This window comes from Nymphaea colorata, chromosome 5 (assembly GCF_008831285.2).
Source record: "Nymphaea colorata isolate Beijing-Zhang1983 chromosome 5, ASM883128v2, whole genome shotgun sequence".
NCBI lineage: Eukaryota > Viridiplantae > Streptophyta > Magnoliopsida > Nymphaeales > Nymphaeaceae > Nymphaea > Nymphaea colorata.
The window spans coordinates 19,942,943-20,015,031 of NC_045142.1; the positions used below are offsets into that span (position 1 = coordinate 19,942,943).

The 72,089-nt window shown below is 37.1% G+C and overlaps 1 protein-coding gene across 1 annotated transcript; it reads right to left on the reverse strand.

The window, feature by feature from the left end:
- Positions 1 to 7,782: 7,782 nt before the first annotated feature.
- LOC116255236 (aspartic proteinase CDR1-like) lies at positions 7,783 to 41,080 on the reverse strand. Its single transcript, XM_031631016.1, has 5 exons — positions 40,798 to 41,080; positions 40,372 to 40,529; positions 10,312 to 10,879; positions 9,889 to 10,069; positions 7,783 to 7,840 (listed from the first exon to the last, which is right to left on the reverse strand). The coding sequence occupies exons 1-5, from the start codon at positions 41,078 to 41,080 to the stop codon at positions 7,783 to 7,785; spliced, it is 1,248 nt and encodes a 415-aa protein (XP_031486876.1).
- Positions 41,081 to 72,089: the final 31,009 nt, after the last annotated feature.

Here is a 72,089-nt window from a genome sequence, read left to right on the forward strand (position 1 = left end):
AATTATTGGCAATTTGAAACCGAAGCGGATTGATGACCTAGCACTTTGACTTAGGACTGTACATGAACTGAGTCAAACTAAAACTTGGTCAGCTAGACTCATAGTTCACTCAGCTCGAGATTGAGTCAAGCTGCACAAGGTCAGCTTGAACTCGACTTGATGGACTGAGTCCTGGCTTGAGCATTACCTGTTTAAGCTCATTTACCAACTTTCGTTTAACTTTATCTCTTACAGAACCTATTCTGTAATATGATCGCTATTTAATTCCATATTGCGCTACTCATTGATATTGGTAACCAAGAAGTTGACAATGACAAGAAGCAGGACGATACTTCTGACAATCAAAATTATCGTGACAGCATTGTATTCAATGAGAAAAATCATACCAAATCCTATCCAAATCACGTGAGCTGTTCAGAGAAATCAAAGGAGTAGTTACAACAAGATATGGTGCCTGATTTGAAATTGAAAATATTTTCTAATTGTAAAATTTTCCATGATGTACCTACTTGACATTTTGGCTCAATGGCTTTACACACACGGTGAATGTTGTGTGTGAATATCGTGGACGTAGGATTCATTCAGAACGATATTAAAAAATATTTTCTCTTTTGTCATTGTTCTTCTTCATGGTATCAGAGGTTCAAGTATCCTTGGGGATTTTGTCATAATGGTCTGATTTTATCTCACTATGTCGTTCACTCAAACTTCTTCTTCAGTGCGAACAGCTAAGTATCCTCACCCTTCCACCAATAATGTTGCTAATTTTGTCACCATCAAGCTCACACGCAAGAATTTTCTTCTTTGCGAACCCAAATGCTTGGGTTATTGAAAGCAAAAATCTTATGGGATTTATAGATCGACATTATTGAATCAAACGAAAATGGTGTGATCAGGAGTCATCCAAATCGTGATTAAAATGCATGGAAAAAATCTGATTGCCTGTTGAGAGTGTGGCTCACAGACTCATTACCTGAAGATGTGGCATTGTAATTTGTAAGTCAGCAGATTTCTCATTCAAACCGAGGGTGCAGATACCACCACAATAAACGCGATAATTGAGGCCAATTTAATTCTCATGGCCATGCCTTCATGCCTGCGACCTAGACTAGAGATAATCAGTCTTAAAACCGAGGGTCATCAAATTCTTCCAATCAAAATCGTCCAGCATGTTAGATTTGTGGACTAAAAAACCATATATCATGAAGTGCTATCATCGTTTTGACCAAGCCTACTAGTCGAAGGATCTCCTTCAAGCGTTCTCAACTATGGAAGTGACCGCAGATCCCACAGATGACGAGTGGTACCCGAATATCAGCACCTCAACTAATGTCACCAATAATCCAAGTAAATTCGCAACCTATTTCAAATATAATACATCTAATCACGTTATGGTAGGCAATGGAGATAAATTGGGGAGCAACCAAATATTGGTGAAAGATCTAATCCATTGGGTGACGTTTTGGTGGCTCCTTAGATAAAGAAAATTTTATTTTCTGTCAGCCAACTGTCACTTCTAATAATTTTGCTATGAAGGGAAAGCGACTCGGCATGTGATTGCAACTGGGTCTTGGAAGGGCGACATTTACGCACTAAAAGCAAACTCCAAGTATACTCAACCCATTTCAAGGCAACAACGCCTGAAGTATGGCACACCAGACTTAGTTTATCTTTCAAATGGGCAAAGCTTCACGCTTGCCTCTTCTCCCTCTTGTTGATGAAAATTACAGTTTATTTGAAAAGGTGAAATTATCACGTACAACTTGGACAACTTGGCTCTTGCTTTTGTATCTCATGATAATAATGGACGATGGAGCAATAGTCGGGCAAGTGGAAGAGGACAATTATCAATGTATACTTTACCGTATCTATTTTTTGAATATCTATATAATCGGATTCAGACTCATACGGAGCACAAAGGCCAGGACATCACCATTGGATGCACTGGCTCCGGCAGTTGATGCATGAGGCCGCTGTGAATCTGGCACAGGTGGCGCCAACATCAAAGTGAAGTGCAGCCCAACTATTTGAAGGCCTAGTTCTAGAGCCTGACTGGTTAAACTCTTCGAATTCGGATGAAGAAAAATCTACACCTTATCCATACCAGAAAACTGAATTTGTAAACCTAAACCAATCTGTAGATTAACATTTCAATCCAAATCTGATTTTTAAACCAAATCCAAACCACATTATAAACATTGAGTATACAATATTTATTTAAAACTATATCCAATCTGAATATGAATCCCAAGCCTGATAATATTTATAATGTGAGTTTGAATCGGATCGCATTTCATTTTTTATACCTGAATCTGAATTGAATTCTTATTCACATGTCAGAATTTGTCACGTATCCTATTTTTTTGATTGGTTTGGTCAGATATGAGAGCTGAAACGAATTTATTGTTATCCATATATGCAATCGGACTTACAACAACTGTTGATCACGTTCTCCTACACCACGAAGCACGTATTCTTCAAATGTATATACCATAACTTGTTGATTGTATCGGTGTAAAGAGTTATATGGTCAAGTAATGCTATGACACCGCCAAAGAATTTACCAATTGGTCTATGGATGCTTCTGACACCCCAGCTTGGTATCCAGACACTAGAGCTTTACTTTTATTTGATGGTCGACTCCGCTTCATCAAGTAGAATATCATGGCTTCCATAGGGTTACAGTTTGAAATGAAACAACCGTGAACAAGTTTTACGTTGCTGAATGTTCTCATGTCCTGTAGGATGCGTAAGAACTTGTCATTTATTTCCAGATTCATTATGGGCAATGACTGTTATTACGAATTTCACCCCTACAAGTTGATTAATTTATTGTGAAGCAAAGCCAGACCGAGAAAACCTTGCACCAAGGAGAGTTTTAATGGACTTTATTGGCGGTCGGGTGAACAACAGGGAAGGAAATGCCCCAAGAGATAGCTTTAATAATCTAAATAAAAGATGGCTGAACCATGCATCTGCCTGCTCTATCATCCAGGAAAAAAGGTTTTAGATAGCTTAAACTAGGATGGGTTTCCTTCATTTGTTTTGTTACTCCTGCTACATTAGTAAATGTCATAACTCGTAAATGTGGATCAAGATCAAAATGTAAATATACCAAATTATAAAACTAAATCCCTCAATGACCACGGTGTGACAAACAAAGATCAAAATTCTGCCACTAGAGTGAGAGTGGAAGTGAACCACTATAAATCTCTTTTTGATTGTTATCTCTAGCTTTCGAATTATTTTAGTTGAATTCTTGACAGTTTAAAATTCAACAAGATTGATGACCTACCACTTTCGCTTAGGGATGTATACAAGCAGAGTTAAGCTCAAACTTGGTCAGCTCGACTCATATCTTATACGACTCATGCTCGGCTGGAGCTCGAGTCGAGCTGTACGATGTCAGCTCAAACTCGATTCGGTAGACCGAGTCCTGGCCCAAACTCGGCTCATTTAAGCTCATTTACCAACTCATTTGACTTGGTCTCTTTACTTGGTTTTCTGTTTGGAAACCTACATTAAATGAGCTTCCTCGAGTTTAAGTAGTTTGTTTGACAATAACATGATTAGTTTGTACTTTCTTTGAATTTCCTGATCCACTACTCGTTTCTCAGATATTTGTAAAAATAGCTACACAGTTTCGTAGCAGATTTTATACGCAACTCCATCGCATCAATCTTATATATAATGACTGTAGAAAATAGCACATGTATGCACAACTAAGGTATACATGTGCATTACGTGTAATAAAACCAGTGGCAGAACCAGGTTTTTTTTCAGACAAAGAGGTACTCAAGTCACTCACCCAAGTATGGTGTGAACACCCCATGTGGAGCAGATTAAGTGTGCAAGCAACAACTAGAATGGAAAGTATTTTGAAAATTTTTATAAAATAATAGGTATTTTGGACTTTTAGCTTTTTCACAATCTTTTTTTTGCCCTTTCAAAAAGTTAATTTTAATTTTTCTTTTGAGGTATTTTGGTCATTGCACAATCTGTGCACAACACAGGGGTGTGTGCACATAACCTGCTTGGCATGTGTTGTGGAGTGCAGAAAGCAATCAATTTGTGCTTTTTACAGTGTTGAGGAAGAGTTTGGTAGGGTCCAATCATAGCGGTCAGGTCTTTCTGGATCCCCACGAATGCTTCCTTCATTAGCAAAAAGCAAATCACATTTCCTTTAGAAAGTTTTGATACCAGATTAACAGTAATCAAGTCATAATTTTCTTTCTTGTTTTATTAGATAGTTGAACACAAATAGGACATATTCTAATATCCAATTTCATAGACAATAACTTGTACCATAATTAATCAACCACGTCTTGAAACTTAATTTTTTAATTGGACCTCCTTTTCTATGGCCAAACTTAGAACCCGACTTGGGTCTGGTTCTGATCTTGTTCTTGTCAACAGACCGACCTCCATGAAAGCTAAAACAATAATCAAATAAAGGAGAAGGCAAATGAAAGAGTTATCCCATGCACAAAGTCAGCCAAGGCTTCATAGTTCACCTTTTTTGACACAGAGAAAATCATGGAATCTCGCAAAATAATCAACATGCACTTGTTCGCCCTGCTTCTTCAACTCAAGGACCCTCTCTTTCATACCATGATCGCTTAACAAAGCATCCAGCATGCTCTTGTTCTTTTCTTTTGTAACAAGCTCATCACAGCCTTGTGTCAAGCTCAATCCCAGCTTCCACACCTGAACTGTGTGAGTCTGGTTTTGAACTTGGTCGAAAATGTAAGGCCAGCAGAACATAGTCACTCCATTGCTCAGCCCTTCCATGGTTGAGTTCCAACCACAATGGGTCAAAAGCAGACTACAGACGGACGTGCTAGCACCTCCTGCTGCGGCGCCCATCCCATGATGAGTCTGCACCTCGATATCCGGTCCATGAATCCTTCAGGGTACAGTAGGTTGGTTTTTTCCATGACACCCGGCCGGCAGACCCAGAGGAAGGGCCGGCCGGTGAGCTCGAGACCGAGTTCTAGCTCGTTAATTTGGTGTCGGTTGAGCATCTTGATGCTGCCCTGTGAGATATAGATGACTGAGCCAGCGAGCCACTAATCAAGCCAGTCAAGGCAGCTCCAGTCTTCCCACCAGAATGAGGACGGCTAGTGCTTGGAATGGTTGGCTGAGATTAGAGGGCCGATGGGAACAGCACCACTGATGATTTCCAAGAATGACCATTCGAGCTTGGAGATTGAGTTGCAGACTATGTGATCGACGTCTTTTATTGTTTCCACGCACTTGTGGAAGTATCAGAAAAGTACCGAGTTCATGCCGGTTGGGTCCAGCCTAGGGCTGGGCTTGCCTCTGAGAGTTTGATCGGTGCATCACTTTTCCAAAACCCTACCACCACTGACATGATTGATAAGTTTTGAGAGAGAGTAGAAAGAAGAGAATGCACATAGATTTAAGTGGTTCGGATTTGTGAATCCTACATACACGATAAAAACATCACTCAGCTTTGTGCTATGCTTTTTCATATTCTCTTTACAACTTACAATGAATATATGTAGTTGTTGAAGAAAGACCAACATAAACTGCCACAAGAGATGTATATGGTAACAAGAGCTAACACCAACAAGGTAAGATATTATTGACAAATTCATTTGCATGATGTTGTAATGTCGACTTCTCATCACTCCCCCTCAAGTGGGGCATACAAGTCATGGCAGCCCCACTTGTTAATGGCATCATTTAACTCTTTTCTTGATATTGCTTTGGTTAATCCATCTGCAAGTTGTTTTGAACTTGGTGTGAATGGAGTATTGATTTCACCATTTGAACATTTTCTCTTATGAAGTGACAGTCGATTCCTATATGTTTCTATATGTTTTGTTCTTTCATGGAACACGGCATTTGCTGTGATATGTATGGAAGCTTGATTATCACAATGAATCGGTGTGTGAGAATTGAATTCTAAGCCCATTTCAAATAAAAAGGTACAAATCCAAGTAATTTCACTAGCTGTAGTGGCCAACACCATGTATTATGCTTCTACACTGACCTAGAAGTGACTCGTTGTTTCCTACATCACCAAGATACTAGGTTATCGCCTATATAAATACAATATCCAGTAGTGGATTTTTGTTCCATGCTTCCTCCCCAATCCGCATCACAATATGCTCAAATATTGACATGGCCATTTCGTTTACACAATAATCCTTGGCCATGTGACTTTTTCAAATATTTGAGAATCCGTTCAACTGTGTCCCAATGTTCTTGAGTCGGATCATGCATATGTTGACTAACAAGATTTACTGCGTAGGTGATGTTGTGTCTTGTAACTGTGAGATATATAATCTTTCCTACCAGTTGTTGATATCTTGAAATTTATGGGGTCTCCTATGTCTCAATGATAGATTCTTTGTGGTTGATGACTGTCAATGTATCTACAGGGTGACATCCAAGTTTTTAGTTTCTTTGAGTGGTTTAGTGACATATTTTCTTTGTGACATAAATAATCATTTCCTTGACTGGCCAATCTCTATCCTCAAAAAACATTTTAATTTTCCCAAATCCTTTATGTCGAAGGCTTTCTGAAGTATTTTTTTTGCATCCTTGATCCTGAGATTGTTGCTTCCTGTGATAATTATGTCAACTATATAGATAAACACCAAAGTAAAATCATTGTCTTTCTTACTGATAAAAACGAATTGTCGACTTTACTCCTGTAGAATCCATATTGTTCAGGAGCTTTGCTTAACTTGAAGTGCCACACTTGATGAGATTGTTTTAGTTCGTATATCATTTTTTGTAGCTTGCACATTGATGTAGAACTTTCTTGAGACCATCGAAGAGGTTGCTTCATATATACTTCTTCATGTAAGTCTCCCTGCAAAAAGGCATTTTTTACATCTAATTGAAATAGTGACCAATCATAACTACAAGTGACTGAGAGCAATATTCGAACAATATTCATCTTGCTTACCGGGGCAAATGTTTCCTCATAATCCAATCATTGTGTTTGAGTGTATCCTTTTGCGACCAGCCTGGCTTTGTATCTTTCCACTATTCTATCATTGTTGCATTTGATTTTAGAAACCCATCTGCAGCCAACCACGTGTTTTTCTTAGGCAATTGAGTAATTTTCCATGTTTGATTTTTGTTTAGGGCATCAATTTCTTCCTGTATAGCTTTAATCCAAACATGATAATATCTTTGGCCTCCTTATATGATCTTGGTTCTACTCTCTTTCTATGGTGGCCAAAAAGGTAGAGTGTTTTTTAGAAAAAATTTTAAACGGCACGCAATTTTCGATAGGATACATAACCAACTTACATGTAACATAATCTTTCAAGTGCCTAGGTGGTGAATAGTTTTTGTGATCTTCTAGGCTCGGTGACTTTAGTTGTGTCACTTTCAACTTCATGAACTCTCATGTTTCCAATCAAGGTCTCCACTTGAGCTTCTTCTGGTGCATTATGATATTCATCGTTGGTAGAAATGACAACTAAATCATCATATATGCTACTGTTTGGCAAAGTAGTCTCCCCCTATTAGACTTTCTTGATGATGGTGATTTTCAAAAAACGGCACTGACTCATAAATTTAAAACACATGATCCTCATTGAAATATTACACAATACGATTTAACAACCATATTTGGATCAAAGCTAACCCATCTTTCTTTTGAGAAAAACAAATTATCATGCACTATCACTTCAGTGCTATAAAGCTTCAAATAAATGCATTCTTGCCAATATGAATTTTAGTTCAAGAGTGTTATATTACATCTCTTGAGCATGCATTAAAAACAAATTCATTTTCCTAAGAAAGAGAAACAAATGAAGCTTTATTCAATAGTTCTCTAGAATAATCTTTGAATCTAGAATAACAACAAATATTATAACTCATCAGATCCAAAGGCAAACATGATAACATATATTGGAACCAAAGCAAATAGGACATGAATTTTTCCCACATATCCAAACAAGTCTGTTTAGATATGAAGAGAAACTTTATGTATGTGGATTTCATCAGTTCAAATATAGAAATTCGGATCATATCCAGATAGATCCAAACACAACAATAAGAAAAGATAACAAATATCTCGTCTCAAAAGAGAATCTAGCTTTCTTAAGTCAACACCAAAGATTTTTCCTTTTCTTACTTTTAATATGATGCAAATCTAAATTCATAACCGTAGTCACCTCTAATAAGAGCACATAAAATTTTTCAATGGGGAGCCTCCAACAATATATATTTAGATGGGTCATACTGAAAATGAATCCATTCTATAGACCATTCTTTTCTAACAAGTGTTTATAACAATCGGAATCAGAACCGAAACCCAAAGTGAAACGACCTGCAAGCTATCAGTAAGATAAATCAATATACTATAATTAAAAAAAACAAGTGAAAAATAGAAAAGAAAAAATCTTAAAATTATTTAACGGTAATTAAATAACAACACGTGACACCAAGCAACGGCCACTGAATAAAACTGTTTTGCCATACAATTCAAATTAACTTAAATTAATGCAGGCCAATTTTTATAGACGCTATTCACAAATGCATGACATTCTAGTGAACCTCTTGTTTGTGGAGAAAACCCATCTTTGTTACGAGTGAGCGGCACTGAACCAACTCCTTCCTTTATGTTACCATTGAGCAGCACTGAACCAACTCCTTCCCTTTACGTTACCAATGAGCGGCACTGAACCAACTCCTTCCCTTTACCTCTGGGTCTACGAAATGTTAGAACCAGGTGAACTTACGGTCACTCCCTTCAGTTTAGAAGTAGCGCCTGCCACCCTTTATAGCTTAAGGGAGTAACATTCATGGGAATTGAACTGATGACGTGACTCTCACCAGCCCCTCAATTCGACCAGTTATGCTATGCTCCTCAAAAGTAGCCCGTCTCTGTTTGACCTTATGAAGCTTACACCTTTCTCAAGGTAAAGTCTTTTGAGTAACCAATGCTGAGGCTTTTAAATTCTCTTAGATGGAACTTGCTAAGAACAATATTCTGTTTTTAAAAATACAAAATATAGAAGCACAATATTCTTATTTTAGGAAAAGTAAATGTGTTTCAATTAATGCCTTCTTTATAATAAAAAATCTAATCTTCTAATGAATTAAACACTAATCAAGTACTATATGTTCTGAATTTTAGCTACACACGCACTCGTTTAATATTCGTCAGTGATCCCGAAATCCATTACAAACATGTGTCAGGGACTCGAAAATATGTCGCTAGCTAGTAGACTATGCAAGCTACAACAACCATCATTGTAGATGGAGGGTTAGCGTTGTTAGTTGCAAAGTTAAAAGACATTGAGAAATTAAGTGACATATACAAGCGTCACATAACACATTATGTAATCGACGTAAAATTCCTTTGTCAAAGTTACAATAAAGTTTAGGCACATTCTGTGGCCATTATGCTAACTTGAAGCAACTAATATCTTAACAAACACAACTAATTCACGATGGCCATTTTCATGGGTAATAGTTTGGGCCACGGGACTTGTGGTGGTGGAGCTTTGACCGTCACGATTACTTATTAGCAATAGAACTGCGAGTATCAGTGACTGTTTAAGCCGTAGCTAATGTTCTACTTGCCCAAACATATCTAAGTTAAGCTTTAAACTTAAAAGAAAGTGAAAACATCTTCAAAACGAAACACATATATTTATTAAACATGGAAAAGTAACACAATCGACTACATGACACACAGATATTCCTCTGACATAAAACATAAGCAGCATCCAATGCTTCTAATTATAGACCAGTACAAAGAACCACGGAGATCATCATGAAGAAATATATATATATATATATATATATATATATATATATATACACACACACCTTTAGCCCTGGGTACAGTCAGTTGGCACAAAAGAAAGCAGCCCCTTCCCCAAATCATACTTGACATGCATGTTCTGATGTGCAATGTTGCCGAAGATGGGCATCTGTCCATCTTTTATGGCTAAGCAGGTTATTCCACTTTCAAACATCATAAAGATATTTGAAGGTGGCAGCTTCCAGTCTGCATTGACAAAACAAAAGGTCATCTCTAGCAACCCTTCATATGGATCACCATTATTATCTACATGGTAACACAGTGAATCTTGCTCAGGAGAATAGAAGCGTTCATGGTTTATAACATTAGCCACTGCATTTAACACTTGATCATACACATCTTTGGCAAGATAAGTCAGCGTGCTACCGAGTCTATGATGATCGATCTGGCATCTCCCAACAATGCAGGAGTCTGTGCACCACCAAATTGTACGTTGAGTCTGCTGTTCCCAATGCTTATGTCAGTCAGGTTGAGCACATAAAAGCTACCTTGACCACCATCTGATGCCATCGGCGTCTCTAGAAACTTTTCCGTGCCTGAAAACTCTGCGTCCTCGCCGAATTTGACCTGTCCCATGGAATTGTTTTCATTTCTATATGGAGGAAGATAGTAAGCAAATTTATCATCAATGGAAGAGCCAATCTGTTTAACAAGAGAGAGAGGACCACGGCCGAGGCCAACAAGGCCAGAAACTTTACACAAGGCAGAATCAGGATTTTCTTCACTATGAACACAACCAAAGACAATTCCTTCTCGCTTGATGGTGTCGGCACCATTGTCAAACAAGAGCGTCTCAGAGGCTAGGAGCCCTTCTACGGTGGAATTGTCTCCATAGGAATATCTGAACAAGCAAAGTTGGTCGCTGATGCAATGATAGTCATGCAATTCCGTGCAAAATCTGGTGGAGCATCTCCAGTTCTTGTAGGTGGACGACTGAAATGGATCAAAGATTGGTGTTTGGATGGGGCAGCTGTCACAAAGGCAGCATGTTGTCCATATGAGGTTGCTACCAGTGTTTATAATGGCCCATGGCCCAGTACAGGCTGGATGGGGTACCTAGAAAGTGTTCCACAAGAAACTCACCGGAACCAGGCATCATGGGGCTGGAGATCATGATCGTGGTATTGGCAAACCATGAAGCAATGCTGCGGGAGCGCAAAGCTCCCTGCTCAGCTCCTTGAGCTAGAGTGGATGAAAGGTCATAGAGAGGTGACAAAGATGAGTCTCGATGAATGAGGATTATAGAAAAACCGAGAGGTTTGGAAGTGAATATGGTGGTAGGGTTAGGCAGTATTGCAAGCAGGAGCAGCTGGAGGAGAAGGCGGAATGGTAAGTAGGAGAAGAAGGCAGCCATGGTGAGCGCTAAAAGACTGCTGTATTAAGGAGAAATGTGTTGATATTTATAGTGGAAGTCATAGTTAGTCTTGCTGCTGATTGAGGTGAGATGTGGATTTGGAAATTGTGGAGAAAAGAAACATGTGGCCAAGCTGAGTTACGTATTCCTTCGTGTAACCAGTAACCATCACAGTGGAGAAAAGTTGGTAGCATCTTCCATGATTAGGCTTTGGTAAATCAAGATCTCATATTGCTTTGTTAGATTTCACAGTTTCTTTTTTTGTTTTTCATTGGTCTCAGTAAAATCAAGATCTGAATATCATTCTTGAAGACTTTGGATCACAAATGTTGGAAGACTTTCAATCACATATTTGAAGGAAGGACGCAGATACTTTATCTCATTATCAAAGGTGACCGCAATAACCGGTGCATGCATTGGAAAAGGAGATTGTTTGAAGGTTTTGTTATATGTGTTGCCCTTGCTTAAACCATGAACCTTGAAGTGTTCAAAAGTGAAAATCTCTCTCCCAATCTCTGACCCTTTACATATATATATAGATGTCTACCCGAGGATGTTATGTGCTCTCACCCACGATAGTTCATCAAGCAGGGCTATATATATATATATATTATATATATATGTATATAGTGATTGGTAGGAACCAGACAATAGGTTATGGACCAAAACCAGACCCTTTAAATGATATTAAACTATTCATTTTGAGATCTAGCCTTACCAATATGTTCTTAAGGTTAAGTTGATGAAAAATGTTATTATGTTGACCATTTTTAAGTATTCATTGTCTTTTTATAATAAGCAAAAGGAACGGCTCTCATAGCATCAACATTTTGAGAACAGAAAAATCAACATTTTTCATAAAAACAACTTGTTTGAAAGCATGTTTTATATCAAAATAGTTTTATCCCATAAATGTTACCTCATATTTATGTTTAACCATATCTCATGCATCCGTCTGTTATCTTACTATCTCATAAATTTGTCCTTATCTCAGAAAGATTATTTCATACTTATGCTTCTGTTATCTCATACATCAGTTTGTTCATTATCTCATTATTTCATAATTTTTTTGCTATCTCATAAACATCATCTCATACATATTTGTGATTTCATACCTAAATGTATGGGCATGAAAATAAATGTACATGTTGGTAACAGAGTCAACCCCTGCATACGCTCATTATGTATGCCGGGGTGGTGCACGTAAATCGGTCTAGAGCTATCTGGATATTTATAAAAGAAGTCATAGTTGAGGTTGCTACAGATTTAGGGAAGCATGTATTTTTGAAAATTGTGGAGAAAAGAAACATGTGGCCAGAATATTGTAGGTGTAACCAACAACCAACAAGTGGAGAAATGTTGGTTGTATCTCCTGATGGTTAAGGTTAGTCAAATCTCCTAGTCCTTGGTTGGGCTTCCACAATTCTTTTTGTGTCTTTTGGTTGGTCTTAGTGAAATTCAGATCTGAATATTAGTCTTGAAAACTTTCGATCACAAATATCTGAAGGAAGGACAGAGGCGGACAATTTAATATATTTTTCAGGTTGTTTGGCAGCCGAAACACTTATAAATCAACTCTAATATTGAAGCATGTACATGAAATAATAGAACTATTGTTTCATAAACCTGCTTAAGTCTTTAAGGCATTCACAAAGTGTCTTCCTGCCAAATGACCCATAAGATAACCACAATAATTGATGAAAAAATACATTGGAAGAAGAGATTGTGGTAGTGGCATTTGAAGGGTTTTTTTTATTCACCGTCCCCTTATAAGCCATGGTAGTTCCTGCTCTAAAAACCATCCATGATGAGTTCATGGGACAGTGGCACTTGCATTGAGGGGCTACAAGTGCTATGGCTATAGCATTTTGATGCCATGATGCCATCTGATAACATCAGCTATTATTAAAAAATTGTCGATTATTTTTATTGCAACAATGGCTTATGATGCCATTTGATAACATCATCCAGTTGAATTTTATATATATATACATATATATATATGTGTGTGTGTGTGTGTGTGTGTGTGTGTGTGTGTGTGACCATGTTGAATTCTGTCATCATGCCTGCGTTTCATTGGAGTCAGTAAAATCAAGATATGAATATTAGTCTCGAAGACTTTGATCACAACTATTTGAAGGCTTTCAATCACAAATACTTGAAGGAAGGACGCAAGCACTTTAATGAATGCCTTTAACGAATGCCCTAAGGTGACTGCAATAACTAGTGAATAGGTTGGAAGAAGAGATTCTCATAGTGGTGTTTGAATTTTTTGTTTTATCAATGTTGCCTTTGTAAGGCATAGTAGTCCTTTATCAATCTCTCTCCCCCACACACTCTCCCTCTATACATATATACATAGATGTCTTTCAACCCCACGATATTATTGGCTCTCATTTGCTGATAGTTCATCGGGCAGAGGCTTCTTTGTTGTGCTTATAACTACTGTTGTGGTCCTTTCAAGTGCCAACATTTGCTATGAAGTGTGTGGGCAACTGTGTCCTTCTCCTTTCTTGCCATCTTTTTTGTACTTGAGTACAATGATTCCATCAAAATCGCCTTCCTCAATTTCTTCATCTATTGGATTGCTTGTTCAATCAAATCGGCATAGGTCTTCATCAGAGCATTGTGGATGAAACTTTTCAAGGGTTGGGCGAGATTTTTCTTGATGAATGACAGAGCTTGTGTTTCAGAAATAGGCTCCTTCATATTGTTGCATTGAATTATCTATTTTTTTATTATTTCTCGAGGATTTTCTCCTTGTTTCTAATGAAGGCTGCAAAGGGTACTGAGGGTTGGAGCCATGGGAACATTTTGCTCAAATATCTCGACAAACATGTTAGCCAATCTATTGAATTCCTTTAGTTCAACTGGGTTGATATTTTCTTTGTACCATTGTGTTGCAATGTCTTCTAGACTTCTTAGAAAGTAGAGAAACAATGCTCTTTTATTCGCCATAATCTTGTAGAAATCTTTGATAAATGTTGAAAGATGAACATATGGGCTGGTGGTCCATCATATTTGATGAACTCCTTGGGCATGCCCTTCATGTCTTCATCTCCATCAATGCCTAGGCAGTAATCCTTGCATGAGTATGATGTTTTCCTTTTCCCCTAAGTTCAAGGTTGATCATTCTTTTTTTCATTTCATGAAACTTGCGCTTAGTTAGACTTTCATCATCATTTGATTTAACCAAATCTGGCATTGTCTTTTTCTTCTTGCCCTTGACCTCCTTTATTTTGTCTTTAGAACTCTTGTTGTCCGAGCTACAGCTTGGGATGTACTTCTTTACCTTTTTCCCTTTCTTGGCAAGCTTTCTCTTTCTTTTTGGCTTCTCTTCCAAACCTTTGCTGGTGATAGGGCTGGTAAAATGCTTTCCTCTATGATTTATTTTTCTTTCTTGCTTTTCTTAGGTGAACTGCGTTTCTCTAAGATTTCTATTTCTTTCTTGCTTTTCTTCATTGTCTTTTTTTTCTTGAGTGGAAACAATTTGGGTTTTTCCTCCTTAATAGTTGTCAAGTCTGAATCTAGATGGTCTTCATCTTGATCCGTATGACAGAATTTGTTGTTTTTCTTGTTTCCTTTTTGTTTTGCTAGCTTTTTATTTGCTGGTTTTGGAGTAACCGTTAGGGCCTTTTGTTCTTCTTGCTTCCTCATGAATTGCTCCATAAACAACAAGAACATATGACAGCCTTATGGCTCGATAGCTGGGATGCCAAGTGTATCTGATATGGGATCAGAAGATGAAGCCTCGTTCTGAGGAGTTGCGTAGCTTGTGCTTTGGTTACAACCATCTTGTTAGCTTTCAAGTATTCACCTTGTGAAACATGAAAATAAGGAGTCATTGGAAGGAAATGATGATAAAATGAAGGTTTATATTGCATTAAGAGTTCTAAAAGTTAGATTCAAGGAAAACACTGACAAAGATGTAAACAACTAAATACGAAATAAGGAATACAAAATGAACAGTAGAAGCTTTTAAAGAAGGATGGATGATGGTCGGTTGGCATCCCACCACTCGGTATATTCCTTCTTTACCACTGGGCTGTGAACCAAGTGTATGATATATGTGTCTTCCATTTTTATCGAGCTACTACGATGAACACCACCCATTGAGGAGAGTTGAGGTCGAATTCAGGAATAGCTCCAATTGGTGTATGCACATAAACCATCTTCTACCTTTGAGAGAATTATCTCATGCATCTATCAGCACAATAGTCAACTATGAAATAAGGGCTCAAGAGTGTGGTACGACCATGGTAATGGTGAGTGCATTTAGGTCGATTCTGGCAATGATCATAATAGTATCAAATGATCTCTTCTCCATCCAACTGCTCGATCAAATAGTGGTACTGTTCTAAGATTGTCAATGTTCTATTAGTGTTTTGAATAGATTGGCTTGGGGTTTGTTGTGCTTGAGGAATCATAATTGTAAAGCACATGTGCAACTTTCTATAAAGTCAGTGTCTCCAATGGTGAAGCGGGTGAGTCATCGATAAAGGAAAGCCATGGCTATCATTGCCACTAACAAGTGTCGATCCCGCTATGTGCATAAATTCGAAAAAGTTGGGTGATACGAACATCTAGGAGGTTAGTTCTGTTGGTGAAGAGTGTCACACCCATTGTGCAAAGCATCACACAATGTTTGGTTCTTCCTATGGCTTTTCGAGATAAGGTGGAAGGTTCAACATATGCTCCAAATTCTTCATACAGATTTTCAAGTTGATGCTTTGACTCTCATGGTTTTCTACTAAGGCCCAAGTTTTTCATCTAGTAAAGTGAGCAATAAGGTCATTTGCATTAACCTAAGTCAGGTTCATGAGAAATTATTTCTCTAATGGGTCATTTGTGTCATTGTTCGCATCCCCAAAATTTTTGGTTTTTGGAGTGCTTCAGAAAAATAAGGTTTTATTTTGAAAATAAAAGAGAAAGGGACTCGCCCGTCGGTACAAGGATCGACCGTTTTCGGTGCTTTTACTGGGGTAATCAATCCAAGAGCTATGGTTATTGTTGATGCAGGCTTAAACTTCTCTTCATTCTATATGCGGTGTAGAAAAATATTGAAAGTTTGATATTTCAAACTTTTGAAAGTGTTTAAAGAATTACTTGAGAATGTGAAACATTTTGGGGAAAACTAGAAATAGAAAATCTTTATAAATATCATTTGGAAACCTTGAGAAATCATTTTAAAGTCACATTAGTGTTCTCTTAAGTCTTTAAGTAGGTTTCAGGTTTTGCTCTCATTCGGTTACTATCTAATTAGAGTCTCATCTTGCTTAAACTTTTTTGGAGAGGTGCTTGTTATCATAAGTGATATTAAGTGAGTGTGAATGCATGAATGCATTGATCTTATATGATTAAAAGAAAAACCATTCACTTTTACCATAACATTCATTTAAAAGCATTTCTACCTTAACATCTAAGATTTTTATTTTTATGTTATCAAATATAAGAGAGAAAAATTTTTGAAAATGGATTGGGGTTGTAGACCATCAAGCATGAATACAATATTAGGTCATTACTTTCTTTTTTGTCTTGGTGAAGTTGGTAAATAAAAGATTTTGAGAGAAAAATGTTCAAGAAGAATGGAAAAGATGAAAGATTTGATCACAAGAGAAAGATAGAGGAAGAATGATAGATAAAAAAGATATGCATATACGTGTACATACCATCATATATACACATATATGAAAGTTTGTAAAAATGATATTGATTTAAATAAAAAGAGATTTTTAGAGAAAAAGAAATAGGAAAATTTATATGCATACACATATATATTGATATACAAATATATGAATATATATAGAAATTTGTCGAAGAAGACATTGAACTTGAAAAGAGAAATAAAAGATTCAAGAGAGAGAAAATAAAACACATGTATATGTGTATTCATGTGTATATAAAAATTTATAAAATAAAATGTGAAAACATAGAGAGAGAATGATTAAGGGAATCAACATGTGCACATATATGTATATAACATGTATATATGTATGTGTCTTCATGAGATTTGAAATCAAGAAATGACTTAAAATAACCGACTTCAAGTATGATGTAGGCCGGATGGGAGCTTTGACTAATGTAAGAGCCTAAGCTAAGTCTCCAAAGCCACATTACACTGGGTTCTTTCGAAAATATATTGGAAAGCATGATTTCAAATATTTTTATATATGAACATAAAACATAATCATTTTGTTGGTTACAATGGAATATGTTTCTTCCACTGTTGGGTATGGAAGAAAATCAAATCATACGATAAGAAGTTCATTAGGGTTACTAATAGGATGATTAGAAAGGAAAATAGCACAAAATGACATGAAAATGCATATTAACATGTACATATTCGTGAGGGTTTTTCCCGGATTGAACAAGTCCTAACCTCAAAAATTAACAAAAAATAAAGAGAAAATCACATACCGCTCTTTCATTCTCATCGTGCATTCACATATGAATAGAAAAGATTAAGCAACTATGCATGAATAATATCTTAACACAATGCAATATTGAGAGAGTTCATGATTCAATCATAAAATGAAATATCATCTCATCTTTTCATACTCCTACTGCACTCAAGAATAGCTTCTTGACTCTAAAATAAAGATTTTAGAGCTATCTTTTATGGCCATCGGAAGATGTAGAAGGAAATAAATAAAGAATAGAATGGAGTGAGATGTTGATTACAAATCTCTAATGAGAATGATTTTAGGAAAAAATAGTCACCCTTGCTTTGAATGATCCTAGATTCACCTTGAACTCCAAGATGATAAAGATGAGGACTCCAAGAGATCTTCGTGCTTTCTTGAAAAGTTGTAGCTTGATGATGCTTGCTCAAAGTTGAAGAAGAAGAATAATAATGAGAAAGAAAGAAAAAGAAGAAAATGGAGGAAGAGAGCTAAAACCTCTAAGTCCTCAAGTGAGAATGTACTAGAGCTTCACCAAGGGCTAGCTCATGCCCAAGAGGGAGGAAAATGGAGGTATTTATAAGGATTTTGGAGTCAAAACTCAAAATTTGATTTTTTTTAATTTTACAATATTTTCATACGAATTTCAATTAATTTTGAATTATTTTCAATTTTTTTTTAAAAACGGATAGGTTTGAAATGAGTATGATTAGCCATTAGGCCTGCAAATCCATTTTTGAGGTGTAGGCAGGGCTCATTACCATTTAAAATGCTCAAAATTGCCCTCCAACAGTCGCTTTTGAGGAAGAAAAAAGGGGTTTCGGCAGTGCATGCTCACGGCTACACGCGAGGCATTGTCGCGACTGCGCATGCGATCGCGCGATCGAGTGGTCGCGCTGTCGCATTGTCGCGTGGCACGGACTATGCATCACAGGACATGAAAAAACTCAATTTTTTAAATTTAAATTTAAAAAAATCAAAACAAAATACAAATTGTTATTTACATAGAAAACAATTTTTTTATTTAAAATGTAAAGAAAAAGTTTTTGTTAAAAATGTGCTGCCATCTACATTTTGGACTACTTGGGCTCATTTGAATCTAGATTGGCTTTAGGATCCAAAGATTAAATTTGAATACAGTATTTTGAAAAAAATTGGGGTGATTACAGATGTCTCTCTTTATTACTAAACTGGTGCTAGCTGTGCTTAGTGACAAAGATAAGCCCCCCAATTTTTTCAAACAAAACATGTGCAAAGTGATGTTTCAGGTTTACCCCCTCTCTCAATGGGTTGTTTGAGCTTAAATTTCAGGTTTAACCGCTTACCTACATGGGTTTGCCAATATTTAATTTAGGTTTAACCCCCTTGAAATGGGTTGCCTTGGCTTGCATTGTAGGTTTGACCCCTTACCTACGTGGGTTGTCATCATATTGCAGGCTTTCCCTTTATCTGCATGAGTTTGCTCTCAAATCTTGATTGATAATAAAAGAAATGCCCTAGTGTAATTTTCGTCATGTTTTACGACTGGGAAGAATCTAGATTGAATGATAGATTGGTTGTGAAAACACAAATATTCATCCTAGATTGAAGAGTGAATGCAAAAGGACTAGGTGTAGAATTTCTTGAGGTAAAGAGTGTTAACAGGATCAGTATGTTCCATCCCATCACATCAATCAGTTGGTATGAATTACGGGGCAAGGGTTCCTTAATAACATAAGGACCTTCCCAATTTGGTGCCCATTTACGACGTAGTCGTCCTCTAAGGTATACCACCGATCATAGGACCAAGTCTTTCACTTTGAATTATCTCTCGATAATGACTTGGCAAATTGTCTAGCCACCCTTTGGCGATAAGCTTTAGCATTTTTAGCCTCTTTGAGCCTCCTTTAATCTAGCAAATCGAGCTGCATTAGCTTTTTCTCTAATATTTATTTAGAGGAAGCTTTATAAGAGAAGGAATTTCAAAGCAGGTTTCAGTACATTTAATGATAGAATCACTTCCATTCCATATACTAGCTCTGCTGAAGTCGCATTTGTTGGAGTTCTCATAGTGGTGCAATATGCCCATAGAGTGTTATGCATCTTTTTGTGCCAATCTCTTTCAGTTTCTACTGTTTGTTCCAAGATACGGATCAGATCTTATTGGTAGCCTCTGCTTGCCCATTGTCTTGAGGATAATAAGGAGCCGAAAAATGACGCATGATTGGTATTTGCTGCACAACTGCCTCATCTTTTCATTATTGAAATTAGTTCAGTTGTTAGATACTATATCATAATGAACCTCTAAACTACAAAGAAAATTTTTTTGAATGAAGGACACTACATGACGTCCTTCCATGGTTCTAGCTTGATGATTTCTACCCACTTGGTAAAATAGTCTGTTGCAGCAAAAAAATACTTATGGCCATTGGAAACAGTAGGGGATATTGGTTCGATTATATCGAATGACCAAAGAAATGTCACAAAATGCAAGTGAGAGGCTGGTGCATGGATCACTGTAGTATGGAGTTGATATTCTTTGTATCTTTTGACAAATTGGTAACAATCTTTTTGCATAGTAGGTCAATAATATCGTGCATGAATTATCTATTTGGTGAGGGTCTAATAACCAACATGGCCCCCACAGTCTCCTCGATGTGACTCTTCAATGACTTCCTTTGTCTCATCTTCATCAAGGTACCAAGAGTATTCAGTACTAAATCAACATCTACATAGCACCCCTATAAAAATAAAGTACATCGCTGACATACGCTGAATTGTTTCTTGTTCATTTCTGGGCATTCCAGTCGAGAATTCTCTCCTTTCAATGTACCTTTTGATGTTATGGTACCAAGGCGTATTTCCTTCTTGGATATGATGAACATGTGTCATTGTTTCAAAAGCAGGATATTCTAATCTTCCAATTTCAAAAGAACAAATTGCTTTATTGGTTGGAAAAGTGATAGTGGATCCTAGGCTCACGACGCCATCCGCAATAGGGTTACATGGCTGAGGAGGTGTCGTTCTCTTGATGTGGCACCAACTTTTTGTTTTGACTTGCCATTCTCCATTCACTTGGTTTATGATAGCTGAGAGTCGCTAAAGGCATGCACCATTTTTACTTGAGAACTCAATAAAGAACGAAGTTCTTGTATGAGGACTTCATATTCAGCCATGTTATGGGTACATGGAAAGTCGAGTTTTAAATAATATGTGATCATTTCATCTTCTGGAGTAATGAGTAGGATGCCTATACCTGCTCCCATCACATTCCTGGATCTATCAAAGAACATCTTCCATAGACCATTTCCAATCTTAGTACGTATTCGTCTGACACTCATCGTTAGTTTTGATCTCATCGTATTGGGAAAGTCTACTAACTGATCTGCAATTGCTTGTCCTTTGATTGACTTCTGGACACATATTCAAGATCATATTGCATCAGCAAACTTTCCATTTGGTGATGCATCCATTAAAGAAGGGCTTTTCCAAGATGTACTTAAGAGGATTTAGCTTAGAGATATATTGACCTCACAAGCTAACAAATAATGTCTCAGCTTTTGACACATCTAAACCAATGCAAGACAAGTTTTTTTATTGAAGAGAGTATTTATGTTTGTACTACACAAAAGTCTTGCTAATGTAATAAATTGCATTCTCGATGCGACTTCCTTCCTCATATTGTGTCAAAAAGCCGCCACATGCTACTTATTCACTGTTGATGTAAAGCAGCAATGGTCTACCCAACACCGGAGGTTTTAAATTGGCAAAGTTAGGAGGTATTTCTTGTTCTTTTCAAATGACTGTTGGCATTCAAAACCCCATTCAAACTTGATGCATTTTTCAACAGTTGGTTGAATGGTTTGCGTCTCATGACTAAATTGGAAATGAATAGTCTGATAGACTGGATTCACCCTTGCATGTTTCGCAATTCCTTGATATTGGTAGGTGGTGGCATATCTATGATTGCTTTAGCTTTGGTAAGATCTATCTCAATCCTCCTCTTACTGACCATGAAACCCAAACGCTTACCTGATCCAACCCCGAACACACATTTTTGAATATTTAAACGAAGCTTGTACAGTCTCTCGAACACTTGGGCGAAGGTTTCAATGTAATCTTCTCTTGTCTTGGATTTGATCAATATATCATCGATGTATGCATCCATGATTTTGTGCATCTGGTCATGCAAGATAGCGGTCATGGCTCTTTGATAAGTTGTTCCAACATTCTTCAACCCAAACTGCATCACCGTGTAACAAAAAGTGCCTCAGGGTATAGTAAAAGCGTTCTTAAGTTAATTCTTAACTGCTAGTTTGATTTGGTTATATCTCAAATATCCATCCACAAAAGAGAACATGGCATGGCCTGTAGTACTGTCTACAATAAATCAATGTTTGGAGGTGGATAATCATCCTTTTGCGTGGCTTTGTTCAAGTCTCAAAAGTCGATGCATAACCTGACTTTGCCATTTTGCTTAGGGACTACCACGATGTTAGCCAACCATTCGGAGCAATCGATAGCATAAATGAATTTTGCCTTTAATAGGTCCTCTAATCCCTCTTTTATAGGCCCTTCTAGTTGAGGATCAAGTTTGCACAACTTTTACTTAATTGGCTTGCAAATAGGATTTAAGGGCAAATGATGTTCAACCAACTGGGGGTCTAAGTCTGGCATATCTTCATAAGTCCAAGCAAAAGCTTCTTGATTACTTATAAGAAAGTCCACCAATCTTTTCTTTTTGTCCACTGACAAACTGATACCAACTTGAAGGATTTTAGGATTTTCACTGGTTCCAATACTAATCTCTTTAATTGAATCATTGACTAAGGTTGAGGGATGTTCTTGTTAATGAATCTGAGTCAATTCCGGTAATTCTGACTCGGGTACTGTCGTAGATTCTATTTCATCAATTGCTTTTTGATAAATGCTTTTTGGGGGACTTCCAAGAAAAAAGAAGAAACTGAGACATGTTGAGTTCTGACATCCTATAAAGAGGATGATAAAGGAATGAATTTGACGAAATTAACTGAAAAAAAAAGATTACTTGCATTGCATGTAAAAAAAAATTTCTTAGTTCATAGAAGGGGTCCTCTCATGGGACTAGACAAAAAGAAGTTTAAGTTTACAAAATTCATGAGAGGATTTGGAAACAAAGGTGAATACTATGAGCCCACAAGATCTTCTTCAAATTTTTTCATGATATCACAGTCCTTTGGTGTTCGTCTGAAAAGTGATACTAATCGGCTACAAGATGCCATTTCGTTCTTCTGAGGCCAGTGAATGGACGATAGCCTCCTAACTCTGATTGGTGCATGCAAAAAAACCATCTTTTCTCTCTGAAAGAACTGTCTCATGCATCTACTAGCAGAAGAATCAATTATGAAATAAGAGCCGAAGAGTGTGGTGATCTCATTTTCATCCAACTACTCGATCAAACGGCGGTATTGTTCTAAGATTATCAATGCTCTATCAGTGTTTATGAATAGACTAGCTTGGGATCTCGCGTGCTTGAGAAACCACAATTGCAAAGCATATGTGAATCATTCTTTGAAGTCCGTATCTTCAATGGTAAAGCAGGTGAGTCCTCGATAGAGAAAAGCCAAGGCTGTCATTGCTACTGACAAGTGTTGGGTCCCACTATGCCTCCAAATCTGAAAAAGTCGGGTAATACAAACATTTAGGAGGTCACTTCCATCGGTGAAAATGATCACTCCTACTGTGCAGAGCATAATACAATGTTTAATTCTTCTTATGGCTTTTCGAGGCAAAGTGAAAGGTTAACATAGGCTCCAAATTCTTCTTACAAATTTTTCAAATTGATGCTTTAGTTCTCATGGTTTTTTACTAGGGGCCATGTTTTTCATTCAGTAAAGTGAACTATAAAATTATTTGCATTAACCGTGGTCGGGTTCATGAGGAATTATTTTTCTAATGGTTCATTTGGATCACAAGTTGGGAGGGGAGGTCTAGTATTTCAGCAAATTCATCTAATAACACTGTTATTTCTCCTTATGAAAACCAAAAGATGAGGCCCTTGGGTTCCATCACTCGACAATTGCATACATCAAATTTTCATTCACATTTGCATTTCTTGGCTACCACCATCTTCGGCCCACATTCTTCAAAGTATGAAGGAAACATCTAAGAGAAGTTGAGATGCTAGGACCGATACCATTTGGGAGTTAAAGGTTTAGACTCAAGAGAGATGTAAGTAGACCGTTCGGGTCCTTCCCCAAGAGGATGTGACCATAAGGGAATGTGACACCATGTCGGAAAGAATACATCTTGAATGATGACTCTGAAGGGTAGAGATTACATTAGTAAAAAAATTGACTAGGTTGACAAAGACAATATGGAGTAGAGGTATATAATGAGGTTGTAAATCATCACATAAGGCTTTATGCATACCCATATGTCATTTGAAATAATTTGGGACAAAATGGATATAGGGACCTCATTGAGATAATTTTGTGCTACGATAATTCAATGTCAAGTTATATATACTTTAGCCGAATGACTTAGGGCCAGCATAGATTCTTCCTTAGGCAACTAAAGGTAGGGTTCATCAACTTCTCCTTGATCACTCATCAATAGTCTTGTGGTACCGCCTGAGACCAAGGCCGACAACATGATGACTGGGACAAATAGGTATGAGGAATTTTGAAAAATGAAAAATCATGCAAAATCAGTTGTCTCTAATGGAATGTTGCCTAATATGATAATTAAAATAAATAGAATAGCAAACATTATTTTCGAACAACTCCTAAATTGAGGAGGGTTGTATTTGATACTAGATCTAACTGAACATTATTGATCCTCCTCAATTAGTCATGTATGCAAGAAAGCAAGCACAATCATCAATCAATGTAATGAAATGTCGATAGGGTCAAGGTCAAAGAACGAAGTATGCTTTATCATCGGCAATATATGAGATGTTTGAGTTTGTAGAAATGCATCATGATAATCATAACCAAATAATGACGGGTCCCTTCATGGTTGCCATCTGTTCGCATCCTCAAAATTTTTAGTTTTTGGAGTACTTTAGAAAAATGAGGTTTTATTTCGAAAATAAAAGAGAAATGGACTCGCTCTCAGTACAAGGATCAACTGTTCCGGTGCCTTTACCAGGGGTAATCAATCCAAGAGCTATGGTTATTGTTGATGCATTTCAATTTGGCTTAAACTTCTCTTCATTCTATATGCGGTGTAGAAAAATACATAAAGTTTGATATTTCAAACTTTTGAAAGGGTTCTTGAAGAATTACTTGAGAATCTGAAACACTTCGGAGAAAAATAGAATTGGGAAATCTTTAAAAATATCATTTGGAAAGCTTAGGAAATCATTTTCATGTCACTTTAGTATTCCATTAAGACTTTAAGTATGTTTGAGGTTTTGTTGTAATTAGGTTGCTACCTAGTTAGTGCTCCATCTCATCTTGCTTAAATTCTTTTGGAAATGTGTTTGCAATCATAAGTGACATTAAGTGAGTGTGAATTCATAAATGCATTGATCCTATATGATTAAAAGAGAAATCAATCATTCCTACCACAACATTCATCTAAAAGTATTCATACCATAACATACATCTAAGATTTTTGTTTTCATAATTATCATATATAAGAAGAAAAAGTTTTGAAAATGGATTGGAGTTGTAGATCATCAGCATGAACCCAATATTGGGTCATTACTTGTTTTTTTAGACTTGGTGAAGTCGGTAAATAAAAGATTTTGAGAGAAAAATGTTCAAAAAGAATGAAAAAGATGAAAGATTTGATCACAAGAGAAAGATAGAGAAAGAGAGATAGATAGAAAAAGATATGCATATGCATGTACATACCATCATATATACACATATATGAAAGTTTGTAAAAATGATATTGATTTGAATAGAAAGATAGATTTTTAGAGGATAAGAAATAGGAAAATTTATATGCATACACATATACATTGATATACAAATATATGTATATATATATAATAAATTTATAAAAGAAGACATTGAACTTAAAAAGAGAAATAAAATATTCAAGAAAGAGAAAATAGAACACATGTATATGCATTCATGTGTATATGAAATTTGTGAAACAGAAAGTGAAAACATAGAGAGAGAAGGATGAATGGAATCATCATGTGCACATATATGTATATAACATGTATATATATATATATATATATATATATAAGCTAGAGGGGAGCTTGGCCTCATGCAGGAGCCTAAACTAAGACTCCAAAGCCACATTAAAATGTGTTCTTTCGAAAATATTTTGGAAAGCATGATTTCAAATATTTTTATATATTAACATAAAACATAATCTTTTTTTTATTACAAGGGAATATGCTTCTTCCACCGTTGGGTATGGAAGAAAATTAAACTACAGATAAGTTGTTCATTAAGTTCCTAATATGATTATTAGAAAGGAAAAAAGTGCAAAATGACATGAAAATGCATATTAATATGTACATGTTCATGAGGGTTTTTTTTGGGTTGGACAAATCCCAACCTCAAAATTTAACGTAAGAATAAAGAAAAAATCTCAAGTTGCACTCTCATTCTCACCATGTATTCACATCTAATAAAAAAGATTAAGCAACTAGCATGAATGATATCTTAAAACAAAACAAGATTCAAGAAAAAGAGAGAGAAAGAGAACATGATTCAGTCATAAAATGAAATATCATCTCATCTCTCATACTTCCAGTGCACTCAAGAAGAGCTTTTTAGCTCTCAAATAGAGCTTTTAGAGCAATCTTGTATGGCCATGGGAAGATGAAGAATGGAAGAAATAAAGAAAAGAATGGAATGCGATGTTGATTACATACCTCTAATGAGAATGATTTTATTGAAAAATGATCATCTTTGCTTCGAATGATCCTAGATTCACCTTGAATGAAGCTTCAAGATAATGAAGACGAGGCCTCCAAGAGATCTTCATGCTCCCTTGAAATGGAGGAGCACTAAAAACTCTAAGTCCTCAAGTGAGAATGCACTAGAGCTTCTCCAAGGGCCAGCTCATGCCTAAGAGGGAGGAAAATGGGGGTATTTATAGGGAGTTTTAGAGCCAAAACTCAAAATTTGAATTTCTTTTAATTTCACAACATTTTCATACGAATTTAAAATAATTTTGAATTATTTTTATTTTTTCAAAAAAGAAATAGGTTTGAAATGAGTACGATTGGTCATTAGGCTTGTAAATCCATTTTTGAGGTGTAGGTAGAGCTAATGCCCATTTAAAACGCTCAAAATCACCCTCTAACGGTCATTGTGAGGAGAAAAAAGGGTTTCAGCTGTGCTTGCACGCGGCATAAACTCAATTTTTTTTAAATTTAAATTTAAATAAAATCAAGCTGAAATACAAATTGTTGTTTACATAGGAAACACATTTTTTATTTAAAATGTAAGAAAAAGCTTTTGTAAAGAATGGGCAGCCAACTCCATTTTGAGCTACTCCAGGCTCGTTTTAAATTCGGATTGGGTTTAGGATCTGAATATTAAATCCAAATACAGTATTTTGAAAAAAAATTAGGGTGATTACAGTTACAAGTTGGGGTGGGGGGGTCTAGTATTTCGGCAAATTCATCTAATAATACTGTTAGTTCTCTTCATAAAAACCAAAAAGATGAGGTCCTTGGGTTCCATCGATCCGCAATTGCATGTACTAAATTCCCCTTCAATGATGTACTCCTCCGGCTGCCGCTATATTCGGTCCACATTTTTCAAAGAAAGAAGGAAACATCCGATAGAAAGTGGGATGCCATGATCGATATCATTTGGGAGCCAAAGGTTTAGACTCAAAAGATATATAAATAGATCGTTCGGGTCTTTCCCCGAAGAGAATGTCATCATAAGAGAATGTAACATTACGTTGAAAAGAGTACATCTAGAATGACGACTCTGAAGAATATAGATTAATTAGTAAGAAAGATTGACAAGGTTGACAGAGATGATATGAGGTAGATGTATATAATGAGGATGTAAATCATCACATAAGGTTTTATGCACACCCAACATTCTTACACTTGTATCATGTGAAATAATTTGGAGAAAAGGGATATAGGGGCCTAATTTAGATAATTTCACGTCACAATAATCCACTGCCAAGTTATGCTTATATACTTTAGCAAAATGGCGTAGTACTAGCATAGATTCTTCCTTAGACAACTAAGGGTAAGGTTTATTTACTTTTTCTTGGACAGTCGTTGATATACCACAAGTTATCACTCATTGTATTAATGAGGGAGTTTTCCCGCCCAAGATATGGCCTAGTTGTAAGGCTTAGTCTTGTGCATCCGCCTAAGACTAAGCCTGACAACATGATGACTGAAACAAATAGGTATGAAAAATATTTAAAATATGAGTCAACATGCAAAATCAGTTGTCTCTAATGCAATGTTTCCTAAGATGGTATTAAAACAAGTAGAAGACCAAGCCTTGATTTCAATCAAGTCTTAAATTGAGGAGGGTTGTATTTGATCATAGATCTAGGTGAACAAAATTGATCCTTCTCAATTAGTCTTAAATGCAAAAAACAAAAACAATCATCAAGCAATGTAATGAGATGCTGATGGAGTCAAGGCCAAAGAAGGGACATGATTTATCATCGACAATATATGAGATGTTCAAGTTAGTGAAAATGCATCAAGGACATCATAGCCAAACGATGATGGGTCCCATCACAGTCGCCATTTGTTTGCATCCCCAAAAGTATTTTGTTTTTGGAGTGATTTAGAAAAATGAAGTTTTATTTTGAAAAAAAAAAGAGAAAGAGACTCGTCCATCGATACGAGGATTGACCATTCTCAGAGCCTTTACTGGGAGTAACCAATCCAAGAGATATGCTTATTTTTTATGCATTTTGTTTTTGTGTAAACATCTTTTTCATTCTAAATGCAGTGTAGTGTTTGAGAAAATGTTGAAGATTTGATGTTTCAAGATTTTGAAAAAGTTTAAAAAAATCATTGAAAGTGTAAAGCATTTTTAATTGATAAATTTTGAATTCAAAACTCTTTTCAAAAATAATTTGGAAACCTTTGGAGATTACTTTGTGAAGTCCTTTAGTAGTCTTTTAATACTTTAAGTAGGTTTGAGATTTTGCTCTAATTTGGTTACTACATAGTTAGTGCTTCATCTCATCTTTCTTAAGTTTTTTCGATAGGTGTTTGTGAATATTCGTGATGTTAAGTGAATGTAAATGCATGAATGCATTGATCTTATATGATTTAAAAAAAAAATCATTCATCCACACCATAACATTCATCTTAAAGCATTCATATAGCCCATATATCTAAATTTCTCATTCTTATAATTGTCATAAGTATTTTTAAGAAAAGAGAAAAATGTTTGAAACTGGATTGGGGTTGTAGACCATCAAGCATATTTCAAATATTAGGTCATTACTTAAGTTTTGGTCTTGGTGAAGCTAGGAAATAAGAAATTAAAACCTTAGGTCTTGGAAGAAAATATTCGAAAGAATGGAAAAGAAGAAATAGTTTAATATGAGAAGAATAGGGAGAAAGAGAGAGAGAAAGGAATTTTGAAAATCAAAAAATAAAACATTAAAAATGAGAGAGCTAAATATACATATATATACTTATATATATATATATGTATATATATACATATGTACACGTATATAAAACCTTGTGAATATGAAGTATCTACTCAAATGGAGAGGAAGAAGAAGATCTTAGAAAAGAGAGAGAGAGGGAGAGGGAGAGAGAGAGAAGAGAAAAATCAATTTTTTAGAGATGAAGAGATAGAGGAATATATATATATAGATACACATATGTATATAAAATTTTTAAAAGAAGACATTTAACTTGTAAAGAGAAACAAAAGATTCTAGAAAGGAAAAATGGAACACACGTATGTTTTCATTCGTATGTATATAAAAATCCGTAAAAGAATACGTTGAATCATAGAGAGTGAAAGTCAAAGAGAGACAGTCATATGCATGTATACATATATAACATGTATATACACGTTTATGTCTTCATGAGAATTGAAATCAATAAATAACATGAAATATCCAACTTCGAATTTTTAGTAGGATGGAGAGGAACTTGAACTCATGGAAGAGCTTAGGCTAAGTCTCCAAGGTTTCATTAGAAAGGGTATTTGCTTTTAAAAATCTTTTGAAAAACATAACTCCAAATATTTTATATATGAACACAAAATTATATTTAATTTTGTTTTATTACAAAAGAACATATTTCTCCTACCATCAGGTATGGAAGAAAATCAAGTAAAGTAATAAAGCACTCATTGGGGTTCCTATTCTAATGATTAAAAGAAAACGAAGTATGATAATGACATGAGGATGCTTTTTAACATGTACATATTCGTGAAGGACTTTCTCAGGGTGGACAAATCCCAAACTCAAAATCAACACAATAATGAAAGAATTTTCAATCCAAACCTCATTCTCGCTATGCATTTGCTCATTAATTAAGACAAATTAATCTACATCTCAAACATAAATGATGAATAAAGCAACATAACAAGCATATTTTTGGAAATAAACGAAGAAATGAAATTTATTTCGTTTTGCTCATTTAAGAGTAGCTCTCGATTCCAGATAGGAAATTTTTAGAGTTTTCTTGCATTGCCATGAGGAGGTGACAAGAGGAAATGAAAATAAAAATGAAAGCAAGAGATTATGAAGATATTCCTTTAAGAGATCTTCTTACGCTCCTTGAATAGTTGGAACTTGGAGAATCCTGCTCTCAAGTTTGGAGAAGAAGAAGAAGAAGAGAAGAGAGAAGAGAGATGAGGAAAACTCTAGATTTTCTAGTGAGAAAGCACTATAGGTTTCTAAAGAGCTAGCTTATGCCCAAAAGAGAAGATTGTGGGGTATTTATAAAGAGTTTTGGAGCCAAAACTCAAAACTTGATTTTTTTTAATTTAATAAGATTTTCATGTGAAGTCTAAGTATTTTTGAATGATTTTTAATTTTTTTTTAGTTAGGCTTTGACTAAGTGGGATTGGCCATTAGCCCTGCAAACACCCCTTTGGGGTGTGGTAGGGCTAATGCCCACCCAACAGGACAAAAAACGGGGTGATTTTAGCATTAAAAGGGTCCAGGCCCTGGTTCGGGCATCGCAGCACGCAACGTGTTGCCGTGCATGCGACCATGTCTCACGGCCCCAATTCGGGCACGGCAGCCTCAACGTGCTGCCATGCACGCATGCATCTCACAAGCGATCGCATCACGCGAGGGACTGAAATTTTTGTTCTTTAATAAAATAAATAAATAAATAAAAGACTGTTCATATAAAATGCATAAACTTTTTTTTAATTGTTATAGAAATGGTTTTTTGTTACGAATTGGGTGTGGGGAGGCATCCATTTTGAGTGACTCTGTGGTCGTTTCAAATCTGGATTAGGTTCAATTGAATACCGATGTGCTCATAGCATCAAATTTTGTTGTTTTGATCTTGGTTTTGGATTTGGAGTTTGGAATTCTTGATTTAGATCTAAACTTGTGTTATAGATCTAATTCGGATCTGAGATTTGGATTTTGGATTTGAATCTCATCCCTAAAGATGGGTTTTGACTTTGAATTTTGTGTTTGGGTTCAAACAAGGGTTAGAGATTCATTTTGGATCGAATATTTGTGAATTTGTTTTGGGTCTAAGATTTAGCTTAGGGTCTAAAAATTTAAATCCAAATAACTGAGAGTTTCGTTTAGGCGAAATAAAATACAGACTTTTTTTAAAATTTGAAGTGACAACAGCATGATTTATGGTTAGTGAAAGAATTCTTACGGAGTTGGTGTAGAATGTGCCTGATTCAGTGGTGATTTTTTCGTAGGAAGGAACTCCACACCAAAACAATTGGTACGATTGCAGTGTTTTCATCATCAAATACACAAAAGCAATCTACAATGACAACGAACCTGCTTTTTCATAGGATAGTATATAACATCTCAAAAAAGCATGTACATGATGACTTGGTAGAGTACGTTACATCACAGACCATACTAAGAAGGCCAAACTAGATGAAGAAGAAGAAAACAAAAACCAATGACGTGAATAATGTAGAATAAGAGGTGTTTACGGTAACAAGGCGATAACGACAGGGTGTTGTAAGGTTTCACAAGATTTTTGTTCGAGAATGAAATAATAACACCTTTCCAAGGATGCGATAACTAATCATGCAACAAATTGTGTGATAAAACAACTTTAAGATTGGTTTTACGATACACTCAAATAAAATCGTGTTTGCAATGAAGTGATATGCATTCGAGCAAAATGAATTCGACAACGACATTATGTGGACTAGTTTTATAATAGATTAACATAAAAATGTGCTTACAAAGGGCGAGGTGATAACCAGTTGAGTGAAACTGATTGCGATAATATACAAAAGTTATTAATAAAATTGACTTCTTATAGATCATTCTTATACACAAAAAAATATTGTTTGTAGTCACTAAAAAAATAGGATTATTCTCAATTGTCTCGTTCATGCCATGTTCAATCAGTGAGTTTATTTTTGTGACCATTCTCCATTCCATGGGTAGATTTGGAGGCAGGACTGTAATCTATGCATGGTCCTCGCGTCTTCTGCTTCGAATCTTCCTGCCCATATGATCATGATGTTGCTTACTGTGGAACTCCATCTGAGCAACATTCTCCGCTGGAGAAGATGATGATGATGTTGTTGTGGATGGCAATCCAAGATGTGGCACATCTAAACAGATTTCAAGTACCGATAATGAACTACATCTCATTACTGCTCGCGGTACTTTGGTGTAAACCCCTCGCTGTCGTAACATTCATTTTACCACCATGACATAAGTTATGGAACTCTTTCTAAGAAAACAGTTGCTAGTCGACTCCAAGCCTAAAAGCACTCTTGTTCCTTAATCTCTTGTAGGGGTGGCATGGTTGCGCAATCGATTGGCTAACACCATGCTGCAAGAGGACTTGGCTTCTATGCTACATTTCCACTTCGTTCATGCAGAACAAGCACAGGTCACTGTAGCTCAAAAGCTTTCATGGTAATCCAATCTTGGGGTGTTGCAAATGGTTTAAACAACACCTACACATAAACATTGAATAATCATTAATACACAAGTATTCCAGCATCCTTATTGAGCAAAGTATAAGACATTATTTACTATACGTACCTGACTTATCTGAAGATTCAATAAGATCAACTTGGATGACTATGCATCGTTATAATATCTAGGATTGATGCTTCTCCACTATGCATGTCATGAAAAAGTATTTGGAACTAGATGCTCCATAGATACAGATATTATAATATGATAGATAATATTTTTACATATAAATTTACATCATAAAGATACTATCTATACCTACAACAACAACCAGCATCCTCCCACAATTGCAACCCCATCCCTAAATCATTCCAACCAGCTATACAAATGCATTAGCATTGCTGGCCCCTATGCATAGCGATGAATCTTTTCCACATCTTCCAAAATTTGGACGTACTGCCAGCTTATTTCTGAGTTTGAATTCTTACTAAATAGACACGTCAAATAAATATACATGAAACAACCTCAATGGTTGGTCTGCTTCTTGTGAAGGTTCATCATATTTTGCATGTTGCCATTTATTCTGTAGCTCTGAAACAATTAATGACATTGACTTTACCCCAAAAGCCAACACTTTCTTAAACTCCAAATCTGTTAACCTAAAAGATCACTGCTCTTTCCTATCAAGTTGTACGTACACATCCTGACCACAGGGTTTTCGTGAGTTCTCAGATGCAACAACCTAACAACGTCTTCTAGGGTGATCCTCATCACGAATCCATCAAATGTAGATGTGTTCGTTCAGTAACACCATAGAGCACATGACAGACATTCCATTGACATAAAACGTAATTACAAAGCATCCAAAACTGTCAATTATAGACCAGTAAAGAGAACCACAGAGATCATCAAGAAATATATATATTAATAGGTCTGGCTTTTGTCCTTTACCTAAGTGGTATGTTCTTTATCAACTTATATATATATATATATATATATATATATACACACACACACACAAGAGACAGAGAGAGAGTGTGTGTGTAATGGATGCCATAGTACAACTTAAAAAAAGTACGAAACAAAAAGAAAATAAAAAACAAGGGGTAGAGAAGAAGCGAGGAAGCCATCCGACAGTCAGAAAACCTCCACGATAACTAAAAAGCTCTGCTCAGAGGGTTTGAAATAAATGTTGGAAATCGAAACGTGCATTAGGAAAGATGACTTCATTGGGAATGATTCAAATGTTCCACCAGAAGATACATAACCATGTCTGCAAAGAAAAGTCATCACTTAGATGACTTGCGAAGGGCCGGCGGTCCAATTCGAAGATCAGTAAAACACAAATGCAGATGGCTGATGGATCTACAACTTCAGTAAAAGGAATCAGACATTTGCCTCTTGTTAACAAATCTAGCACAGCTCTATATTTGATCAAATTATAATTGCCTTGGCATGCAAAGTTCTTTATTTTATTAAATATTCTTATTCCTAGTCCCATGAGTTCTTGTCTGCGATGGCGTGGGCCTCCCTTTTTACACCCCTACCCATGTCCAATGATCATGAGTAAGATGGGTAATTGACAATGGACTGGCCGGGTCATTCCTGAATATCCAAGGGATTCAAATAAAAGTCCTCCAAATTTTTCTCCTTTAACTGGCCCTTGCATCAAATTAAGACGGACCGATCAAATTTAATTTATGGTGACTAAAACTTACAAGCACAATATATATATATATATATATATATATATATAGAGAGAGAGAGAGAGAGAGAAATCAAAATCAACTGGCTATCTACCTGGCTTTTTTTTTGTGCATAAAAACCATCACAAAATGTGTATGATTCGCTAGCGATGGAACACACCTTTTCACAGGCTACAGCAGTTTTTAATGATACGAAATAACAAAATAACCATCCTACTGCATAAGTAGATGCCCGAAATATATGAAATTATTAACATGAACATAACTAAAGTTTGTGAGGCACCAGCCATCATGTCCACTGGGACTTACGATGACTCAGTTGAATTTGAATGAACCTGCAATTGTGAGAAACCTTACACAGAATAGGCTCAATGACTGGGCAAGAGATCTATATTTTAATTTTAATTGGTTCTGCCTTACCGCAAAAAACCATGGTCGGCCGAATGCTGCTGCGTCCCCATATCATTAATTACCAAATAAACACTTTATTAGTTTGCCAGTCATTTGACCCAAATAAGGACAATGTTTAATTGATAACATATTTTTTTCGGTTAAGATTTAGAAAAAAATGCTAGTAATTAATTATCATACATTTCATGATGTTATCGTCTAGGTAGCTCTAGCTTTGATAGTCATAGCACCAACTTCATCCACATTTTCTTTTCCCCGGCCCTGCAAATCAATCATCGTTAAAAACATTTTCATAAAATTAGATCAAACTCATAGATATAAATTTCAAAAAAAGAAATAAGTATATTATTTTGCAAACATGTAAGAAGGTTATTATAACGTACTGCTGAAGTTGTAAAAAAGAATGTTATTATCTATAGAATATTGATAAAAAGACACCATATAATGACAAAGAAAATAGTGCGTGAGCACCCCAGACTCCCAACAGAGTTTGCATCGAAAGTGGCAAAGAAAATTGTGCATGCATGGCTGGTGTTCTTATTGTGTCCGGTTGATTTGAGATGATGCTCTCTATCTCAAAGATTCGATCCTCGTTTGTAGTTGAAGTTGTATTTGATAGCCTCTAAGCTCTGATGCTGCATTAAAAGGTGTGCTTTATTATGTAACAGAGATCTTAAATCCACATACATCAAAATTGGTAGATTTAATGTCGGATGGAGGGGTTCCGACCTGATCAGATCCCTGGTGAAAATACAACCACAACAACAAAACAAGTTATTGGCAACGCCCAATAACCCTAGGGCCGTTCCCAATAAACCTATTGACAACTACTCATCCCCTCGCAAAAGCCAAGACTGGCCCTTACCCTTTGCAGTGTAGCGAAAAATTTTTGGCGAGGGTAATGGCCGTTGGCAGTAGCCTCAGATCACCTGCCGACATTTTAGAAGTGCAGGGACAGGTCATTACCAGCTTTTATCCAATTACGTGCCCGTGTTGAGAAAATGTGGTGAATCAACGCAAATCTGAAAAATTACATGGATAAAAATGACAGATTCAGATTAGACATCCCTATCAAGTCTGTATTAAGAATGCATTTATAAAAAGAATAGTTGGAATTTACTTGTTTCCACCATTCTTTCCTCCCGTTCTACTTCAAACTTCCCAACCATGGAAAGATGATGTATGTGATGCAATCCAATCAAGGGCTTCCTTCAACAATGTTGGCTTCTACATTAACTTCTGCCTACAAGATCAAAGAATAAATCAGTTTTCAGCACAAAGAAACTAACCAGCCTCAATCGACAGCGCAAGCTTCTACAAGAGGAAGAAACTAATCTAGCATGCACCTTAGAAAGGACAAGCTTCTGTCTAATCTAGCATGCACCTTAGAAAGGACAAGCTTCTGTGAATCGATCATGCCCATCGAGTCTAGATCTTGATTAACTCTCTGTTCCTTGCTGACATCCACATCTGCATAGCCTGATAGGACCATAACTAGTTCAGATCTGATGAGATGACTCAGATGTTCTCTAGAAGAGAAATTAACTCATGATCAACTTAGTCAAAACCAGCTTCATGCCATCCAAGGACCAATTGCAAGTTCCTACTAAAATTGACTTGATACTGATGAAACTACAAAGAAAAGGAGGAAATTCAGAAATTTAAACTGTTACATTCTTAAGGTATTAGAAGCAAAGTAGTTTACAAATCAAATCATGAGAATATATGTTGTTACATTAAAGAGAGGCAGCTCTTTGTAAGTGCACCATGTCTCAAACAGCAACTATGTGTTTCAACAACTATACTAAGTAGTAAGTAGATTACACCTGTGACATGTACCTTGTTTCCAATAGCTATAGGTGTGCCATCAGTCTTAAGAATAATATTTATAATTTCACCACTACATTCTACTTGCTGAGTGCATTAGCTTCCTGTAACAACAGTCTAGAAATAAATCAGCATTAACCCATAGAAGATATACCAAGATAAAATCGAGAGAAAGGATAAAGTAGACCAAGTAAGGTTACCAAAAATAGCAAGAAGGCAATAGAAAGTATAAAAGCTATAAGCCCAAAAGATCTTGGATGTTGCATGAGCAGAAATTAGGACATGGACATCAGCAAAGAATAATTCTTACATCCATACCAGTGATACATAGTAAGGAGACTATGAATAATCATCTTACCCATGTGCTGCAGGAGGAAGGCCTTGAAGTTGTTCACAAGGTGGCATATCAAAAAGTACAAAGTCATAAAATTCCAAATAAATAAGTAGATTGTATTGATTTTCAAATAAATATGTTCATGCATTCAAAGTATGTGGAATTGATCAAAGAGTATAGGTCTTACAAAAGCTTTGAATGCTGGACGATGTGCAGCCATCATATATTGAGCAATTTGCAAAACCATATCCAAAACTTATACTAACAAAATTAGTACAATTATCATACAAAAATATTGGCCATCATGGAAAAAACGAGAGAGAGAAGAGACCAAATATCAGATTTGAAACCATATTGAATGGCTGAACGTAGATTGTCAGAGAGTGTTATAAGATTACATAGGTTAGCCACAATCTACTGCAGCCATTTTCAAAGACCCAAAGGAATTAATCAACAAAAGAATATCCAAAACACAACGAGTAGAAGCTATGGTAAAAAAACATGCTTGAAATGTAGAATACTTTGTAGCTGCACCTACTAAAAACACTTGATATTCTTTTGGACTTAGCTATAACTTACAAGACACACTATTAGAAAAGTGACTCGTGAAACCTTTGTAGATTAAGAAGAAAGAGGGTATAGGCATTATATTTGAAAAAAAGAACTTCAACCTCATATTTGAAAAGAATTAACATGGCATTATTATGAGAATTGTCAGTTTCACACAGAAAAAAACCTCAAACGATCAAATGGAATTGTACTTATAGGTGACAAAAGTCTAGAACTTTTGTTCCTATGATAAACAATTCATTTCTAAGTGTTGGATTACTTTCTGGCTGGACTGGCATACCTATCAGGATCTTTTCCATGACATGCCATTTCTAAGTTTTCAATTGTATTCACCACAAGAACAAGAACGCCAAACTTACCTGATGCAGAAGTCTATATTCTTAATTCCACAAGCATGTAAGCATAAAGTGAATTCCTTTCTGCAGATTACTTCAAAAGATACAAATTCTCATACTCATCCTACTCCACTTCTGCTGCAAATATTACTGCCATTTTTGCTAGAACATCTGATTAATCAATGACCAAAGTCACCACACATGTCGACTAAAAATCAGAAAATATCAATGCTCTTCTTATCAACACTGATCTTAGAGATTTAGTATATGAAATTTGAGAACTTTAGAATCACCCCATTCCTTACTGTCCTGAATTTTTTTTACAAAAATTATAATAAAAACATTTTCATGTTGATTGAAAATGGATTGTCTTGGATCAAAACGGACAATTGAGCGACGTGTAGGTTTCAATCCCCTGCCTCATTCTTTTCATGTCATGTTAATTGGTTTTTTTTTATTATTAAGACAAAGGAAAATGGATAGAGAAAATTGACAATCTAAGATAACATAAGGAAAAATGGGGAAAAACAATTCTCATCTCTAGTTTCACTCTTTCTCCAGGCAAAAGAAAACAAAGAAGACCAAGTGTGCAATCACTAAGAGAAAAGAATAAAGGAGTTCTACCGACATGAATCTGAAGAAGTGCCTGACAATCCCCATAGGTATTCGCTTGTGCAAAATGATCGGAGTGCTATACTGCAAGAAAGTGATCATCTCTTTGCAGGGAGAGAAACACTTACATGAATAGATTGTTTCTGGTTGCAAGGCTTCAAATTGACTTATTTGGAAAATGATCGTCTGGAAAGTAGGAGAAGAATAGAGGAGGGTTATTCATCTCTTTCTGCCAAAGTAATCCACTGAGCAGCAGCAGGGGATGATCGTGCGACTCTTTTTGCTCGTTCTCAATGACTATGAATCTTCAACCTCGAAATAGACATTTACTACAAGCGTTACGGTGGACGACAGGTTGGGGGGCAGATAGGGAACGAATAGCGATACCGGTGCGTGGCAGGTTGGGGTGAGGGCTTGGAGGCTGCTGGTTGGGGTAGAAGGGATGGCGCCATTCAGACTGCAGGTTGGGTCGCTGATGGGGAAGGCAGATGCCCTGAACGATGCGGTGGGCATGTTGGGTTTGTGCAATGTAGGGGCTTCCTGGTCGAGCGATCGAGAAAGAAAGACAGAAACTTTTAATGGGAAATCTTTGGGTTTCACTGTGGAGAGGAAAAGATCACGCGATCTGGCATTGTCTGAACCAAGAAGAAGGAGGAGAAGGTAAAAGAGACAAAGCGAGATTGATAGATAAAGAGAGGTCGACTGATTGAGAGAGAGAAAAAGGGAAACGAACTCGATCTGTCGATCGAGAGAGAGAGAGAGAGAGAGATTTTCCGAAGGTACGATGAACATTTGGGATGAAACCGATCAAGGAGGGATCGAGAGGTTGAGAGAAAAAGAGCACTGCAAAAATAAATGGCGTCAAAATGATGCTTCACCTTCACCTTTTTGTTGACGAAATATGTGGCCAAATGCTCCAAATCCGTTACATCAGAAGAAAAGGAATTATGAATTTCATGACAATAACAAGATTCAAATCTGTTACATCAGAAGCAATTGACCGTATAATGATTCTCCAAGTTACAAGAAAGTGTTGGCACATTCCTTGGCCATTTTCATCGATGATAGTTTAGGCAACGGGACTTGTTGTGATGGAGTTTTGACTGCAACGATTACTTATTAGCGACGGGATTGTGGGTATTATCGACTGTCAAAGCAGTAGCAAATATTCTAAGTTAACCTTAAAGCTTAAGCGGAGGGGAAAACAACTTTAAAACTAAACACATATTTATTGAACATAGAATAGTAACACCATCGATTACATGACATTCAGACATTCCATTGACAAAAAACACAAATAAGTAGCATCCAAAGCTGCCAATAGTAGACCAATACAAAGAACCACAGAGATCATCACAATAGAAACTTATATATATATATATATATATATATATATATATATATATATATATATATATAACTTAACCATGGGTACATTCAGTTGGTGCAAAAGAAAGCAGTCCGTTGCCCATATCATACTTGACATGCATGTTTTGTTGAGCAACATTCCCGAAGATGGGCATCTCTCCATCTTTAATGGCTAAGCAGGCTATTCCACTTCCAAACATCCTAAAGATATTTGAAGGTGGCAGCTTCCAGTTTGCATTGACGAAATGAAAGGTCATCTCCGGCAACCCTCCATATGGATCACCATTATTCTCTACATGGTAACACAGATAAACTTGCTTAGGAGGATAGAAGCGTTCATGTTTTACGATGCTAGCCACCGCGTTGTTCACTTGATCATACGCATCTCCCAACAATGCAGTCGTCTGCACTCCACCAAATTGTATGTTGAGTCTGTTGTTCCCGACGCTTATATCAGTTAGGTTGAGCACATAATACGTGCCTTGAGAACCACCTGGTGCCATCGGTCTCTTGAACCTCTTCCTTGCCTGAAAACTTCGCGTTCTTGCTGAACTTGAGCTGTCCCATGGAATTGTTTTCATTGCTATAGGGAGGAAGACAGTAAGCAAATTTTTTATCAATAGAAGAGCCAATCTGATTTACAAGCGGGAGAGGGCCACCACTGAGGCCAACATGGAAAGGAACATCAAGCAAGGCGGGATTAAGAGCACCTTCATTATGAACGCAACCAAAGACAATTCCTGGAAGTTCGGTGGTGCTGGCACCATTGTCAAACAAGAGTGTCTCGGTGGCAAGTATACCTGCTATGAAGGATTCGTCTCCATAGGAATATCTAAATCCGCAAAGTTCGTTGATAGTGCAACCATGGCAGGGCAGTTCCATGCAAGGGCTGGCGGAGCAGCTTTGACTCTTGCAGGTGGACGACTGAAATGGATCAAACATTGATGTTTGGCGGGAGCAGGATTCACAAGGGCGGCATGTCATCCATATGAGGTCGCTACCAGTGTTGAGAGTGGCCCAGTAGAGGCAGGATGGTGTACCAACTCAGAGTTTCCATGAGATACTCACCGGAGCCAGGCATCACGGGGCTGGAGATCATGCTGGTGGTATTGGCAAACCGTGAAGCGATGCGGCTGGAGTGCAACATGGAGCGAAGAGCCGCCTGCTCGGCTCGTTGAGCTAGAGTGAATGAGGGGTCAAAGAGAGGAGAGAGTGATGAGTCCCGATGAATGAGGTCTATGGAGAAGCCGAGAGGTTTGGAAGCGAAGATGCTGGTAGGTTTAGGCAGCACTGCAAGTAGGAGCAGCTGGATAAGAAGGCGGAATGCTAAGGAGGAGAAGAGGGGAGCCATATTGAGCACTAAAAGGTTGTTGTATTATGGACAAATATGTTGATATTCATAGTTGAGTCATAGTTAGGGTGGCCGCTGAGGATGTGGATTTGGAAATTGTGGAAAAGATGTGATTCAACTGAGTAACGTATTATAATATACTTTATAATATACTTTATAGATATACTATAATATACTTTATAATAACACTTATAACCTTATAATATATTTTCACATTATAGGCAAATGCTATAATTTAAAGTGTTATTATAATACATTTTACAATGTTATTATAAAATATAGTGTTATTATTATTATTATATTCTTCATTTGAGAAAAGAAAAAGGTGACACTTATAGTATATTTGATACTGTTATTATACTAATGATACTGTTCTTCCTTGTGAGCGTTGAGCGCTCTATCTTCTTATTTCTCTATTTGCATTTGTACTTTGAGTTTGTTTCTACGGCTCTAGGATTGTGACCTCAGAGATCACTCCAGCCACCTTCTTTCCTTTTGGACGCAGCTGCCACGTAAAGCAACCATTCTTCTAAAGAAGCATGCAAAACATAAAATTGGTCGGTTACCTTCTTTGGTTATAGTATACAACAATTTGTATTAGTGACCTATCAAGATTGAACTTGCTTGGAGTAAGGGACTTGAATCGAACCAGTGGTTTCTTGAACTTTGGAATGAGCTGATGGAGGAGACTTGCCACTCATTCCAAAGTGACAAGAGCTATGCAAGTGGTTGAATACATGCTAGAAAATGACATTTTTTATGGTCATATGGTGCTTATAGAACAATAAGAACGTGGAATTTCATACTAATAAAGAAATGCAGGTTCAAGTGATATGTGCTACACGTTTACAACGGTGGTGAAGTTGAGAGCTCGAGGGAGGCACCTGCAACCTGCAAGAAAGGTGCTGCATGGGCTTTTGGGGGCCATGGCCACAGCAGGGAAAGCGCACCAATGAATACCAAAAGAGCTGGTTATAGTATACAACAATTTATATTAGTGACCTATCAAGATTGAACTTGCTTGGAGTAAGGGACTTGAACCGAAGCAGTGGTTTCTTGAACTTTGGAATGAGCTGATGGAGGAGACTTGCCTAGCTCTTTTCCAAAACTACACGTTAATAAAAGACTTGATTTATGTAGAGCTAGTAGCTTTCAATGCAAACACTTTGATCCGTCCAAAGCTCATCCACAACATGCCAAACTATTTAGGAGGCAAATCATGTTTGGCTGATTTGAATGTATATTGGGCCCCATTGCCCAACTCAGGTCAGCCTGGCTGAACAGGTTTATTTGATTGGGCCAGCTCGAAAGTCAAATAATAACATGTTATAACAAAGTTTTCTTTATCAAACCCGAATTTTTGAAGTCGGACACGTGGGGGGTTACCCCCCGCAGGATACGACTCCTAAGGAAACTGGACAAATCCCATGGCTTGTGAATGCATACAAGCTGGATTTGTTTATATGGTTCATAAATCCATATCCAGGTATCATATTGCTGTTTTTAATGATTTTGTTGTGAAACCTATTAAGATTTGAGGAAGAGCACATTGAATTCAAGTCGTGATCACCTGGATGTGACGCAGTCAGGTCGGGTTGTATCAAAATCCAACTTACTTCGAACCTAAGAATTTGATTATTAGAATAAGATTTTGGCCCGAACCTGGCCGAAGATGAACTCAGATCCGGGCTGATATCTAGGCCACCACAGGTCCAAATAAGTGTTAATATACTTTATAATAACAATTATAAAATACTTTATAGATATATTATAATATACTTTATAATAACACTTATAACCTTATAATCTATTTTCACATTATAGGCGAACGCTATAATTTATAGTGTTATTATTATACACTTTACAATGTTATTATAAAATATAGTGTTATTATTATTATTATATCTTTATTTGAGAAAAGAAAAAGGTGACACTTGTAGTATATTTGATACTGTTATTATACTAATGATACTGTTCTTCCTTGTGAGCGTTGAGCGCTCTATCTTCTTATTTCTCTATTTGCATTTGTACTTTGAATTTGTTTCTACGGCTCTAGGATTGTGACCTCAGAGATCACTCCAGCCACCTTCTTTCCTTTTGGACGCAGCTGCCACGTAAAGCAACCATTTTTCTAAAGAAGCATGCAAAAGACAAAATTGGTCGGTTACCTTCTTCTGCTTATAGTATACAACAATTTGTATTAGTGACCTATCAAGATTGAACTTGCTTGGAGTAAGGGACTTGAATCGAACCAGTGGTTTCTTGAACTTTGGAATTAGCTGATGGAGGAGACTTGCCACTCATTCCAAAGTGACAAGAGCTAGGCAAGTGGTTGAATACATGCTAGAAAATGACATTTTTTATGGTCATATGGTGCTTATAGAAAAATAAGAACGTGGAATTTCATACTAATAAAGAAATGCAGGTTCAAGTGATATGTGCCACACGTTTACAACGGTGGTGAAGTTGAGAGCTTGAGGGAGGCACCTGCAACCTGCAAGAAAGGTGCTGCATGGGCTTTTGGCGGCCATGGTTACAGCAGGAAAAGCGCACCAATGAATATCAAAAGGGCTGGAACCTTTGAAGAATGGTGGCAACAGAATTGATTAGATGGGGAGCGAAATCATTCCCATATGCATGAACCTTTCTCTGTCACTCCCTGTCCTCCACCGGCGACGTAACTTGTGCTACCCACCTCACTTAAGTTGCATGAGGACGGCACCCTTGTTGGCTTTCGGTGTTCGCCAATGGCATTTTCAATTCAAGCCGACAGTGAAATGTGAGAAATGTTTTGAACGAAGCGGAAGTAAATGAGTTAGAAACTGCCACCTAGTTTTTCCAAATTAAATAATCTATTCTTTGAATTTCTTCCCAACACTTTCAGGTTTCTAACAGCTTTTACATATGAATTCTAAAAATAAGATTTCAATTTAAAGTTGAAACATGGACTGAAAACTTAAAACGTAACCCCTACTTTTTATTTTCAAATCAAAACACATGTATTCTGTACATCCATGCCTTTCTACACGTCAGGCAAATAGATAATTATGTCTTCGTTTTGTTAGAAGAGTGTCGTGCTTATCGAATGATTTAGATCTCAAAACCAAAGCTATCAGACAAGGGCGGAGCTGACAATTGTTCATGAGGGTGACTGAATTATAGTTTCAAAATTTTGACATAAACTAAAATATCATTTTTTAAAATTTTTTATATAAGATAAATAAACTATTTCCTATATGCCTGCCAAATCTTGTACCATCCGTGTTTCTTATCAATAACCTTTAGCAACGCCAATTCTTTTCGATATTAACCGTCGGATCTGCTGCCAATAAATTTCCCAACATTTTTGTGTTCAACTAAGAAGCGGCCAGCAAGAATTACTCATTCAGGGCAAATATTGAAGAACTTGAAGGCGATAGTAAAACCATTGATGATTAAACCCTAGCAAAATTTTCGATTTTCCCTTAGTTAAAGCATTAATTTAAGATATGGGGAATTTTTTGGTTTAAAATGAACTCGATGATCAGATATTGGTTCTGCCAATATCTGGATACTTTCCACATTTCCCCGCAGAGGAGCACATATCACTTGAACCTGCATTTCTTTATTAGTATGAAATTCCACGTTCTTATTTTTCTATAAGCACCATATGACCATAAAAAATGTCATTTTCTAGCATGTATTCAACCACTTGCCTAGCTCTTGTCACTTTGGAATGAGTGGCAAGTCTCCTCCATCAGTTCATTCCAAAGTTCAAGAAACCACTGGTTCGATTCAAGTCCCTTACTCCAAGCAAGTTAAATCTTGACAGGTCACTAATGTAAATTGTTGTATACTATAACCATAGAAGGTAACCGACCAATTTTATCTTTTGCATGCTTCTTTAGAAGAATGGTTGCTTTACGTGGCAGCTGCGTCCAAAAGGAAAGAAGGTGGCTGGAGTGATCTCTGAGGTCACAATCCTAGAGCCGTAGAAACAAACTCAAAGTACAAATGCAAATAGAGAAATAAGAAGATAGAGCGCTCAACGCTCACAAGGAAGAACAGTATCATTAGTATAATAACAGTATCAAATATACTATAAGTGTCACCTTTTTCTTTTCACAAATAAAGATATAATAATAATAATAACAATATATTGTATAATAACATTGTAAAATGTATTATAATAACACTATAAATTATAGCATTGGCCTATAATGTGAAAATATATTATAAGGTTATAAGTGTTATTATAAAGTATATTATAATATATCTATAAAGTATATTATAATATGTTACTCAGTTGAATTACATGTTTCTTTTTTCCACTATTTCCAAATCCACATCCTCGGCGGCGACCCTAACTATGACTTCCACTATAAATATCAACATTTTTCTCCTTAGTACAGCAACCTTTTAGCGCTCAACATGGCTCCCCTCTTCTCCTCCTTAGCATTCCGCCTTCTTATCCAGCTGCTCCTACTTGCAGTGCTGCCTAACCCTACCAGCATCTTCGCTTCCAAACCTCTTGGCTTCTCCATAGACCTCATTCATCGGGACTCATCACTCTCTCCTCTCTATGACCCTTCATTCACTCTAGCTCAACCAGCAGCGCAGGCCACTCTGCTCCGCGCGCCAGAATGTGGCCGAGCCTTCTCTGTTGGGGCAGTAAAAGGAAAAATGAAAAGGAAAGAAAAGGAGAAAAGAAAGGGAGGCCACTCATGGTGAAACTAAAACTACTGCAGCGCCGCAGCCCCTGATCGACGGCAACAGGGCCTCCCCTTTGTCGAACAAAGGAAACCACAACAAAGAAAAAAATAGAAGATCACAACAAATTTATACATTATAAATTTTAAAGTTCTGATAATAAATGAATATTAAGGTTTTTAAAGTTGGAGCCGATTATTGGATCATATGGGCCACCATGTTGTGCTAGAAACCAATTGATACTATGGTCAACAAAGACAAATAATTTTGTCAAAAGATAAAAATTATTCTAAAAAAAGATATGGAGATAATATCTCTAATTATTTACAATCTTATGTGCGTGGTGATGTCGCGTATATATATATATAAGCACTGCTTGAAAACTGTCACATCTACAGTATTTAAACTGTCATATCCACAATATCCTAAAATATCATCATCTAATATCTTTTATAGATAGAATAATCTTCTAAAATCTCACATTCTCCTAGAAATAATAACATTATAGAATATTTTCTCTTTACCATTATATAATTTTATTGAAAAATATGTCCAGAAAAAGAAGGATATCTTCACCCCAAAGCATATGGAGTCTCGATTAATAACTTTGGCCAATACATACATACATTGAGAGAGAGAGAGAGAGAGAGAGAGAGAGAGTTTATTCTGGATGAAAACCAGAAGCCACAACAACCACAAGAGCAACACTCTAATCCTACCTCTGCACTATGTCACAGATGATAGCAGCACAACATATGGGCTGGTGTTGGTAGTTGCCTACCCAGCCACTCAAATTTTCTTTATGTTAATATTGGTGCTTTTAATTATTTTCTTATTTATATATATCGCTGCCCATAAAAGTATGAGAGCTTTTGAAATAGATCTTCAATCTAAAATTTTCCAGCTTTGCCACAATCACCATAAACTTCCCAGTATTATCAACCTTGTCAGCATCGTTTTTTTTTTTTTGTCTTTTCTTAGTACTTTAACATTTAACAGAAACTGATCAATTCCTTCTGTTAGCTTCTTTTTCTGCATTTCTTCTTCAACCGTAACTAACCGTAGAGCACAAGGACATAGAGACCCCCAGTTGGCAAAGTAAGATAAAAACCATGAAGGGAGACCATCCTTTGATTTTGTTTAACTAGCTGCTATCAAAATTTCTATATAGGTAAAATTAAAATTTTTAAAATTTACAAGTAAAATGATTTTTAACAATATGAGAAGGGTGGGGGAGGCCATGTTCCTGCCAGCTCCCTGCCTCCCCACTTGTATGGTATGTATATATATATATAACCGTTGCCAATGGTTTTGAGCAATATTTTTTTTAATGTTTACATACTGCATTATCCGGCAGAAATAGATTTGAGTGTGCACGGACATCCGTATATTGTGTTACTCGAGTAATTTGCACAATCAATTCAATTGGTGGATGACATAATACATTACCACATACAAAGTTGTTTTTAATTCAATTGTGCCAATTCAGAGATAATTGTGCATGCCATGACCGAAAATGGTTTTCATGACTTCTTGTTGAAAACGATTCTTTATGCCAACTTTTTTTCGTTTCTTTTTCGCAGTTACTATAAGTCAATTAAATAGAAACACTTTATGAGCTACTCCAGAAGATCAGCCAGAATTTTTGTTAATGTAAGTGAAATAGAAATTTTCTATGGGCTATTCAAGATGCACCAAAAAAATGGAATCACATACGCGTAGATCGGAAGCCGTTAGTGAAAGTCAACTTTTACCGACATCCAAACTGAGGTACTAGTGCAGTATATAGATGGACAAGGTGCAAATGACTTAAGAAACATGTTTAGTAATGTTTCTTTCTTAAATCTTGACAATCTCTACCTTAGAATGTGGAGACTACAAAATTTAAGTATAGTTTGTTCCTGGCCAACAAGCTGTGATGTACATTGTAATCCTCTATGGCAGAAGATTTTGTATTAAAACTAGAAAATATCCTTATTATCGGAACTTGTATAAATATGTGGGGACTATTATGACAGCTGTAGAAAAATTACCTAAGAGTGAAGGAGGAGTCGGCATGAGCCAGATCAATGACACTAACAAGGCTAATCTTACTTACCTAGCGTATAGAGCAGTAAGTACTAATAACATTTGGGCAGCTTATGTCAGAAAGAAATATCCCAAAGGCCATGTCTTATGGAATTCTAATTCTTTCACTAAAAGTTCTGTTTTTTTACTAGATATAGTTAAATCATGGAAGCAAAAGTCTGTTGGTAAATTAAAGATGGCAAGGCTAAATTTTGGATTGACAACTAGGCAAGTAAGCCTCTAGCACGGCTGATTGATATAAATGACCCTCTTCTTGAGGTAATCAATCCTAGAGTCACTGTTAAAGAGTTTATCCTTGGACCTAATTAGGAGCTGCTTGCTAGTGAGCAGATGGAGGTGTGATACTACGACGTTGGCTGAGGTGAATACCCAGGAAGATGCGCTCGTCTAGGCTAATCAACGCACTCTCCCTATCTCTCAGAAATGGATTTGGGAGGCCATAAGACTGCACAAGAAAACTAGTGGTGTCAATACATTTGGATAAAAAATGAATTCCCTAGGGTGATGTGGATAGTTTACATTGAATGTCAAGGCAAAACTATGACTAAAATCAAACTCAAAAAACTAGGATTGCAGCTGGCATCAAGGTGTGCCCTGTGATTCAAACACAAGGGGGATGAAAGCCTCCTATTTTTTAGTTGCATGACTTCGAAAATATTATCACAGTTCATTGCAGCTAAATTCAAGCAAAAGATTTTGAGAGATGACACTATTAAACAGTGTTTCATTTGATGGTGTAAAAGAAAATTCAAAAGGAAACTATGGGCTAACATATGGAAAATAACTTTTCATATGGCTATTTGGTTCTTGTGGCAGATGAGGAACATGGCAAAATATGATGATAAACAAGTTGTCACTATTTTAGATTTTGGGAATCTTGTAAAGAACAATACAAGAAAGTAAACCGTTAGATAATAGATAATCAAATAGTGGAAATCTGGCTATGCCAAGGCATCATGTCAACAAATTGGAGCTTCTAAGAAGGAGTTAGATACAGTGTTCACATTGCATCTTGGCATGGAGAAGGCCTATGATGTGTTGCAAGATTGATTAGAAACTACAATGGAGGATACCTTTTCGGAGTTTGCTAATAATTGAAAGAATGGAGGGTGTTCTCTAAGAGTTGGGTTTTGAACAAATGCCTAGGTAAGTTCAATACTGATGAGCGGACAATAGTCGTACAATCTAACAATGAAGCTTAGAAAGATGTACTGGACAAAGCCATCAAAGATACAACAGAAAGGGTTGGGCCTTTTGTGCATGTGCAGAGTCATCTTAACAAATTACATCTGTCATACCAACAACTTGAAGTTTGCAGTATGCTGCTTTTATGCTTCCGTGATAGAGGATATAAAGAATGTGTTATGAGCCAAGTTGGTTGAGATCCCAGTCCACTATCATTTTGGTAAATAAAAAGGAAGAGGGCCTACCCTCAGCATGTTTTCACCGGAAGAATCAGAGTCATCATGGGCTAGAGAGAGAGCGACTATAAAGGCATACAAGTAGGGGCAAACGTCTTTAAAATGAAAACGTATGCATTTATTGAACGAACATTGAAAAGTAGTAGCACATATCGACTACAAGACACTGAAACATATTCCATGTCATAAAACATGACCAGCTAAAACTACCAAATAGACCAGTTTACAAAACGCATATGCTTGCCCTTAATGACATAACACAATTTGGTATTGCACAGTCAACAGCATTTTGGTATTGCACAGTCAACAGCATTGATAGGAGTTGATCTTTCATTTGGAATCCCTTCGTCAGTTACAGAAATGGGATAGTTTGCTGGGCCACACTCCCGAAGATGCCCACATCTCCATCTTCTTCAGCTTCTATCTCCGAGCATAATATCCCATGTCCTTGATCCACAAAACGGTTCCAAGGTGGCAGCATCAATTTGCTGCATCCCTTGCAAAATAAAGTCATCTCTTTTACAAGGCCAGTATCTTCAAGTAAGACAAGATTAGGACTGAACTCAATAAGAATGCAATCGAAAACAGTTTCTGGAAACTTGAACAAGAGTGTCTAAGAGGCAAGGATCGTTACTGAATAGGAGATACAATATGGAAACTACTCAAGACTGTTGCAAGAACTATAACAATCTCAACCTCTGTAACAACTTTATCATACAGCAGCAATGTAACTACGTAATGTATAGAGCACTGCAACACAGCAAGTATGTGTGTGTAAGAATTGACACATGCACTTTATCTTCCTTCTCTCTTTTTCCCTGCTCTATTCTTCTGCTTCTTTCTAAGCATTGTTAGTCGTGGCATCAGAGCCAGTCACCCGATCGTGCTGGAGAATGAACTCAGGAGAGAACGCTATTCAAGATCAACCAATGATGACTCAAGGTTCAGCGCCATTCAAAACAATCATTCAAAAGCCAAATCCCTGTTTGAAGATTGAAAGAAAAGATGCAAGACTAAGATTTTTTAAGTGGTTCGGAATAAAATCCTATGTCCACTGTCTCTCACACCTATTAGGCGATAGATGTGAGGTTCCCTTAATGTGAGAATTTATACATGATTTGTTGAAGAGATTGTTAAACAATCCTTCCTTGATTTTTTTGTTTCTATAATCCTTTCTTTCTCTTTGATAAAGGGACGTTGCCACTTTTCTTGCCTAGATTCTTGCCTTTGTGATCTTGATTGATTTCTCCAGATTTAACAAGTATAGTTGCCTTTTTGCTGGAATTGTCACGATCTTCATGTTTTCTTCAATCGCCTTGTGATCTTGATTGATTTCTTCCAATCTAGCGAGTATAGTTGCCTTGTTGCTGGATTTGTCATGATTTTCTTCATTTGTTGAACTGGCATGTTCTCCACAATTTCCTTCATCCGGTGGACAGCTGTAACTATCAGTAGTTTGTGCGTTAACATCCCCCTTCAATCTCGAGCGTAGGTTGTAGCGAAGACCGAGATTGTGGCCTAGAGCTGTCAACCGATGATGGGGAAGAGGCTTTGTAAACATATCAGCTAGCTGATGAGTGGTCGAAATATATTGAGTAACTAATGATCCAAGAGCCACCCTTTCTCGTATGAAATGAAAATCAAGCTCAATATGCTTCATCCGAGAGTGATGTGCCGTTTTGATGGTCGATTGCAGAGCGGACAGATTGTCACATAGCAACAAGGGAGATTGAGAAAGAAACATTCCAAGATCTCGAAGAATAATGTGATCCAAGTGAGCTCTGCTGCTGTCGTTGCAAGGGCACGGTATTCAGCTTCACAAGAAGATCTTGCAACACTTTGTTGTTTTTTAGATGCCCAAGAAATACAATTGGGGCCTAGAAAAGTGCAGTAGCCAATGGTAGAACGACGAGTGGAGGGGCAGCCGACCCAATCTGCATCAAAATAAGCTCGGATTGATAATTTTCTGGGCTTAAAAAATTGCATTCCAAGTGAGATAGTGCCATGAATATAGCAAAGAATGCGTTTCAGCAGCTGAAAATGTCGCAGGGAAGGAGTGTGCATAAACTGACACATAATTAACAGCATAAGTGATGTCTGGTCGGGTGAATGTAAGATATTGCAGAGCTCCAACAAGACTGTGATACAACGTAGCATTGGGATATGCTTCTTCTTCTACAGTGCTGTTGTCATAAACATTAGTAACTATTGGCGTAACAGTTGATCGGCATGATTGCATCTGAGCACGTTCTAGGATGTCCATAGCATAGCATTGCTGATTGAGAAACAGGCCAAAAGCAGTGCGTTGGACTTGAATGCCTAAGAAGTAATGTAAGTCCCCAAGATCTGTCATAGCAAAAGTATGAGATACTTCATTCTGAAAGGATGCAAGAAAAGTTGGACTGCTGCCGGTGAGAATAATATCATCCACATATAAGAGAAGAATGGTTACAGTCAATTGTTGGAGTCTCACAAACAACGACGGATCTGCAAAGCTGGCTTGAAAATTGTGAGAGAATAGCAAAGCGATCATACCAAGCTCACGGGGCCTGTTTGAGACCATATAGAGCACGATTTAATTTGCAAACATGGTGAGGAAACTGAGCATCTTGGAAACCTAGAGGCTGCTCAATAAAAACAGTTTCAGTCAAATATCCATTCAGAAATGCATTTTTGACATCAAGTTGTTTAAGAGGCCAGCCATTCATAAGAGCAACAGAAAGTATGATCCGAATAGTTGCTGGTTTAACAACTGGTGAGAAGGTTTCAAGAAAATCCACGCCTTCAATTTGAGTATAGCCCTGTGCCACCAGCCTTGTTTTAAGTCTGTCAATGTGGCCTTCACTATTCAATTTTGTTTTGTAAACCCATCGGCTGCCAATAATATGCATGGAGGGGTCACGAGGTACCAAGGTCCAAGTATCATTTGCAATCAAAGCTGCCATTTCATCTTCCATAGCACGCCTCCAGCCGGGATGTTTAAGGGCAATGGAGAAATGTTTAGGTTCAGCGGGAGCAAGGGTAGTTAATATGTATTTGGGATTGGTTTGACAATACCATGTTGAGAACGTGTGACCATAGGGTGAGACGGTCTAGTCATGGTATTAGGTAAGGCATTAGATGGGATAGGAGAAGGAGGACTAGGTGGCGATGGTGAAGGAGGAGGTGGCGAGCTAGGTAGCGATGGTGAAGGAAGAGGTGGCGAGCTAGGTGGCGATGGTGAAGTAAGAACCGGCAACTCTGTGATGGCGGAGGTAAGGGAGAAATGGCTGGTGATGGTAGAGTAGAGGTAGAAAGGGAAGGTTCAGGTTCACTATTGCGAAGTCTGGCAACATCATGAGGGTTCACTTCAATGAGAGCGGGCTGATTAGATTGAATAGCGACCGGAGAGAAGGACACAAGATCATGAGCAAAATTGTAATTCAGTTGTGTGCTAGCCAAACCTTGATTGAAGGGAAAACATTGTTCATCAAACACTACGTGTCTTGAAATATAACCCGATTTGTCAAGGGATAAAGGCAGTGATAACCTTTGTGTTGGTCACTATATCCTATGAAGACACATGGTAAGGATTTGGGTTCAAATTTGTGTTTATTGTAGCTTTTGATGTAGGGAAAACATCTACATCCAAAAGTCCTTAGGCAAGAATAGTCAGAGGTTTGTGAAATAAGCTTTCATATGGACTTAGCATTTGGAGCGTGGATGTCGGCAACCATTTATGAGCCACACAGCAGTAGTGAAGGCTTCCACCCAATGTTTTGTTGGAACATTACTATGGAATAGTAGAGTTAATCCAAGTTCAGTAACTAACCTGTGTTTTCGTTCCACCAACCCATTCTGTTCAGGTGTTTTTGGACAGGCCTTGAGATGTTTGATTCCACATTCTCTTAGATAAGAGAGAAAAGCATTGCTATTAAATTCACCACCTTCATCACTTTGAAAAATTTTAACAATCTTCCAAATTGCGTACTCACCATCTTATGAAACTCATAAACTTGGCAAAAAAATCAGACTTAGATTTTAATGGGTAGATCCAAGAATAGCGAGAATGATGATCAACAAAAAACGCATAATATCGAAACTTTTGACATGAATCAACCAGTGCTGGTCCCCAAAGATCACAATGAATTTTTTCAAAGGGTTCATAATATTCATCATCTAATGGAAGAAACGGCAAGCGTGTTGCTTTGCTCAATTGACAACTTTGACAAATAGAAAACATAGTCATTTTTGCTGCTAAATTTATTCTACCCTTGGATGACAAAAAAACAATGATCTTAGCTGATGGATGCCTGAGCCGACTGTGCCAAATCTCTAAAGTTTCTGTCCTGAAATGATCAGAAAAAAATAATGCCTTTGGTCTGGTCTTGAGCGCATACAAATCTCCTTTCTAGCTCCCTTGGCAATCGTTGATTGGTTTCCTTGTCCTTAATCACAAAAGAATCAGATGTAAACTCAAAGACATAGGGTATAGATGAGGTAAGCTGACTCACGGAAATAAGATTTTTCTTTATAGCAACCAGCACATTATCAAGAGGAAGAGTCGTATTTCCAAGACAAATTAGTTGAACCAATATGAGTTATTGGTAAATGCTGCCCTTTCCAACCATAACTGAATCAGATCCATGATATTTAATGAGATGATTGAGAGTACCTGGATCATCTGTAACATGAGAAGTTGCGCCAGTGTCCGGATACCATCTGCATTATTAGGATCGGCAACTTGAACAGTGGAAAAAATTTGTGGAAGATCTTGGGTTGATACTCCTGATTGAATCTGTGGTAGCATTTGAATGCCTTGTGATTACTCAGTCCATAAATTTGACACGTGTTTTAACTGAAGGCTGATGGTACTTTGATCGGTGTTGGCTGGAGTATTGGTGGGATGAGATTGAGAAGCAGTGGAAACCATGTCCTCGCGAGTTGAAGCAGGGTTGTTGTTTTTCCTGGTATACTGATTACGTCCTCTGTATTGTGAGAGTAGGAGGGTTGAGCTGGAACTTGTTGGCTTATGAAAGCAGCATTTGATTAAGTTGAAACCCATGGATGTTTTTCATGTTGTCATGGCTTTCAAGCAGAGAGACAACATCAATATATGCAGGAATAGGAGGCGAAGTATCGACGTCAAAACGATTCATAACCTGCTCCAAGCCCATTTATGAGCCAATAAACTTTGTCTTGATCCACAGAGGTTTCCCAATGGTGCCAATTCATCACATATGGTTTTGAAACCTGTTACATACTCAGTAACAGTTTTTTCTTGCTTTTGAAACGTCTGCAATTTCCGTTTAACAGAAATTCTCGGTCTTTGGATTCTCTAGCAAAGACCTTTAAAAGAGCAGTCCAGACTTCGGAAGAAGTTTGGAGTCCAACCACAAGACCTAGCACTTCTTTAGAGAGTGATCCAGTGATCCACCCTCTAAGGAGTCGGTCTGATTTTTTCCAGGCAAGAAATTCTGGATTTGGGACAGGATGGGCCTCACCATTTTCAACAGTTTCAATGGTGGAGGTCGGTTTGGAGATTTGTCTTTTATAAATCCCATCATGTCTTGGCTTTCAATGAGTCCAAGCATTTGGGTCTTCAAAGCAAGTAATTCTTGGGGAGAGTTTGATAGAGACAAAATTTGCAACATTAACGTTGGAAGGATATGGTTACTTAGCTGCCATGATAAGCGAAGGAGATGCTCTGGTCGAAGAGGATGCACTGGAAGCCATGGAGAAAATGAAAATCCTCACGGAGATGGCTCTGATACCATGAAAGAAACGATGCAGACTAAGATTTTTTAAGTGTTCGGAATAAAATCCTACGTCCACTGTCTCTCACACCTATTAGGCGATAGATGTGAGGTTCCCTTAATGTGAGAATTTATACATGATTTGTTGAAGAGATTGTTAAACAATCCTTCCTTGATTTTTTTGTTTCTATAATCCTTTCTTTCTCTTTTGATAAAGGGACGTTGCCACTTTTCTTGCCTAGATTCTTGCCTTTGTGATCTTGATTGATTTCTCCAATTTAACAAGTATTGTTGCCTTTTTGCTGGATTTGTCACGATCTTCATGATTTTCTTCAATCGCCTTGTGATCTTGATTGATTTCTTCCAATCTAGCGAGTACAGTTGCCTTGTTGCTGGATTTGTCATGATTTTCTTCATTTGTTGAACTGGCATGATCTCCACAATTTCCTTCATCCGGTGGACAGCTGTAACTATCAGCAGTTTGTGCGTTAACAAAGATTACAACTACTCCCTTGAATGGATCGAATTACATCTCTTGGTCTAAGGCTGCCAACTGTTTCTTTGTGGCAAATCAAAGATCAGGTATGTAACAGTAAAATCTCCACCTCTTGCTAGAGACAATCTGTCATTTGATGAATGCATGGGAAGCCAACGACAAACTTGTTATGGCCTGGTTGCTCAATTCCATGGAATCGGGCATCGCAGAGGGGATTTTTATTCCTAGACTCCTCAAAAGAGATTTGGGACTTTGGCAGAAATTTACGGTGAGAAACACAGTCAGTCGTGAATATCGACTGTTACAAGATATTACAAACCTTTTCATCTCTATCTAAACGGATTAAAACGTATGTAGGATTAACTCTCCCAATACCGACGACTCACCTCCAATGTCGATACACTACGTCAAAGATTTGAGGAGGACAAGATTTTAAAATCTTGGCAGGTCTTGGACATGATTTTGACAATTTGAGAAGCCAAGTGCTCATGAGCGATCCACTTTCAATTCTAAATACAGTCTGTGCCATGATTCAAAGGGAAGAAACATGCGTAAAGTCATGAACTCTGAAAATTACACCACAGTTGGAGAAAACCAAAACCAAGAATCCATCACATTTAAAGCACAGGTTCAAAATGCAGGGGATCAGGCATCTTCAAGCAGATCAAAAACATAATTCAGATAAGAAAGTCGGTCACACAAAGGGACCAATTGGCACTTGCATGGGAAAACATCTAAAGGCAGAACCTAAGAAAGGAAACTCATCAAGAAACATGAGTTTACTGAAGAAAATTTGTTAGAACTTGTAAGAGAAGGTAAATACAAACGTTGAGTGATCTGAAGGCAGATACAAACGTTGAGTGATCTAAAGAAACAGATAAGGCAAGTGTCATGCCTTCACTCTAATTTCTAATTCCAATAACTATATCATCGACAATGGGGCAACCGAACACATTACAGGTGACATCACTAAATTTGAAGATATATATGAAGTATGACTAAAACACAAATAAAGATGGCAGATGGGTCTACAACTTCAGTAAAAGAATTAGACATTTGTCTCTTGTTAACAAATCCAGCACAAATCTATGTTCAGAAATTTCCGAATAGTCTACTATCGGTTAGCAAACTAACCAAATATCTTAATTTTCATGTTAATTTCTCCAAGAAGAAAGTCGTTCTGCTGGACCAGAAACCGCATAGGAGGATTTGGTGATGGATACGAAAGAGATGCATGGGCTCTACTACATCAACTAAATTGAAGACAAACGAGGCACTTCTAGCTGAAAAGAAGAATGAAGAATCACACCTCTGGCACTATAGGTTGGGCCACCCATCTATCTGATTCTCAAAACTATGTTTCCTAAGCTTGTCTACAATTTTCAAAAGGGAAAACATAGTAATACGCAAAGATGACTGGACAATCATTTCCTGAATTTGAAATAATAAGTCGATTATATGGCAAGTTTAGTTTCTTCTCCTGATAATAGATGACAAATCATGTATAGTCATCTATTAACATGTATCTGCAGTTTATTCTCAAGAAAAAAGATGAAGTCGATGAAGTCTCCTGTTAATATGTATCTTTAACTTGAGATCATATATAGTCCTTGTACTAGTGATATATCTATAATTGGCAAAGGAAAATATCTACAGTTTTTCTCTACATTTCCACTTATGCTTTGACATGCTCATTTACATAAAAGGTTTACATACCTGGCTTTTTTGGTCCCAAATTCATTCATGGTAGGCGATTACCAAATTCACCTATATGGACCTTGTTGACGGATCTTGATGTATGGATCTGGGTCTGGACCCAATCCAGTGAGTCCTGGTTTGGGCATACTTATACCATTGTAAACCCTAATCTTGCATGTTAATGAAGTTTTCTAAGAGAGAGAGAGTCTAGCAGCTAGTGGGCACTATATCTCTTCACTCGTGGTTTTTTCCCTCTAGTTGAGGGTTTTCCACGTTACATCTGTGTTCGATCTTCATTTCTTGTGCGTCTATTATTTCTACATGGTAATCAAAGCTGACGAGTTTGAGAAATTTTTTGGGGTTGTGAAGTTCCAACCCTAACCTCTCTATCACTCACTGTTGTCGCCGCTGCTGCTGCTACCACCGCCGACTGCATCGCATGAGACCCTCTGTGTCGCCCGTGTCTGCCACTGCCCTCTGCTCCTCCGATGCCGCCTGATGCCGTTGCTTCCACCCAACGGAGTCGCCTCCCACTTCTGCCCGACATCGCCACTTCTTGTTGCTGTTTGTTGTTGCTGGACTGCCTTGGCGACAGTCGCAAAGCTCCCTGCCGCTGATCGTCGTCCCGCTGTCGTTGCCGCTGCCTTCATCTGTCTATATGTCGTCGATACTTCTTACTGCCGCGGAGTCCTGTACTGTCGTCGGTGCCCTTGCTGCCGCCGGTGACCTTGCTACTGTCGGTGTCTTGTGCTATCGTTAGTGCCCTCTGTTGACGTCGGTGCCATTTTTTTGTTGCTGCAGTCTGGTTCTTGATCATGGCAGGTCTTCCTCTTCGACCGTCAGCACTGATCAGACTGAAATCGGGGCTTATAGAACTGAGAATGTTCCTGTTCAAGCTACTACCATCTGTCTTGCCAAAGAAAACTATCTGAAGTGGTTTGCCACCATCACTATGGGTATAGCTGGTTGAGGCCGTATTGTCTATGTGAATGGGAGTAAGGTTGAACCTGTTGCAAATAGTATGGCTTGGGATACTTGGTTTCTTGAGGCCAACCAAGTAAAAAGTGGATTGTTAATTCAGTATCCTCGGACATTCAACCTCTCATTCTTCGTAAGAAGACTGCGAGAGATATGTGGATTATTTTGAAACAGATGTATGGTCAAAAGAAGAGAAAAGTTTGTGTGTATCAACTAATGAATAACTTGTATAATCTTCGACAAGGGGATCTCTTGGTCTTTGATTTCTACGCCGCATTAAAATCTAAGTGGGAGGGTCTTGACTACCATTCTGATGATATCTGGAGTTGTCCTCAAGATTATATGACCAAGAAGTTGGGAGAATAGGATATTCCTTTTCTTAGCCGGACTGAACAATGAATTCGAAAATATAAGGAGTCAGATTCTTAATTCTGAAGAATCATTCAGTATTGAAGATGTTTATTTTCATGTTGAAGCTGAAGAGCAAAGACGGCTGGTCATAAATGGGAGAAAGGGGGATCACATGTCTCACAATGAACGGGTCAGTCTTCGTTAGTCGTGCTTTATGGGAACTGCTGTTCCTCTCGTAAATGTACTCACTGCAAAAAACTAGGTCACACTATGGAGTTTTGTTGGGACCTGCATCTAGAGAAGAAGAATAGTAGGGGGAGGTCTTTTGGTGGGAAGAAGCCTGTTTTGATGCAATGAACCCTAGTGATAGTAAAGTTTTTATTTCTGCAGAACAGATTCGTGAGCTGCGAGCATATTTGAGCCAGATTGATGTTGGTCAGGCAGACACGTCAGATGAGGTGAAGGTCAATCAGGCATTGTCCGTTTCGGGTCAAAAAGGTACTTCTTGCATGGGGAGTGGATTATTGATAGCGGTGCCACTCATCACATGACTGGCAACCCTAAACTCTTTCATGACTACAAGCTATCCTCGGAAAGGAACGTGTATCCCTTGCTGATGGTTCCTTTACCTCTGTGGCAGGAAAAGGGAGTCTTTCTTTGTTGAACAATTTTTTAGTGCATGGAGCCTTGCATGTTCCTCATCTTCCCTTAAATCTTTTATCTGTTAGCAAGATTACCAAGGAACTGAACTGTGAACTTATATTTTCTGAAAAATGTTGTGTTTTGCAGGACTTAGTGATAGGGAAGAAGATGGGGATTGATTTGGTGTCTGATGGTTTGTATCGGCTTCCTATACGCGTTACCACATCTCTTATATCAGCAATTAGCAGGACAGAGAAGAAGAAGGAAGAGTGTTGTCAGTTATTTTTGTATTGGCATGAAGCCTTGGTCATCTCCCTTTTGGGATTTTGAAACAATTGTTCCCTGAATTATGTTCTAGTTTGAACATTTCCATATTATCTTGTGATGTGTGTCAGTTTGCGAAGCTTGTTAGAGCTTCATATCCAATTTCAAATAGTCGTGCTATTAAAGCTTTCTCCTTGATTCATTCTGATGTGTGGGGGTCCTCATGCATTCATTCTCGTGGTGGTTTTCAGTATTTTATGACTTTCATAGATGACTATTCAAGGTATACTTTTGTTTATCTATTGAAAGACCGTAGCGAAGTGCCTCATATTATAGAAACTTTCATCCTCCTAGTGGAAAACCAGTATGGTGGGTCTGTCAAGACATTCTGGTCCGATAATGATCGTGAGTATATGTGTCTCACTGTCGAGGAATTCCTTTGAAAGAGGGGGATTGTTCATGAGACATTATATAGTTATACACCCCCTCAAAATGGAGTTGCTGAGAGGAAAAACCATCAGTTACTTAATGTCACCAGAACTTTATTGTTCCAAAGGAATCTTACAAAATATTATTGGAGAGATGCGGTTATTACTAGTGCCTATTTGATTAATCGCATGCCTAGTCGAGTGCTAAATGGTCGTACACCCTACTTCATGCTTCCATGGAGTAGCCAACCTTTTCACCTTCCTCCTCGTGTCTTTGGATGTGTGTGTTTCATTCATGATCACAACCCGAATGTGAAAAAACTTGACCCCAAATCAATTAAGAGAATATTTATTGGGTATTCTCCTACTCAAAAGGGGTATAAATGTCTAATCCCACCACTGATCGAGTTCACATTATCAATGATGTCACATTATTGGAACATGTGTTTATTTTGGTGAGAATTCTCTTCAAGGGGACAAGTCAATGTCTAAGGAAGAGTATTCTCCAAGTTAGGAAATTCAGTTTACAGATTTTTTGGATTACAGGCACGAAGAAAATTCATCTGTTGAGGTGTTTGGAAAAGAAGAAGATGGATGTCTATTAAGGTACATGAGCATGAAAAGGAGGGAGATTGTTCTATGGAGACAGAAAGAGAATGCAATCGCCTGTTTGGGCAGGTGTATTCTAGGAGAAATTTTGTACTGACAAAATGATTGATGGAGAGAAATCCACTCTGAATCTCAATCCTACTTCTTCCTTGGATGACCCAAGTCATGCTCAGAAGCAACTTGTTGAGAGAGAAAATCAGACACAAAATGAAAAGGAAGATCTTTCCATTGCCCTAAGAAAGGGTGTCAGGTCATGTACTCAACACCCTATTGGTAACTTTGTGTCTTACTCTAGATTAAGCACTAACTATAAATGTTTTGTATCCTCTTTGTCTGTGGTTGTGTTTCTCAAGAATGTTCTGGAGGCTCAGAGTGACCCCAAGTAGACTCATGCTATGCAAGAAGAGATGGAAGCCTTAGACAGAAATCAGACATGGAAAGTGGTAGAGATTCCTAAAGCAGCTCATTTGGTTGGGTCAAAGTGGGTCTACACCATTAAGTACAAACCAAATGGGAATGTTGAGAGGTACAAAGTACGTCTGGTGGCCAAGGGGTTCAGTCAGAAATATAGGATCAACTACTTAGAGACGTTTGCTCCTGTCGCGAAGATGAAGACCGTTAGAGTTATTATTTCTTTAGCGGTGCTGAAGGGTTGGGAGATGTACCAACTCGATGTTAAAAATGTCTTTCTGAACGGATATCTCGAAGAGGAAGTGTATATGTGTAGCCCCCAGGTTTTGAGAGATCTGGAAAATGCTGTAAACTGAAGAAAGCCTGGTATGTGCTCAAACAGTCTCTCCAAGCATGGTTTGAATGTCTCAGACTTGTTATGAAGAAGCATAGCTATAAACAAGGAAATGGAGATCATACCCTGTTTATAAAGAGGATGGAGGGTAAAGATACTCTACTGTTGGTCTATGTTGATGATATGATTGTTACAGTGATAATGAAAAAGAGATAGCAAGATTAAAGGGTTTACTATCTGCTGAATTTGATCTCAAGGACCTTGGCAAGCTAAAGTATTTCCTTGGTATTGAAATTGTCAGAGTACGACTCTTGTGCTTAATCAAAGGAAGTATACCTTGGATCTACTGAAGGAGACAGGAAAACTGGGATGCAGACTAGCTTCTACTCCTCTGGATGCTGGGCACAAACTCGGTTGCAAGGATGGAGAACCTTTGTGTGAAGAAGCTAAAGGGAGATATCAACGTCTAGTTGGTAGATTAATATACCTCACTCTGACTAGACGGATATCACATTTGCTATAAATGTGATGAGTCAGTTTATGCATGCACCTATGGATGCGCACTTAAAGGTTGTAGATAGAATCCTGTGTTACTTGAAGAAGAATCCCGGCAAAGGACTTCTATATGTGAAATAAAGGTCTATTGAAATTAAAGGGTATTCTGATGCAGACTGGACAGGCTGTGTTGACACCAGAAGATCTACTTCAGGGCACTGCGTCTACTTGGGGGGAAATCTAGTTGTTTAGAGAAGCAAGAGATAAGATGTTTGTTCCGGCTCAAGTGCAGAGGCTGAATATAGGGCTGTTGTTACTAGAGTATCAGAGTTGTTATGGCTAAAGATCTTGCTGACTGATATTGGGATAGAGACTGAAGGGCCTATGAAGATGTATTGTGATAATAAGTCTGCGATTAATTTGGCTAACAATCCAGTGCTTCATGATCGAACAAAGCATGTTGAAATTGACCGTCACTTCATCAGAGAAAGAATTGATGCAGGGAGTTAACATGACCATACATGAAGTCTGAAGATCAAACTACTGATATTCTGGCTAAAGCTTTACATGTAACTCCATTTGAGAAAAATGTATCCAAGTTGGGCATGTTTGATATGTATGCTCAACTTGAGGGGGAGTGTTGACGGATCTTGATGTATGGGTCTGGGTTTGGACCCGATCCAGTGAGTCCTGGTTTGGGCATACTTATACCATTGTAAACCCTATAATGAAGTTTTCTAAGAGAGAGAGAGTCTGGCAGCTAGTGGGCACCAGATCTCCTCACTCGTGGTTTTTTTCCCTCTAGTTGAGGGTTTTCCACGTTACATCTGTGTTCGATCTTCGTTTCTTGTGTGTCTATTATTTCTACAGACCTCATCGTTCTGATTGGCAAATCCTCCACTAACAGTTGCACTATTAAGTCTCTCAACCTGTTTTCTGCTTCCTCCTGCTATGGTTAAAAGTTTACATATATGATTTATTTGTTAAGAGCAACAAGGCAGAATGGATAAGTTGATGGCCCCATAAGCAGAGAGGTTAAATACTCGCGTGCTCGAGTACTGTAGTGAGTGTTTGGGTTGCCTAAATGGCCAAAATACCCCTTATGAAAAAATAAAACACAGCTCGGTAACAAAAGTTGAGAATTAACCATCTGTGGGGGCAAAATTGAAAAAGGTGAAAAAGAACTTTTTGAATAAAAGAAGAAAATGCCTCTTATGACTTTGTGGGAGGGCTTGTGAGGGGCTTCGAGGGGAACAATCAATTCAAGTAAATGGTCAGCCTTAAGCATTGACCATGCTTTCCAAAATAATTCCTGTTTTGTAGCAGTTTACACATTCATCCCCTTTACTTTAGGTTGCAGAACAGAAGACATATTTAACTTCAGATTGGATAATCCAACAGATTTTATCATTTCTTCAAAAACATTTTGTTGAAAATGAGATAATTAAAATTATTATTTCCTTTCGAATTTAGAAGGAAAACTTGATGTGTTCGGCTTCAACCAATTAAATTTTTCATATATATGTACCCAATACCAACATACGCGCTCACCTCAATCATATCACCCATTTTATTCCTTTCCATAGAAAATCAATATACGTATAGAGTTCTAATATTAAAACTGATTGCATCTTCACAACATATGGAAAAACAACTTTACTTTTATGAAAAATTTTCGGCTTTCTTGCTTGAAATTACAAAGTCGTTATGTGGCCTGGGTTTCGGGTGTCAGGCTGGGCCCGGCCCGGGTTTCAGGTGTTGGATCAGGCCGGGCCAGCCCGATGCCCAGGCTTAATTTCAAGCTTCTACAACGACGGAAGATCTGTATAAGCCCTGGCAGTAGGGATATTAGCCTGAGGGTTTTATGGTGAGTGTGGAGATATTAACATCTAAACACTCCATAATTCTGGTTTTGGAGTGTCATAGTGTCCTTAACTTTTATTGAAAAAGTGGATATGAATTATATGAGGAATAATGGAAAATATTTACATTTTTGTCATAATGTAAAAAACAAGCCTCAATCTTGGCTTTTTTTTCTAAAATTAACCTAAATCTTTACTAAACTTGCGTATTATATTCGTGAGGTTAATTCTTTGTCAGATAGGGACTCGGACTTAAACTTACATGCCAAAACTTAATGGAGCTAATAGCTGAATTTTATTTTCTTTGTCAAACCCTGAGTAAAGATGTGATAAGTAGTTCATAGATCGACGGGCCAGGTTAGAGATATCATGACAATTGACGGCTGTGGCAATTCTAGCTTTAGCGGGACAAAACAAGCTCAAATACAAGATTGTTAATCTCTCTCCAAATGCACAATTTAACAGTTTCAGATCATGTAGAACAGTGGGGGAAAGCTATCAAGAAAACGGTTTCAAAATTTTAATGAGGGTCAAAACATAATTTTTCAAAATCTTTACATCAGCTAAATGAAAATTCTGAAACTTTCATGTAAAAAAACTTGAAATTCATATATCTTATATAAAATTTTGAAAAATGGCATTTTCGCCCCTATCAAAATTTTGAACCATAATTCGGTTTATTTCATGAAAATTTTCTGACTCTACCCCTGACTGGCACCATTAGCTTCTTTCAAATTTTCGGTTGTGTTCACTAAGAACACACTCTTCATCCATCCTTGCTCAAACAACCTAGCTTTGTGGGCTAGTAAGCCAAGGGGCTCTCTTTCGTTAATCAGATTGGCCTTTGTATTGAACAAATAAATAAATAAATAAACATATATATATATATATATATATATATATATATATATATATATATATATTCTTACCATCTGCCATCCTAGAATTGGTAAAAGCAATGTAAAAACAATCTTGATATTGGACAGATAAAATATGGCAATAACGCGACGAGTTTTCCGGCATAGAGGAAGTTAAAAAGATTTCCATGTCTCAAGGTGGAGATGAAGGTAGCATTTGCGTGGTGATATTGGACGACATCAGCTTGGACAATGACCATGACAGTGGGCAGCATGATTGCAAGATTCCATACACCTCATTGTGTACTCAGGTTCCGAAGAGACGTATTTAGTCAACTATGTGTATGCCAAATGCAAGACGCTGTGGTCAGAGTTGTAGACGACAAAGGATTCATTTCAACATCAACTTTGTTACCATGTGGGTGATGAAGATCCATATAAGGGATTGATGGAGATGATGCTTCATTTCTTCTGTCCAAATTGGAAGTTGCCGCCTCCTAATGTCTTCACGCTTCAAGGAAGAGGGATAGCCTGCTTAGTGATATAAGTTGAATACGGAGATGTGGGTAGGGATGTCAGTGATCGAATTCGGTTGGATATACCCTTTTTTATACTCGCTTTTTCGGATATTCGCATATTTGGATTTGAATTTGTATTCAAATTTGAATACGAATAAAGAAAAGTTATATCTGAATCTGAATCTGAAATCCTGTTTTACATTTGAATTCAATCTGAATCCGATTTTTATATTCTTATTTGAATCTGAGTCTAAATTTTGAATCGGATTTGCCAATTTTCAAATTGCAATAAAATTAGATGCAAGATATTTGTCTAAAAAAGAATCCGATCCGAATCCATGTCCAAATCTGATCAGAGGTTTTTTGTATATCCTAATCTGATTGAATGTCATTTCTTAAATCTGAATCTGAACCGATTTATTAATTGATTTTTTCTTATCATATCCAATTTTTCTAAATCAGTTTGATCGGATATGGGATTCAAATCAGATATATTAACATTACTACATGTGGGCGTGGGAGTTAGCCCAACAGAATATGTACACGAGAAGTATGATCGGGCGGTGGGTCTCCTCTCTTTCGCTCGAAGCAAAGACTGAGAAGTAGAACTATCCATATTATGTGCTTCTTTTCAGTATATCTTGTGGATTTTATTAATTTTTGTAATGTTTAAATGCATGGCCATCTGGAAACTTGTGGTTTGTTTGGTACTAATCGATTTACATTTAGAAACTTTTCGTTGGTTCTCAGTGATTTCTTTCGAGTGCTTTCCATTCCTCAACTATTTTGCATCGGATGGTTGGTGCTTTTTTGAATGATTTACCAATTATCTTCCTTGTTAAGCCCTTTTTCTTCCTTGTAATTTTATTGAAACAGCAACCCAGGAAGTCAATATATCTGATTTGAATCGAATATCTGACAGAACCATTTGAAAAAATCAAACATGAAAGAAAAAATAATATCCAATTTAGAAATCGGATCAGATTCAAATTTAAGGAATGATTAGATTCAGATTTGGATATACATGAATATTTGATAAGATTAAGATATGGTTTCGAATTGGATTTATTTTTAAATAAATATCATTTTTCTTATGCTGAAATGTCAAAATTAGCTAAACTTGGTTCAAAAGTTGGATTTGGATTCAGATATGAATGTAAAAATCAGATTCATATTATGAAATGGGATTTCAGGTTTGGATTCAAATATGACTTTTTTTGTTTATATTCGAACACATATCTGAGAAAACAGATTCGATTCAAATATTCTAAGGACAGTATTGTAATCTTGCCATGATTGGTAGACAATATTTCATATTAAGATCAAACAGTGATCGGGACAACAACTTGGGCAAGGTTTTTTTTTTTTTTTGATGTAAAATCTAATGCTTCGTAGTGGGTCGGCAGAAGGCATGCCCATATCTCTTCTCTTCTCTCTCTCTCTCCCTAAATGCAGAAGCACTCAGGAGGCATGGAGCCGTCACTTTCTTCCAGCCACTCATTCACTTTCACTTTCAGTGGTAGAGAAGTCAAAAAAGGAGAGGAAGCAACACCCTGTTCAGCACTTCCTTCGTGGATAAAGAAACGATATCAGGCACTGCTGCGATCGCGTAGCCCAAGGTTAAGTCAAACCCTAAAAAAACACTCTCATTTCCTACTTACAAGAACCTAATTCTTAGAAGTACTCTTAAAATTCATGAAATTTTATGAAAATCTGCCCAACATTAGAGCAAATAACAAATTTATGCTGAACTTTTAAAAGTTGGCAAGTTGCTCTTAATTTTTTAGATAAATTCGTTAAAAACTTGACTCGTGAGAAACATTAAACCTTTATATAAGAGATATGAGTACTTTTTTTAAAGACAAAAAAAATCATTTACTGGTCAAGGGAGGACTGGTCTTTTATGAGAAATATTTTTGTCATTTTCTGTAAAAAAAAATAACAGTTTTAGTCAGTAGAAAGCTCCTTGAGAATGTCTCTCAAAAATTGGACTCTTGCTTTTCAACTTTTAGATGCACTTGAGCTAGAATTTGTTATTTGCTGAACATGAGGTGAGTTTTTTAAAAATTTTTAGGGTAGTTGTTGCTTGGCGTTCCTGCAAGGCTTACTTTCCAGAGAGAGCTTGACGGCGATGGCATGACAACTTAGGAGGTGTTCAATAACCTTCTACATGCCTTTTGCACTTTTTAAAGAATAAAAACACAAATCTTACGAGGGTACACCGAAGAGCAGAACATCTGTCAACTAAGCATTATGCAATCCAGAAAAGTAGCACCCATAGAAATTGACTAACGACTGCCTTACACCGCTCTGTCAGTCCAACCAGCTATACTTTGCCTCTCAGGGCTAAGGGGAAAAAAATATAAGAGAAACATATTGATCATAGACAAATTCAACATTTTCTCTTGGAAAATTCTCCAAACTGATTGCAATAAGAAATTTTCTCATTACAGTATTTTCTGGCCATCAAACGCCCCTTTGGTGATGTTCACAAATCGCCCATATTAGAATCACAGCTCTTGCAATGACCCACAACATCTAGATGCACTCACTTACAATCGACAGTTTGTGAAAGTTACTAAACTACTAATAGTCATAGTACATGATAAAATGTATGTGTAGCTTAAACTTTGTCCAGCCTTCTTTTCCAAACCCAACTGAATGCTTGTTTTTTAGTAAAACGCCAATATTCAAAAAAAATAAGGCCAATTCAAACGGCTTATGTTTTTATAAAAAAGTACTAGAAAGTGGAATACCATAGATTTAAAATTCAATTTGCTTCAACCTGGGAGGCATTTGACAGCAGGAACACTAACAGTATTCCTTTAACTTTGTTTCAAAGATTGGAGCAGTTCAATGAAACATTGCATTCTAGTGTTTCATAAATCTACTCAATCTTTGGGACGATTGATAGAACATTGTGTTGGTGTTCCTATTGTCAAGTGTCCAATATTAGTTCTCATCAATAGGCTGCCATTCATGGGTTCAAAATTTTGTTGTAGCTTCATGTAGGCATCATACTCCACCATGCTCTTTGATATGAAGGATTGTTAGTTTCAAACAGTTCTTATACCAAAATTTTATGCTGTTGAACAAGTGACTCTAAGTATAGTAAGTTAGGCAATTCATTCAGCACTCTCACCCTAAAAGTGGATTTCCTATTTTCAAGAAGAAAATAAGAAATAATCTTGGCTTTGGCTGCAATATTTATAACTTATTTGAACCCCTTGTTTTCTGCCTCATCTTAATCTTCAAAAAAACTTTTCCTTTACAAGCATCCCCTTATTACTTGATGAACCCATTTCAGAACAGAAACTTGACTAAATCTGCAGTTACAGTTAACATTGCCTTGCCAATTTCTTTCCTATGTGCTTCAGTTCTGCTTTACAGCTATTTCTTTGTGCCCTTTTTCATCTGTCTTTCTAAATGCAAAACATTGTAGATCACGTATTTTGTACTGATTTTTTTTTTTGTTGCTTCCTTTTGCTAAAGATGGACCATACTATCCACAATCATGAAAATGATGTGGATGAATCGATCCTTTGTGCTCACTAGTTGTACCACACATTATATATCTTCCAATGTTGGCAATTTAAATACTTTATATTGATATTTAGAAGCATACTTTCTGGTATAACATAATCTTTCAATGTGCATGTAATTATCAGCAGGCATTTTTTATGCAAGTGGACATGAACAAAGAGAATCTATGAACATAATAAGAAAGTCAGGCACCAATTGAAAATGAGCCCATATCTGCACCCACCAAATGGCTATTGGAGTCTAGGCAAGTAAAGGAATCATGTTCATAGGTGTTGGATGTGATCTGCATATGCCCATTTTACAATTCCTTTTATAGTGTGAGTGTACTTGCAGTCAATGGAAAATTAACTTTGGCATAAGAGATCTCCGTGCCTGATTTTTGACTTAAGGACTTCAAGAAGAAGGACAAGAAAACAAAGGTTCAACTCCCTGCATAACATGTTAGGGTTGTCCCAGCAACAACTCTACAAACTGCAAAAGAAAAAAAGGCTAAGAATCAATTATTTGTTAATGGTTTTACTGTCTTTTAAGGGGTTTCTGCAGGTTTTTTTATACTGTAGTCATAAATATCACTTTTAGGTTTAAATAGACAGGATTTCTTGGATATAATACAGCAAGCTTAAAAAAGAAAAAAATGGGAAATAAATTCAAAATTTCAGAAAAATAAAATAAATGAGGCATATCTGATGAGACAACAATAAAAGTTAAACAAATAATCATCAAACAAAAAATTTTAAAAATTAAAACAAGCAGTTTGACGTTAGAAAACGTGAAAGAAGCCTAAAATGAAAAAAAAAAATGTGAAAAAAACCTTCTTCATTTTTTTTCATTTTGGCATTTTTTTCTGCAAAAAAAGAGTGCTTTTTTTGCCATTTTTTTTGCTGACTTAATTTTCTGATTTTTAATTGATATTAGAATTTGCTTCTTGCTTATGAATATCACATATATATCCATGTATAAGCTACATATTTCATTGCGTTTTTTATGCTCTTATTTGAAGAAGTCTATAAATATAAGAGTGAAACCAAAAGCCAGGAGCTATGGAGAAAAAGAGGAGATCTTCTTCCAAACATATGGGCCTCTGAATCGATTCACTGGAAACCATTTCGGAGCTTTGAGGAAGTAAGAGAGAGAAAAAGGAAGAAGAATGGGTTCTTAGGTTTCAGTGTGTTGAATTCCAATTTTGGGCGTGAGAAATTTATTCCAAAAGTCTGTTATTTGTTTTGAAGAAAAATCAAGACTTTAACCATTTCATTTTTTATGGTTCTATATTGCCTCTGTTGCTTATTTTTCAATTGATTGATAAGAACAAAATATAGTCTTGCCAATGGTGTTGAAATGTGTTTTCGGGGTGGTGTAGCCTTCCAATGGCAAATTGAACCAAATGTTTTCAGTGGGGATCACAGAACGCCATTGTGAACACCAGAGAAGGTCGGGACGGTGAATCCTTTCAATGGCAAAATTGGATCAAATGTTTTCAATGGGGAAAACAGAATGCCATTGTAAAGGCCAGAGAAGATCGGGACGGTGAGTCCTTGCAATTGCAAATTGGCCAAACGCCATAAATGGGTCACTGTTGTATATTGGATTAATGCCACTGAAAATTTTTCAGCAACATTTTGTCTGTGCCACGGTAGACCGTTCTATGGCATTAAGAAGTGCCATTGAATACTTTCAGTGACATTTTCGCTTTGCCACAGTAGACATTGTTATGGATCTGTTGAAAGTTACTGAAGCCCCATGTCACTGAATACACTATTTCTTGTAGTGTTTCAGAGCTCATATAGGCATTACAACGTCACATTATCAGGACATAGTCAAATTTTGGATGACATACTGCAAATCCAGATTGCTGACTCCTACTTTGATTACCCAAATCAGATAAACTGCATCCTGGCTCAAAGGTTTGTCATTCACTTTCAGGCAAATCTGTTCATTTTGTAGCTGAAACTTATATTTGCTCTGCTGTTATTTTCCTACAGAACTGACCATATAAATGTGATCAGATGTCTAAAATCTTACGAAAACTCCACAAAATTTCATGTTTTGATTAATGTGCAGATAAGATTTTACAAGATCCCCATGTTCAACAATCAAATAATCAATTCATTTAATGTTCACGGTAAAATTCTTTAAAAGTGTTTAAAAACAGTGATCTAAACTTTTCAAGTTCATAAGGCATATCTGCATTTTTGTACATGCATGCACAGCACACGCATGCATCCGTGTAGGCATGCATGCACACACATATAGTCGATTTTATTATGTAAAGCATGTTTCACAAACATTATAAAACTCACCAACCGCTACTTTCACAAACCAAAAGTGAAAAGTGCATCCAATTTCAATTTATGAGATGAGGGATGCACTTGAAATTTTCAACTCCAACTTATGCATTCATGACACACTGGCTCTACATTAGGCCCAAAGATTAGGTTCAATCGCTTTTATACAATATGGACTCCAGTTGGTCTCCTACATGCCAATAGGCCCATAGTGCTCTTCACCTTTTTCTTCGTGTTCCTATATAAGCCCAACCCAGAGACAGAGTCTCACAGAACACGCCTCACTTCACACATTTCCCCAGCCATGGCTGCTCTCACTTCCATCTTCATATTCTCCTTCTTCCTCTCTTTAATGTCCACCGAAGCTCAATATGCACACTATGGTGGAACCAATTATGGTCATTACTCTGAGTCATGCCCAAATGTGGAGGAGATGGTCAAGTCCAGCGTTCAGTTCTTTATTGACGCAGATAGCACACTTGCCCTGCCCTCCTCAGGCTCCACTTCCATGACTGCTTTGTCAATGTATGAACCTCTTTTCATTGCATACCTTGGCAGATTATTTTTTCCATAAGTTTGAGCAGCAATTAGCTACTTGTCTTTATTGAAATTCAAAAATTTTGATGTTGTATTGTTATGCAAAAAATTTTAATGCCAATCATATGGTGCCTTTTGAACTAGATTCTACATTGAGCAATAATTAAAGAAGTGAATGGTGGGTTTGTGCGCTTGTGTTTGGTAGGGATGTGATGGTCAGTGCTACTGGAAGGGCCTGGAGAGAAATGACCTCACCAGCCAACTTTGGGCTGCGCGGGTTCGAGGTCATAGCTGCTACAAAGGCAAGGGTTGAAGCCCATGTGCCCTGGAGTTGTTTCTTGTGCTGATATACTTGCCCTTGCTGCTAGAGATGCTGTTGTCCTGGTCAGTATCTCTCTCTCTCTCTCTCTCTCTCTCTCTCTCTCTATATATATATATATATATATATATATATATATATATATATTATGTATGTATATCTTCGTTATTTTTAAAGTTCCAAAACAACTACAATTGCCCTGAGGGGTGTAGCTCAACTGGGAGCAAGGCGATCCACTTAAAAAGGAATATGTGTTATGAAACCTATCACACCCAGTGGCGGTAAGGCACAGCAAAGGCTATGGCCTCTCTTTTGGGCGGTGGAAAGTCGTTGGAATCATTTGTGACATTGTTTTATTCCTTTTCATGTAAAATCAGTAGTATGAAAGCAAATTTTCAATCTAAACTATTATAAATTTAAGAGTGACATTTTTTATCTATAAATATGCT

Excerpts from the sequence above, each read along its gene's own strand:
- LOC116255236 (XM_031631016.1), bottom strand. The coding sequence starts at position 41,080 with ATGGCTCCCCTCTTCTCCTCCTTAGCATTCCGCCTTCTTATCCAGCTG. Across the intron at positions 40,530-40,797 it reads CCCCGTGATGCCTGGCTCCG|GTATACTTGCCACCGAGACA; the intron begins GTGAGTATCTCA and ends CCTTCATAGCAG. Across the intron at positions 7,841-9,888 it reads CATCAGAACATGCATGTCAA|ATTCAAAGATTATTCTAGAG; the intron begins GTATGATTTGGG and ends TTGTTATTCTAG.